This window comes from Hyperolius riggenbachi, chromosome 7 (assembly GCF_040937935.1).
Source record: "Hyperolius riggenbachi isolate aHypRig1 chromosome 7, aHypRig1.pri, whole genome shotgun sequence".
In the NCBI taxonomy this organism is placed as follows: Eukaryota; Metazoa; Chordata; class Amphibia; order Anura; family Hyperoliidae; genus Hyperolius; species Hyperolius riggenbachi.
Genome location: NC_090652.1, coordinates 324,286,572 through 324,358,660, shown reverse-complemented (window position 1 = coordinate 324,358,660; position 72,089 = coordinate 324,286,572). Strand labels below are relative to the sequence as shown.

The window sequence follows — 72,089 nt, the reverse complement described above, 5'->3', positions numbered from 1 at the left end:
CAAACCACTCCCACAGCCGCACTCTGCCTGCGCCAGGACACACCGATCCTACAGCCGCACTGTGCCCGTGCCAGGCAAACCACTCCCACAGCCGCACTCTGCCTGCGCCGGGACACACCGATCCCACAGCCGCACTGTGCCCGTGCCAGGCAAACCACTCCCACAGCCGCACTCTGCCTGCGCCGGGACACACCAATCCTACAGCCGCACTGTGCCCGTGCCAGGCAAACCAATCCCACAGCCGCACTCTGCCTGCACCGGGACACACTGATTCCACAGCCGCACTGTGCCCGCGCCAGGCAAACCACTCCCACAGCCGCACTCTGCCTGCGCCGGGACACACCGATCCTACAGCCGCACTGTGCCCGTGCCAGGCAAACCAATCCCACAGCCGCACTCTGCCTGCGCCGGGACACACCGATCCCACAGCCGCACTGTGCCCGTGCTAGGCAAACCAATCCCACAGCCGCACTCTGCCTGCGCCGGGACACACCGATCCCACAGCCACACTGTGCCCGTGCCAGGCAAACCAATCCCACAGCCGCACTCTGCCTGCGCCGGGACACACCGATCCCACAGCTGCACTGTGCCCGCGCCAGGCAAACCACTCCCACAGCCGCACTCTGCCTGCGCCGGGACACACCAATCCTACAGCCGCACTGTGCCCGTGCCAGGCAAACCAATCCCACAGCCGCACTCTGCCTGCGCCGGGACACACCGATCCCACAGCCACACTGTGCCGGTGCCAGGCAAACCAATCCCACAGCCGCACTCTGCCTGCACCGGGACACACCGATCCCACAGCCGCACTGTGCCCGCGCCAGGCAAACCACTCCCACAGCCGCACTCTGCCTGCGCCTGGACACACCGATCCTACAGCCGCACTGTGCCCATGCCAGGCAAACCAATCCCACAGCCGCACTCTGCCTGCGCCGGGACACACCGATCCCACAGCCGCACTGTGCCCGTGCTAGGCAAACCAATCCCACAGCTGCACTCTGCCTGCGCCGGGACACACCGATCCCACAGCCACACTGTGCCCGTGCCAGGCAAACCAATCCCACAGCCGCACTCTGCCTGCGCCGGGACACACCGATCCCACAGCCACACTGTGCCCGTGCCAGGCAAACCAATCCCACAGCCGCACTCTGCCTGCGCCGGGACACACCGATCCCACAGCCGCGCTGTGCCCGTGCCAGGCAAATCACTCCCACAGCCGCACTCTGCCTGCGCCGGGACACACCGATCCCACAGCCACACTGTGCCCGTGCCAGGCAAACCAATCCCACAGCCGCACTCTGCCTGCGCCGGGACACACCGATCCTACAGCCGCACTGTGCCCGTGCCAGGCAAACCAATCCCACAACCGCACTCTGCCTGCGCCGGGACACACCGATCCCACAGCTGCACTGTGCCCGTGCCAGGCAAACCAATCCCACAGCCGCACTCTGCCTGCGCCGGGACACACCGATCCCACAGCCGCACTCTGCCCGTGCCAGGCAAACCAATCCTACAGCCGCACTCTGCCTGCGGCGGGACACACCGATCCCACAGCCACACTGTGCCCGTGCCAGGCAAACCAATCCAACAGCCGCACTCTGCCTGCGCCGGGACACACCGATCCCACAGCCGCACTGTGCCCGTGCAAGGCAAACCAATCCCACAGCCGCACTCTGCCTGCGCCAGGTCACACCGATCCCACAGCCGCACTGTGCCCGTGCCAGGCAATCCAATCCCACAGCCGCACTCTGCCTGCGGCGGGACACACCGATCCCACAGCCACACTGTGCCCGTGCCAGGCAAACCAATCCCACAGCCGCACTCTGCCTGCGCCGGGACACACCAATCCCACAGCCGCACTGTGCCCGTGCCAGGCAAACCAATCCCACAGCCGCACTCTGCCTGCGCCGGGACACACTGATCCCACAGCCACACTGTGCCCGTGCCAGGCAATCCAATCCCACAGCCGCACTCTGCCTGCGCCGGGACACACCAATCCTACAGCCGCACTGTGCCTGCGCCGGGACACACCGATCCTCCGCCCCCCTTGCAGCTGCCCTGTGCCCGTGCCAGGCAAACCAATCCCCCCCCCCCGCAGCTGCCCTGTACCCTCCCCGGGACACACCGATCCTCCGGCCCCCTGCATCTGCACTGTGCCCGCGCCAGACAAACCGACCCCCCCCCCTGCAGCTGCCCTGTGCCCGCGCCAGGCAAACCAAACTAATCCCCCCCCCTGCCCCCCAATCCCCCCCCCATCTCCACCCCCTTTAGACTAGCACCACCAGTTATATATATCATACAGATTGCCCGGCAGAGCTCCATCTCTCTCAATAAGCACAATATTCTCCATTTCTCCATATTTGCTGCCTCTGCGAATCCCCGGATCGCCCCCCCCCCCCCCCCCACAGACTGACACCACCATTCATATACATTATACAGATTACCCGGCAGAGCTGCTGTCCTTCCCCCATAGACTGGCACCACCATTCATATACATTATACAGATTGCCCGGCAGAGCTGCTGTCCCTCCCCCATAGACTTGCACCACCATTCATATACATTATACAGATTGCCCGGCAGAGCTGCTGTCCCTCCCCCATAGACTGGCACCACCATTCATATACATTATACAGATTACCCGGCAGAGCTGCTGTCCCTCCCCCATAGACTGGCACCACCATTCATATACATTATACAGATTACCCGGCAGAGCTGCTGTCCCTCCCCCATAGACTGGCACCACCATTCATATACATTATACAGATTGCCCGGCAGAGCTGCTGTCCCTCCCCCATAGACTGGCACCACCATTCATATACATTATACAGATTACCCGGCAGAGCTGCTGTCCCTCCCCCATAGACTGGCACCACCATTCATATACATTATACAGATTACCCGGCAGAGCTCTCTCTTTCTGGCAATAAACAGAATTTCTTCCATTTCTCCATATTTGCTGCCTCTGCTAATCCCCGGATCTCGCCCCCCCCCCCATAGACTGACACAACCATTCATATACATTATACAGATTACCCGGCAAGGGTATCTCTCTCTCTCAATAAACACAATGTTCTCCATATTTGCTGCCTCTGCTAATCCCCGGATCTCGCCGTTCCCAGATAAACAAACAGAGACGCAATCGGCAAATCTCTCTTATTCCAGTGAGTTCCTCTGTAATTTGTCTCTCGGTTTCCTGACACAATTAGTGACAAGTCTGCCGTGTCTGATAATTGGGCCCTTCTCCACATTCATATACAGCGCTGCCCACAATTATTCATACCCTGGGCAAATTTTGACTTAAAGTTACTTTTATTCAACCAGCAAGTCATTATTTGATGGGAAATGACACCGGTGTCTCCCGGGAGATAAGACAAGAGGCATTGTTGTGGAAGAAAAACATTTCTCAGCTTTTATTTCCATTTCAGCAAAAAGTGTCCAGTCCAACATGATTCCTACCCTTCACAAGCTGTCACCGTCTCTGAGAAAATGCAAAGTTCTATACCATTCCAAATAGTGAATGTTTTAGGGCTCGTTTCCACTATAGCGAATCTGCATGCGGTTTCCGCATGCGGATTCGCATAAGCAATGCAAGTGGATGGGGCTGTTTCCACTTGTGCGACTGCGGGAGCGTTTTTTTGTGCGGCAGAAATCTGCACAGCAGAGCCATCAGATTTCGCGTACGAAAGGAGTGCACGCGAATCGCCACTAATGCTTTTAATAGGGAAACCGCATGCGGGTTGAGCATACGTTTTTTGCCGCAAAGTCGCATGCGATTTCAAAAACCAGGAAAAAATTATTGACCCCCATATAAGCCGGGGGTAGGAAATGCTGGCCACGTGATCCCCCCCAGTGTGTCCCAGTATAGCTAGTATAGTGCCCAGTATAGCTAGTATAGTGCCCAGTATAGCTAGTATAGTGCCCTAGTGTAGCTAGTATAGTGCCCAGTATAGGTAGTATAGTGCCACAGTATAGCTAGTATAGTGCCCTAGTGTAGCTAGTATAGTGCCCTAGTGTAGCTAGTATAGTGCCCCAGTATAGCTAGTATAGTGCCCCAGTATAGCTAGTATAGTGCCCAGTATAGCCAGTATAGTGCCCAGTATAGCTAGTATAGTGCCCCAGTATAGCTAGTATAGTGCCCAGTATAGCTAGTATAGTGCCCCAGTATAGCTAGTATAGTGCCCCAGTATAGCTAGTATAGTGCCCCAGTATAGCTAGTATAGTGCCCCAGTATAGCTAGTATAGTGCCCAGTATAGCCAGTATAGTGCCCAGTATAGCTAGTATAGTGCCCAGTATAGCTAGTATAGTGCCAAGTATAGCTAGTATAGTGCCCTAGTGTAGCTAGTATAGTGCCCAGTATAGCTAGTATAGTGCCCCAGTATAGCTAGTATAGTGCCCCAGTATAGCTAGTATAGTGCCCCAGTATAGCTAGTATAGTGCCCCACTATAGCTAGTATAGTGCCCCACTATAGCTAGTATAGTGCCCCACTATAGCTAGTATAGTGCCGCAGTATAGCTAGTATAGTGCCCCAGTATAGCCAGTATAGTTACCCCAGTATAGCTAGTATAGTGCCCAGTATAGCCAGTATAGTGCCCAGTATAGCCAGTATAGTGCCCAGTATAGCTAGTATAGTGCCCAGTATAGCTAGTATAGTGCCCAGTATAGCTAGTATAGTGACCAGGATAGCTAGTATAGTGACCAGGATAGCTAGTATAGCGCCCTAGTATAGCTAGTATAGTGCCCCAGTGTAGCTAGTATAGTGCCCAGTATAGCTAGTATAGTGCCCAGTATAGCCAGTATAGTGCCCAGTATAGCCAGTATAGTGCCCAGTATAGCTAGTATAGTGCCCAGTATAGCTAGTATAGTGCCCAGTATAGCTAGTATAGTGCCCAGTATAGCTAGTATAGTGCCCAGTATAGCCAGTATAGTGCCCCAGTATAGCCAGTATAGTGCCCCAGTATAGCCAGTATAGTGCCCCAGTATAGCGCCCCAGTATAGCCAGTATAGTGCCCCAGTATAGCCAGTATAGTGCCCAGTATAGCCAGTATAGTACCCAGTATAGCCAGTATAGTGCCCAGTATAGCCAGTATAGTGCCCCAGTATAGCTAGTATAGTGCCCAGTATAGCTAGTATAGTACCCAGTATAGCTAGTATAGTACCCAATATAGCTAGTATAGTACCCAGTATAGCCAGTATAGTGCCCAGTATAGCCAGTATAGTGCCCCAGTATAGCTAGTATAGTGCCCAGTATAGCTAGTATAGTGCCCAGTATAGCTAGTATAGTGCCCAGTATAGCCAGTATAGTGCCCCAGCATAGCTAGTATAGTGCCCAGTTTAGCCAGTATAGTGCACAGTATAGCTAGTATAGTACCCAGTATAGCTAGTATAGTGCCCAGTATAGCCAGTATAGTGCCCCAGTATAGCTAGTATAGTGCCCAGTATAGCTAGTATAGTGCCCCAGTATAGCTAGTATAGTGCCCAGTAGTATAGCTAGTATAGTGCCCAGTATAGCTAGTATAGTGCCCAGTATAGCCAGTATAGTGCCCCAGTATAGCTTGTATAGTGCCCAGTATAGCTAGTATAGTGCCCCAGTATAGCTAGTATAGTGCCCCAGTATAGCTAGTATAGTGCCCAGTATAGCTAGTATAGTGCCCAGTATAGCTAGTATAGTTACCCCAGTATAGCTAGTATAGTGCCCAGTATAGCTAGTATAGTGCCCAGTATAGCTAGTATAGTGCCCAGTATAGCTAGTATAGTGCCCCAGTATAGCTAGTATAGTGCCCAGTATAGGTAGGTAGTGCCCAGTATAGCTAGTAGAGTGCCAAGTATAGCTAGTGTAGTGCCCAGTATAGCTAGTATAGTGTCCAGTATAGCTAGTATCGCGCTCAGTATAGCTAGTATGGTGCCCAGTATAGCTAGTATGGTGCCCAGTATAGCTAGTATAGTGCCCAGTATAGATAGTATAGTGCCCAGTATAGCCAGTATAGTGCCCCAGTATAGCTAGTATAGTGCCCCAGTATAGCTAGTATAGTGCCCCAGTATAGCTAGTATAGTGCCCAGTATAGCTAGTATAGTGCCCAGTATAGCTAGTATAAGTATAGTGCCCAGTATAGCTAGTATAGTGCCCAGTATAGCTAGTATAGTGCCCAGTATAGCTAGTATAGTGGCCCAGTATAGCTAGTATAGTGCCCAGTATAGGTAGGTAGTGCCCCAGTATAGCTAGTATAGTGCCCAGTATAGGTAGGTAGTGCCCCAGTATAGCTAGTATAGTGCCCAGTATAGCTAGTATAGTGCCCAGTATAGCTAGTATAGGGCCCAGTATAGCTAGTATAGTGCCCCAGTATAGCTAGTATAGTGCCCAGTATAGGTAGGTAGTGCCCAGTATAGCTAGTATAGTGCCCAGTATAGCTAGTATAGTGCCCAGTATGGGTAGGTAGTTCCCCAGTATAGCTAGTATAGTGCCCAGTATGGGTAGGTAGTGCCCCAGTATAGCTAGTATAGTGCCCCAGTATAGCTAGTATAGTGCCCAGTATAGGTAGGTAGTGCCCCAGTATAGCTAGTATAGTGCCGCAGTATAGCTAGTATAGTGCCCAGTATGGGTAGGTAGTGCCCCAGTATAGCTAGTATAGTGCCCCAGTATAGCTAGTATAGTGCCCAGTATAGGTAGGTAGTGCCCCAGTATAGCTAGTATAGTGCCCCAGTATAGCTAGTATAGTGCCCCAGTATAGCTAGTATAGTGCCCAGTATAGCTAGTATAGCCCTAGTATAGCTAGTATAGTGCCCCAGTATAGCTAGTATAGTGCCCCAGTATATCTAGTATAGTGCCCAGTATAGCTAGTATAGTGCCCCAGTATAGCTAGTATAGTGCCCCAGTATAGCTAGTATAGTGCCCAGTATAGCTAGTATAGCCCCAGTATAGCTAGTATAGTGCCCAGTATAGCTAGTATAGTGCCCAGTATGGGTAGGTAGTGTCCAGTATATAGCTAGTATAGTGCCCAGTATAGCTAGCATAGTGCTCAGTATAGATAGTATAGTGCCCAGTATAGCTTATATACTGCCCAGTATAGCTAGTAAAGTGCCCAGTATGGGTAGGTAGTCCGCTCAGTATAGCTAGTAAAGTGCCCAGTATAGCTAGTATAGTGCCCAGTATGGGTAGGTAGTGCCCCAGTATCGCTAGTATAGTGCTCAGTATAGCTAGTATAGTGGCCAGTATAGCTAGTATAGTGCCCAGTATAGCTAGTAAAGTGCCCAGTATAGCTAGTAAAGTGCCCAGTATGGGTAGGTAGTCCCCCAGTATAGCTAGTAAAGTGCCTAGTATAGCTAGTATAGTGTCCCAGTATGGGTAGGTAGCGACCCAGTATAGCTAGTATAGTGCCCAGTATAGCTAGTATAGTGCCCAGTATAGATAGTAAAGTGCCCAGTATGGCCGCCGCTCACAGGCAATCCGCCGCTACCCGCCGTGCTGCGCAGCCCCCCCCCAGACCCCTTGCGCAGTCTGGCCAATCAGTGCCAGGCAGCACTGAGGGGTGGATTGGGACTCCCTCTGACGTCGGTGACGTCATCGTGAGCGTTGCCACGGCAACGGTGGAAGCCTAGCAGGAGATCCCGTTCTGAGCAGAATCTCCTGCTTGCGCTGATCGCCGGAGGGGATGCCGCTGCACAGCGGCTATCATGTAGCTAGCGCTAGGCTAGCTACATGATTTTAAAAAAAAATTAAAGTGCTGCGCCCCCTCCTGGCCGATGTACTTGTATCACCCAGAGGGTTAAAGTTAGGGTCAGCTGGATAGCGTACTGTTGAGGCTGCTGGCTTTGATGTAGGATTTGAGCTTTTGACCAGGGTTTGAATCCTAGCTTACGTACATAAAGCAAGGAGTCTTTGGGCAAAGCTCCATAATGATCCTGTTGGTCCGTGGAGCGCGCCCTAGTAGCTGCAGCCCTCAAGTGATTTGTGTCTGCCAGCTGGATTTGGGGTTCTGTAGTTTGGGGTGTAGTGCCTGGATTTGGGGTTCTGTAGTTTGGGGTGCAGTGTCTGGATTTGGGGTTCTGTAGTTTGGGGTGCAGTGGCTGGATTTGGGGTTCTGTAGTTTGGGGTGCAGTGGCTGGATTTGGGGTTCTGTAGTTTGGGGTGTAGTACTTGGATTTGGGGTTCTGTAGTTTGGGGTGTAGTACCTGGATTTGGGGTTCTGTAGTTTGGGGTGCAGTGTCTGGATTTGGGGTTCTGTAGTTTGGGGTGTAGTACCTGGATTTGGGGTTCTGTAGTTTGGGGTGCAGTGTCTGGATTTGGGGTTCTGTTTTTGGGGTGTAGTACCTGGATTTGGGGTTCTGTAGTTTGGGGTGTAGTTTCTGGATTTGGGGTTCTGTAGTTTGGGGTGCAGTGGCTGGATTTGGGGTTCTGTAGTTTAGGGTGTAGTGCCTGGATTTGGGGTTCTGTAGTTTGGGGTGCAGTGGCTGGATTTAGGGTTCTGTAGTTTGGGGTGTAGTACTCGGATTTGGGGTTCTGTAGTTTGGGGTGCAGTGTCTGGATTTGGGGTTCTGTAGTTTGGGGTGTAGTGTCTGGATTTGGGGTTCTGTAGTTTGGGGTGTAGTGCCTGGATTTGGGGTTCTGTAGTTTGGGGTGCAGTGTCTGGATTTGGGGTTCTGAAGTTTGGGGTGTAGTACTTGGATTTGGGGTTCTGTAGTTTGGGGTGTAGTGCCTGGATTTGGGGTTCTGTAGTTTGGGGTGCAGTGTCTGGATTTGGGGTTCTGTAGTTTGGGGTGTAGTGTCTGGATTTGGGGTTCTGTAGTTTGGGGTGTAGTGTCTGGATTTAGGGTTCTGTAGTTTGGGGTGCAGTGTCTGGATTTGGGGTTCTGTAGTTTGGGGTGTAGTACTTGGATTTGGGGTTCTGGAGTTTGGGGTGTAGTACTTGGATTTGGGGTTCTGGAGTTTGGGGTGTAGTACTTCGATTTGGGGTTCTGGAGTTTGGGGTGTAGTACTTGGATTTGGGGTTCTGGAGTTTGGGGTGTAGTACTTGGATTTGGGGTTCTGTAGTTTGGGGTGTAGTGTGGATTTAGGGTTCTGTAGTTTGGGGTGTAGTGTCTGGATTTAGGGTTCTGTAGTTTGGGGTGTAGTACTCAGATTTGGGGTTCTGTAGTTTGGGGTGCAGTGTCTGGATTTGGGGTTCTGGAGTTTGGGGTGTAGTACTTGGATTTGGGGTTCTGTAGTTTGGGGTGTAGTACTTGGATTTGGGGTTCTGGAGTTTGGGGTGTAGTACTTGGATTTGGGGTTCTGTAGTTTGGGGTGTAGTACTTGGATTTGGGGTTCTGGAGTTTGGGGTGTAGTACTTGGATTTGGGGTTCTGTAGTTTGCGGTGTAGTACTCGGATTTGGGGTTCTGTAGTTTGGAGCCGGGACAGGTTTCTGTCTCTCTCCATCACATCAGATCTCAGAAGATTCAGCGAATTCTTCATTTGTAATCTGGAGGTGGAGAGTGTGACCCGGCAAACATAAATCGATTCACATTACAGCCCTAAATCCCGTCTGGATATGGCTGGCGTGCCATGGCGGGCTGTGCTAATCGCGTATATTGCATTCTGCCGGCGCTCTGCAGATCGGAAGCCCCGGGACAGGGCGGCGGAGGGGAATGCAGACATCGGTTTAGTGAGACAGAGAATGGTGTAACTCTGAATATCTCATTATACGTACTGATCCCCCCAGCAACACACTGAGCATCCTGGAACTTGTAGTCCATCACAGCCTCACCAAATACTGAAAAGACACAGAACACTTACATTGCGCTTTTCTCCTGGCAGACTCAAAGCACCAGAGCTGATGCCACAAGGGGGCACTCTATAGGCAGTAGCAGAGCTAGGCCAGAGGTGCAGCCACTAGGGGGCACTCTATAGGCAGTAGCAGTGTTAGGCCAGAGCTGCAGCCACTAGGGGGCGCTCTATAGGCAGTAGTAGTGTTAGGCCAGAGCTGTAGCCACTAGGGGTGCTCTATAGGCAGTAGCAGTGTTAGGCCAGAGCTGCAGCCACTAGGGGTGCTCTATAGGCAGTAGCAGTGTTAAGCCAGAGCTGAAGCCACTAGGGGGTGCTCTATAGGCAGTAGCAGTGTTAGGCCAGAGCTGCAGCCACTAGGGGGCACTCTATAGGCAGTAGCAGTGTAAGGCCAGAGCTGCAGCCACTAGGGGGAGCTCTATAGGCAGTAGCAGTGTTAGGCTAGAGCTGCAGCCACTAGGGGGCGCTCTATAGGCAGTAGCAGTGTTAGGCCAGAGCTGCAGCCACTAGGGGGCGCTCTATAGGCAGTAGCAGTGTTAGGCCAGAGCTGCAGCCACCATGGGGCAATCTATAGGCAGTAGCAGTGTAAGGCCAGAACTGCAGCCACTAGGGTGCGCTCTATAGGCAGTAGCAGTGTTAGGCCAGAGCTGCAGCCACTAGGGGGAGCTCTATAGGCAGTAGCAGTGTTAGGCTAGAGCTGCAGCCACTAGGGGGCGCTCTATAGGCAGTAGCAGTGTTAGGCCAGAGCTGTAGCCACTAGGGGGTGCTCTATAGGCAGTAGCAGTGTTAGGCCAGAGCTGCAGCCACAAGGGAGCGCTCTATAGGCAGTAGCAGTGTTAGGCCAGAGCTGCTGCCACTAGGGGGCGCTCTATAGGCAGTAGCAGTGTTAGGCCAGAGCTGCAGCCACTAGGGGGTGCTCTATAGGCAGTAGCAGTGTTAGGCCAGAGCTGCAGCCACTAGGGTGTGCTCTATAGGCAGTAGCAGTGTTAGGCCAGAGCTGCAGCCACTAGAGGGCGCTCTATAGGCAGTAGCAGTGTTAGGCCAGAGATGAAGCAACTAGGGGGTGCTCTATAGGCAGTAGCAGTGTTAGGCCAGAGCTGCAGCCACTAGGGGGCGCTCTATAGGCAGTAGCAGAGTTAGGCCACAGCTGCAAACACTAGGGTGCGCTCTATAGGTAGTAGCAGTGTTAGGCCAGAGCTGTAGCCACTAGGGGTGCTCTATAGGCAGTAGCAGTGTTAGGCCAGAGCTGCAGCCACTAGGGGGCGCTCTATAGGCAGAAGCAGTGTTAGGCCAGAGCTGCAGCCACTAGGGGGCGCTCTATAGGCAGAAGCAGTGTTAGGCCAGAGCTGCAGCCACTAGGGGGCACTCTATAGGCAGTAGCAGTGTAAGGCCAGAGCTGCAGCCACTAGGGGGAGCTCTATAGGCAGTAGCAGTGTTAGGCTAGAGCTGCAGCCACTAGGGGGCGCTCTATAGGCAGTAGCAGTGTTAGGCCAGAGCTGCAGCCACTAGGGGGCGCTCTATAGGCAGTAGCAGTGTTAGGCCAGAGCTGCAGCCACCATGGGGCAATCTATAGGCAGTAGCAGTGTAAGGCCAGAACTGCAGCCACTAGGGTGCGCTCTATAGGCAGTAGCAGTGTTAGGCCAGAGCTGCAGCCACTAGGGGGAGCTCTATAGGCAGTAGCAGTGTTAGGCTAGAGCTGCAGCCACTAGGGGGCGCTCTATAGGCAGTAGCAGTGTTAGGCCAGAGCTGTAGCCACTAGGGGGTGCTCTATAGGCAGTAGCAGTGTTAGGCCAGAGCTGCAGCCACAAGGGAGCGCTCTATAGGCAGTAGCAGTGTTAGGCCAGAGCTGCTGCCACTAGGGGGCGCTCTATAGGCAGTAGCAGTGTTAGGCCAGAGCTGCAGCCACTAGGGGGTGCTCTATAGGCAGTAGCAGTGTTAGGCCAGAGCTGCAGCCACTAGGGTGTGCTCTATAGGCAGTAGCAGTGTTAGGCCAGAGCTGCAGCCACTAGAGGGTGCTCTATAGGCAGTAGCAGTGTTAGGCCAGAGCTGCAGCCACTAGGGTGTGCTCTATAGGCAGTAGCAGTGTTAGGCCAGAGCTGCAGCCACTAGGGGGTGCTCTATAGGTAGTAGCAGTGTTAGGCCAGAGCTGCAGCCACTAGAGGGCGCTCTATAGGCAGTAGCAGTGTTAGGCCAGAGATGAAGCAACTAGGGGGTGCTCTATAGGCAGTAGCAGTGTTAGGCCAGAGCTGCAGCCACTAGGGGGCGCTCTATAGGCAGTAGCAGTGTTAGGCCAGAGATGAACCAACTAGGGGGTGCTCTATAGGCAGTAGCAGTGTTAGGCCAGAGCTGCAGCCACTAGGGGGCGCTCTATAGGCTGTAGCAGTGTTAGGCCAGAGCTGCAGGCCCTGGGGGTGCTCTATAAGCAGTAGCAGTGTTAGGCCAGAGCTGCAGCCACTAGGGGGCGCTCTATAGGCAGTAGCAGTGTTAGGCCAGAGCTGCAGCCACTAGGGGGCGCTCTATAGGCAGTAGCAGTGTTAGGCCAGAGCTGCAGCCACTAGGGGACGCTCTATAGGCAGAAGCAGTGTTAGGCCAGAGCTGCAGCCACTAGGGGGCGCTCTATAGGCAGTAGCAGAGTTAGGCCACATCTGCAGACACTAGGGGGTGCTCTATAGGCAGTAGCAGTGTTAGGCCAGAGCTGCAGCCACTAGGGGGTGCTCTATAGGCAGTAGCAGTGTTAGGCCAGAGCTGCAGCCACTAGGGGACGCTCTATAGGCAGAAGCAGTGTTAGGCCAGAGCTGCAGCAACTAGGGGGCGCTCTATAGGCAGTAGTAGTGTTAGGCCAGAGCTGCAGCCACTAGGGGGCGCTCTATAGGCAGTAGCAGTGTTAGGCCAGAGCTGCAGCCACTAGGGGGCGCTCTATAGGCAGTAGCAGTGTTAGGCCAGAGCTGCAGCCACTAGGGGGCGCTCTATAGGCAGTAGCATTTAGGCCAGAGCTGCAGCCACTAGGGCACTGACATGACAATAGACCAGGAGCAGCCTTTCCCCTCTGCCAGCACTGACATGACAATAGACCAGGAGCAGCCTTTCCCCTCTGCCAGCACTGATATGACAATAGACCAGGAGCAGCCTTTCCCCTCTGCCAGCACTGACATGACAATAGACCAGGAGCAGCCTTTCCCCTCTGCCAGCACTGACATGACAATAGACCAGGAGCAGCCTTTCCCCTCTGCCAGGAGGGGTGTCTGCTGGGGAGATGCTCAGATAATAAGCAGCTGACAGTTAGAAGTCACAGGCTGTCATCTGGCTGTTATCTCTCTGAACCTGCTGTCTGGGCGTGTACCAATAACGCTGATCTGCAAAGCGCGCCATAGAGAGCCTGTGCACGCTGTGGCCCCAGATTCAGCCTGAGTGATTCTCTAACAGCCAGAGACGGATTAACAGACCCTCCAGAGCTGTAAATTGAAGGATTTGCATCTTTCCCAGGTTTCCCTCAAAGCTGCATAAATTGACCCCTCCCCCAACGCCATTCGCATTTCTTCAGTTTTTTTTAGACAGCTTCCTCGGATATGTGGTGGTCTTCCCAGGCCGCAGAGTCTGAAGTGGCATTCAGCTGCTGTTATCACTCTACAGAACTTTCAGCACACATGTCCACCATACACATATTACAAAACACAGAACTGGTACCAGTTACAATGTACAGCCGTTCAACAGAGACCACCGCACAACACTACTCACAGCATAGGTGGTCTATGAGATACACTATATGGAGGGACACCATAAAGAAGGCTATAGGGGTGTACAGAGGGACACTACACCATATAGGAGTCTATAGGGGTGTACGGAGGGACACTACACCATAGAGGAGTCTATAGGGGTGTACGGAGGGACACTACACCATAGAGGAGTCTATAGGGGTGTACGGAGGGACACTACACCATAGTGGAGTCTATAGGGGTGTACAGAGGGACACTACACCATAGAGGAGTCTATAGGGGTGTACGGAGGGACACTACACCATAGAGGAGTCTATAGGGGTGTACGGACAGACACTACACCATAGAGGAGTCTATAGGGGTGTACGGACAGACACTACACCATAGAGGAGTCTATAGGGGTGTACGGAGGGACTCTACACCATAGAGGAGTCTATAGGGGTGTACGGAGGAACACTACACCATAGAGGAGTCTATAGGGGTGTACGGAGGGACACTACACCATAGAGGAGTCTATAGGGGTGTACGGACAGACACTACACCATAGAGGAGTCTATAGGGGTATACGGAGGGACACTACACCATATAGGAGTCTATAGGGGTGTACGGACAGACACTACACCATAGAGGAGTCTATAGGGGTATACGGAGGGACACTACACCATAGAGGAGTCTATAGGGGTGTACGGAGGGACACTACACCATAGTGGAGTCTATAGGGGTGTACAGAGGGACACTACACCATAGAGGAGTCTATAGGGGTGTACGGACAGACACTACACCATAGAGGAGTCTATAGGGGTGTACGGACAGACACTACACCATAGAGGAGTCTATAGGGGTATACGGAGGGACACTACACCATAGAGGAGTCTATAGGGGTGTACGGAGGGACACTACACGATAGTGGAGTCTATAGGGGTGTACAGAGGGACACTACACCATAGAGGAGTCTATAGGGATGTACGGAGGGACACTACACCATAGAGGAGTCTATAGGGGTGTACGGAGGGACACTACACCATAGAGGAGTCTATAGGGGTGTACAGAGGGACACTACACCATAGAGGAGTCTATAGGGGTGTACGGACGGACACTACACCATAGAGGAGTCTATAGGGGTGTACGGAGGGACACTACACCATAGAGGAGTCTATAGGGGTGTACGGAGGGACACTACACCATAGAGGAGTCTATAGGGGTGTACGGAGGGACACTACACCATAGAGGAGTCTATAGGGGTGTACGGAGGGACACTACACCATAGAGAAGATTACAGGGGTGTACGGAGGGACACTACACCATAGAGGAGTCTATAGGGGTGTACGGAGGGACACTACACCATAGAGGAGTCTATAGGGGTGTACAGAGGGACACTACACCATAGAGGAGTCTATAGGGGTGTACAGAGGGACACTACACCATAGAGGAGTCTATAGGGGTGTACAGAGGGACACTACACCATAGAGGAGTCTATAGGGGTGTACGGACGGACACTACACCATAGAGTAGTCTATAGGGGTGTACGGAGGGACACTACACCATAGAGGAGTCTATAGGGGTGTACAGAGGGACACTACACCATAGAGGAGTCTATAGGGGTGTACGGACGGACACTACACCATAGAGGAGTCTATAGGGGTGTACAGAGGGACACTACACCATAGAGGAGTCTATAGGGATGTAAGGAGGGACACTACACCATAGAGGAGTCTATAGGGGTGTACGGAGGGACACTACACCATAGAGGAGTCTATAGGGGTGTACGGAGGGACACTACACCATAGAGGAGTCTATAGGGGTGTACGGAGGGACACTACACCATAGAGGAGTCTATAGGGGTGTACGGAGGGACACTACACCATAGAGGAGTCTATAGGGGTGTACGGAGGGACACTACACCATAGAGGAGTCTATAGGGGTGTACGGAGGGACACTACACCATAGAGGAGTCTATAGGGGTGTACGGAGGGACACTACACCATAGAGGAGTCTATAGTGGTGTACGGACGGACACTACACCATAGTGGAGTCTATAGGGGTGTACGGAGGGACACTACACCATAGAAGAGTCTATAGGGGTGTACGGAGGGACACTACACCATAGAAGAGTCTATAGGGGTGTACGGAGGGACACTACACCATAGAGGAGTCTATAGGGGTGTACGGAGGGACACTACACCATAGAGGAGTCTATAGGGGTGTACGGAGGGACACTACACCATAGAGGAGTCTATAGGGGTGTACGGAGGGACACTACACCATAGAAGAGTCTATAGGGGTGTACGGAGGAACACTACACCATAGAGAAGATTACAGGGGTGTACGGAGGGACACTACACCATAGAGAAGATTACAGGGGTGTACGGAGGGACACTACACCATAGAGAAGATTACAGGGGTGTACGGAGGGACACTACACCATAGAGGAGTCTATAGGGGTGTACGGAGGGACACTACACCATAGAGGAGTCTATAGGGGTGTACGGAGGGACACTACACCATAGAAGAGTCTATAGGGGTGTACGGAGGAACACTACACCATAGAGAAGATTACAGGGGTGTACGGAGGGACACTACACCATAGAGAAGATTACAGGGGTGTATGGGGACACGGGGACACTTCCATGCACAGAGAAGTATACGTACAAGTACATGCGTACAGAGAGATGATACACAGAGGAGTCAGTAACCTTGTCTATTTATTAGTGCAGGAAAAATAAACACAGGAACATATTAGAAGGCATTGCACCCGAAGTGTGATTAGGTTGGTTGTCTGTGCATCATCAGGACACACTGCAGCTCTATGGGGACAACAACCCTCCAGATTTCTCCTTTAATGGACTGCAGTCTTCATTTAGGTCATCTCAGATCACAACCATGAATATTGGAAGCTTAGTGACATGGCTCTGACTGCAGTCATGGACAAGCATGCGTATAACCGACAACCACCAGTTACCGCACCAGCCTTCCTTGCCAAGCGGACGGTTGCAGACTTCTCCAGGTGACTGGCGTTCCCTGAGGTTCTCCAAGCTTGGATTGAGTAAGTATGGCCCATAAGGGAATGTGTCAGTTCAGAGACAGCGTGACAAGGACGTGGTCACTGACTACTTCAGAAGATAACACACAGAGAATTATCACCAGAGTTTGTAACAGTCTTCAATAAAACAAAATTGTCTGCAACTTCAGTATGGGGGATCTCCGAAGCCTCCTCATAGGTGGTAGTGGAATTCTTTAGGGGAGATGGTGGAGTAGACAGGGTTGTCGTCACCAGGTGAGGGTGGGATTTCTCAGGGTAGATGTGGCAGTGGGCAGGACTGTGGTCACCAGGTGGTGGTGGTATTCTTCAGAGGAGATGGGGAGTAGATAGTATTGTGGTCACCAGGTGGTGGTGGGATTCCTAAGGGGAGATGGGGGAATGGGCAGGGTTGTGGTCACCAGGTGACGGTGGGACTGCTCAGGGGAGATGTGGCAGTGGGCAGGACTGTGGTCACCAGGTGGTGGTGGTATTCTTCAGGGGAGATGAGGAGTAGATAGTATGGTGGTCACCAGGTGGTGGTGGGATTTCTAAGGGTAGATGGGGGAATGGACAGGGTTATGGTCACCAGGTGATAGTGAGATTCCTCAGGGGAGATGAGGTAGTGGACAGGACTGTGGTCACGAGGTGACGGTGGGACTCCGCAGGGGAGATGTGGCAGTGGGCAGGACTGTGGTCACCAGGCAGTGGTGGTATTCTTCAGGGGAGATGGGGAGTAGATAGTATTGTGGTCACCAGGTGAAGGTGGGACTCCTCAGGGGAGATGGGGAGTAGATAGTATTGTGGTCACCAGGTGGTGGTGGGATTAATAAGGGGAGATGGGGGAATGGACAAGATTCTGGTCACCAGGTAAGGGTGGGATTCCTCGGGGGAGATGGTGGAGTGGACAGGATTGTGGTCACCAGGTGGTGGTGGGATTCTTCTTGTACTCTCTGTAGTCTGCTTCACAGAAGAATGCTAGCTCTGTTTCATGGGCTGTCAAAAGAACAGGGTAAAGGTTACACCACAAACAAAGATATCACAATAATTTACTAAAATTAATGTCAAGTGTGGCAAATTCCATCCACTCCTGAGCTCACCATCTCCAACAATCACACACAGCAGCAGAGCACGTCCTATTCAAGTCCTGGCAAAGATACTAGCCTACAACAGCCAGTCCTGGCAGAGACACCTGGCTACAACCAGTCCTGGCTGTGACACCAGCCGGTCTTGGGAGTGACACCAGCCTACAACCAGTCCTGGGAGTGATGCCAGCCTACAACCAGTCCTGGCAGTGACTCCAGCCTACAACCAGTCCTGGGAGTGACGCCAGCCTACAACCAGTCCTGGGAGTGACGCCAGCCTACAACCAGTCCTGGCAGTGACACCAGCCTACAACCAGTCCTGGCAGTGACACCAGCCTACAACCAGTCCTGGCAGTGACGCCAGCCTACAACCAGTCCTGGCAGTGACGCCAGCCTACAACCAGTTCTGGCAGTGACAGCCTACAAGTTCTGGGAGTGACAGCAGCCTACAACCAGTCGTGGCAGGGACGCCAGCCTACAACCAGTCCTGGCAGCGATGCCAGCCTACAACCAGTCCTGGCAGTGACGCCAGCCCACAACCAGTCCTGGGAGTGACGCCAGCCCACAACCAGTCCTGGCAGCGACGCCAGCCTACAACCAGTCCTGGCAGCGACGCCAGCCTACAACCAGTCCTGGCAGCGACGCCAGCCTACAACCAGTCCTGGCAGCGACGCCAGCCTACAACCAGTCCTGGCAGCGACGCCAGCCTACAACCAGTCCTGGCAGCGACGCCAGCCTACAACCAGTCCTGGCAGCGACGCCAGCCTACAACCAGTCCTGGGAGCGACGCCAGCCCACAACCAGTCCTGGGAGCGACACCAGCCCACAACCAGTCCTGGCAGCGACACCAGCCCACAACCAGTCCTGGCAGCGACACCAGCCCACAACCAGTCCTGGCAGCGACACCAGCCCACAACCAGTCCTGGCAGCGACACCAGCCCACAACCAGTCCTGGCAGCGACACCAGCCCACAACCAGTCCTGGCAGCGACACCAGCCCACAACCAGTCCTGGCAGCGACACCAGCCCACAACCAGTCCTGGCAGCGACACCAGCCCACAACCAGTCCTGGCAGCGACACCAGCCCACAACCAGTCCTGGCAGCGACACCAGCCCACAACCAGTCCTGGCAGGGACACCAGCCCACAACCAGTCCTGGCAGCGACACCAGCCCACAACCAGTCCTGGCAGGGACTCCAGCCCACAACCAGTCCTGGCAGGGACTCCAGCCTACAACCAGTCCTGGCAGGGACTCCAGCCTACAACCAGTCCTGGCAGGGACTCCAGCCTACAACCAGTCCTGGCAGGGACTCCAGCCTACAACCAGTCCTGGCAGGGACTCCAGCCTACAACCAGTTCTGGCAGGGACTCCAGCCTACAACCAGTTCTGGCAGGGACCCCAGCCTACAACCAGTCCTGGCAGTGACACCAGCAAACAACCAGTCCTGGCAGGGACTCCAGCCTACAACCAGTCCTGGGAGTGACACCAGCCTACACCCAGTCCTGTCAATGACACCAGCCCACAACCAGTCCTGGCTGCGACACCAGGCTACAACCAGTCCTGGCAATGACGCCAGCCCACAACTAGTGATGCCAGTCTATACCTGCCAGTATTGCCATTCTATAACAGTGAAGTCCTGGCAGGGAATTGAGGAGATTTTACACTTCAGGCTGGTACATTGTCTCTCATCTGATGTTTAATTCATCCATCTGGAGGAATATGCAGAGCGCGGCACAAATTGGCAGCTCCGCAATACCTTCAAACACCTCTAATTACCCACATGGGACCGGCAGCGAGTGCGGCACGCACAGCGGCGTCTGAGCAGTCACAGCGCTGTCACCTGGCCGGGTCAAGGAGCTGCTCCCTCAAACCGGGGTCAGAAATTACTCATTCTGGGCACAGCCGGGCACACAAGAAGCATTAACCCATGCAGCACATGTGTCTGGCAGGAAGACAACGCAGTGCTACCATCATGCCAGCCCCCAGGAACAAAGACCCGGCACAAACTGTTCTCTACTGCTTCCAGAGGAAGGGGGGACTGACTCCCCCGGCACAAACTGCCCTCCACTGCTTCCAGAGGAAGGGGGGGGACTGACTCCCCCCTCCCCCCCGGCACAAACTGCCCTCCACTGCTTCCACAGGAGGGGGGAGACTGACTCCCCCTCCCCCGGCGCTGACACGGTGCAGGACACTTCTAGCCTATAGCAGGGGCAGATCACGTGTGCCGGGCCAGAACGTGTCCCATCCACCCTGCAGAACATTGTACTCTGGCAGCTGCCCCCCACCTCCCTATATTCCTGCACACACAGCACCCCCTGCTGGCCATCAGTGTACACTGCATGCAGCTTATCTCCGGACCTGAACTCACATCTTCCACGCTGCTCTATTGCTAGATACACACCATCCAATTTTCTGTTCAATAGATTTTCCTATCACTTTTCTTATCAATTTCCATTCACTTCTATGATAAATAGACCAGAAAAACGATTGAAAATAAGATTGCACATGCCGGAAATCATCTATTGAACCATCTATCTAACAGAACATTGTATGGTGTGTAACTAGCATAAAGGATAAGCAACAGCATAATCTTTAAAGAAAAACTTTTCTCTGTTACAGCTGATACAAATCCAGCAATAAATCTGCAGTGTGTCTACTTCCTGCTTTCATGGAAGCAGACATATTGTTAAACATCCGTCACCGCAACTCCATCGCAACGGTCGCTAGTCCGCCACGCGTACCGCGTGTGTATGCGGACTAGCGACAGCAACCCATAGCCGGAGCTTCCAGCGGGTGGGGGGGGGGGCTGAGGAACCTTTAGTGACAGCTTCCGCCGCATCTCTGTCCCTCTGTGCGCCGTGTGTACGGCTGCTGCACAGAGGGACCTGGCGACAAGCTGTCACCGAGCTGTCACGTCCACGGTGTGCCAGCGACCAGCTACAACGGTCCCCCATGTGTCCTCAGCTTAAGAAGGGGGCAGCAACACAACAGGGGAGGGGTCCAGAAAGACCCCTACTCAGGAGAAACTCGCAGCTGTGTACACACGCCAGGATACACTCGGACGCGGCACAAGATAAAGAGCACCTCTACTGAGAATCTACTGTGTGTGCATACAGCGCCCCCTCCCGATACCTCTGCCAGCAATCAGCCCAGCCCACCAGTACAGCCAAGGGCATTGTTCTGCCCACAGCCCATCTACTTCCCCTACTGGCCATCACTGTGTACTGCATGCAGCTTATCTCCTGTCACTTCCCCTCCAGAGCTCCCCCTGCTGGCCATCACTCTGTACTACATGCAGCTTATCTCCTGTCACTCCCCCTCCAGAGATCTGACACACAGAGCTCCCCCTGCTGGCCATCACTGTGTACTGCATGCAGCTTATCTCCTGTCACTTCCCCTCCAGAGCTCCCCCTGCTGGCCATCACTCTGTACTACATGCAGCTTATCTCCTGTCACTCCCCCTCCAGAGATCTGACACACAGAGCTCCCCCTGCTGGCCATCACTGTGTACTACATGCAGCTTATCTCCTGTCACTCCCCCTCCAGAGATCTGACACACACAGAGCTCCCCCTGCTGGCCATCACTGTGTACTGCATGCAGCTTATCTTCTGTCACTCCCCCCCAGAGATATGACACACAGAGCTCCCCCTGCTGGCCATCACTGTGTACTACATGCAGCTTATCTCCTGTCACTCCCCCTCCAGAGATCTGACACACAGAGCTCCCCCTGCTGGCCATCACTGTGTACTACATGCAGCTTATCTCCTGTCACTCCCCCTCCAGAGATCTGACACACACAGAGCTCCCCCTGCTGGCCATCACTGTGTACTACATGCAGCTTATCTCCTGTCACTCCCCCTCCAGAGATCTGACACACAGAGCTCCCCCTGCTGGCCATCACTGTGTACTACATGCAGCTTATCTCCTGTCACTCCCCCTCCAGAGATCTCACACACAGAGCTCCCCCTGCTGGCCATCACTGTGTACTACATGCAGCTTATCTCCTGTCACTCCCCCTCCAGAGATCTGACACACAGAGCTCCCCCTGCTGGCCATCACTGTGCACTGCATGCAGCTTATCTCCTGTCACTCACCCTCCAGAGATCTGACACACAGAGCTCCCCCTGCTGGCCATCACTGTGTACTACATGCAGCTTATCTCCTGTCACTCCCCCTCCAGAGATCTGACACACAGAGCTCCCCCTGCTGGCCATCACTGTGTACTGCATGCAGCTTATCTTCTGTCACTCCCCCCCCCAGAGATCTGACACACAGAGCTCCCCCTGCTGGCCATCACTGTGTACTACATGCAGCTTATCTCCTGTCACTCCTCCTCCAGAGATCTGACACACAGAGCTCCCCCTGCTGGCCATCACTGTACACTACATGCAGCTTATCTCCTGTCACTCCCCCTCCAGAGATCTGACACACAGAGCTCCCCCTGCTGGCCATCACTGTGTACTACATGCAGCTTATCTCCTGTCACTCCCCCTCCAGAGATCTCACACACAGAGCTCCCCCTGCTGGCCATCACTGTGTACTACATGCAGCTTATCTCCTGTCACTCCCCCTCCAGAGATCTGACACACAGAGCTCCCCCTGCTGGCCATCACTGTGTACTACATGCAGCTTATCTCCTGTCACTCCCCCTCCAGAGATCTGACACACAGAGCTCCTCCTGCTGGCCATCACTATGTACTACATGCAGCTTATCTGCTGTCACTCCCCCTCCAGAGATCTGACACACAGAGCTCCCCCTGCTGGCCATCACTGTGCACTGCATGCAGCTTATCTCCTGTCACTCACCCTCCAGAGATCTGACACACACAGAGCTCCCCCTGCTGGCCATCACTGTGTACTGCATGCAGCTTATCTTCTGTCACTCCCCCCCAGAGATATGACACACAGAGCTCCCCCTGCTGGCCATCACTGTGTACTACATGCAGCTTATCTCCTGTCACTCCTCCTCCAGAGATTTGACACACAGAGCTCCCCCTGCAGGCCATCACTGTGTACTGCATGCAGCTTATCTCCTGTCACTCCCCCTCCAGAGATCTGACACACAGAGCTCCCCCTGCTGGCCATCACTGTACACTACATGCAGCTTATCTCCTGTCACTCCCCCTCCAGAGATCTGACACACAGAGCTCCCCCTGCTGGCCATCACTGTACACTACATGCAGCTTATCTCCTGTCACTCCCCCTCCAGAGATCTCACACACAGAGCTCCCCCTGCTGGCCATCACTGTGTACTACATGCAGCTTATCTTCTGTCACTCCCCCCCAGAGATATGACACACAGAGCTCCTCCTGCTGGCCATCACTGTGTACTACATGCAGCTTATCTTCTGTCACTCCCCCCCCCCCCCCCCCCCCAGAGATATGACACACACAGAGCTCCCCCTGCTGGCCATCACTGTGTACTGCATGCAGCTTATTTTCTGTCACTCCCCCTCCAGAGATCTGACACACAGAGCTCCCCCTGCTGGCCATCACACTGTACTGCATGCAGCTTATCTTCTGTCACTCCCCCCCCAGAGATCTGACACACAGAGCTCCCCCTGCTGGCCATCACTGTGTACTACATGCAGCTTATCTCCTGTCACTCCCCCTCCAGAGATCTGACACACAGAGCTCCCCCTGCTGGCCATCACTGTGTACTACATGCAGCTTATCTCCTGTCACTCCTCCTCCAGAGATCTGACACACAGAGCTCCCCCTGCTGGCCATCACTGTGTACTGCATGCAGCTTATCTCCTGTCACTCTCCCTCCAGAGATCTGACACACAGAGCTCCCCTGCTGGCCATCACTGTGTACAACATGCAGCTTATCTCCTGTCACTCCCCCTCCAGAGATCTGACACACAGAGCTCCCCCTGCTGGCCATCACTGTGTACTACATGCAGCTTATCTCCTGTCACTCCTCCTCCAGAGACCTGACACACAGAGCTCCTCCTGCTGGACATCACTGTGTACTACATGCAGCTTATCTGATGTCACTTCCCCTCCAGAGATCTGACACACAGAGCTCCCCCTGCTGGCCATCACACTGTACTGCATGCAGCTTATCTCCTGTCACTCCCCCTCCAGAGATCTCACACACAGAGCTCCTCCTGCTGGCCATCACTGTGTACTACATGCAGCTTATCTCCTGTCACTCCCCCTCCAGAGATCTGACACACAGAGCTCCCCCTGCTGGTCATCACTCTGTACTACATGCAGCTCATCTCCTGTCACTCCCCCTCCAGAGACCTGACACACACAGAGCTCCCCCTGCTGGCCATCACTGTGTACTACATGCAGCTTATCTCCAGTCACTCCCCCTCCAGAGATCTGACACACACACAGAGCTCCCCCTGCTGGCCATCATTGTGTACTACATGCAGCTTATCTCCTGTCACTCCCCCTCCAGAGATCTGACACACACAGAGCTCCCCCTGCTGGCCATCACTGTGTACTACATGCAGCTTATCTCCTGTCACTCCCCCTCCAGAGATCTGACACACAGAGCTCCCCCTGCTGGCCATCACTGTGTACTACATGCAGCTTATCTCCTGTCACTCCCCCTCCAGAGATCTGACACACAGAGCTCCTCCTGCTGGCCATCACTGTGTACTACATGCAGCTTATCTCCTGTCACTCCCCCTCCAGAGATCTGACACACAGAGCTCCCCCTGCTGGCCATCACTGTGTACTACATGCAGCTTATCTCCTGTCACTCCCCCTCCAGAGATCTGACACACAGAGCTCCCCCTGCTGGCCATCACACTGTACTGCATGCAGCTTATCTCCTGTCACTCCCCCTCCAGAGATCTGACACACAGAGCTCCCCCTGCTGGCCATCACTGTGTACTACATGCAGCTTATCTCCTGTCACTCCCCTCCAGAGATCTGACACACAGAGCTCCCCCTGCTGGCCATCACACTGTACTCCATGCAGCTTATCTCCTGTCACTCCCTCTCCTGAGATATGACACACAGAGCTCCCCCTGCTGGCCATCACTGTGTACTACATGCAGCTTATCTCCTGTCGCTCCCCCTCCAGAGACCTGACACACAGAGCTCCCACTGCTGGCCATCACTGTGTACTACATGCAGCTTATCTCCTGTCACTCCCCCTCCAGAGATCTGACACACAGAGCTCCTCCTGCTGGCCATCACTGTGTACTACATGCAGCTTATCTCCTGTCACTCCCCCTCCAGAGATCTGACACACAGAGCTCCCCCTGCTGGCCATCACTGTGTACTACATGCAGCTTATCTCCTGTCACTCCTCCTCCAGAGACCTGACACACAGAGCTCCCCGTGCTGGCCATCACTGTGTACTACATGCAGCTTATCTCCTGTCACTCACCCTCCAGAGATCTGACACACAGAGCTCCCCCTGCTGGCCATCACTGTGTACTACATGCAGCTTATCTCCTGTCACTCCTCCTCCAGAGATCTCACACACAGAGCTCCCCCTGCTGGCCATCACTGTGTACTGCATGCAGCTCATCTCCTGTCACTCCTCCTCCAGAGATCTGACACACAGAGCTCCCCCTGCTGGCCATCACTGTACACTACATGCAGCTTATCTCCTGTCACTCCCCCTCCAGAGATCTGACACACAGAGCTCCCCCTGCTGGCCATCTCTGTGTACTACATGCAGCTTATCTCCTGTCACTCCCCCTCCAGAGATCTCACACACAGAGCTCCTCCTGCTGGCCATCACTGTGTACTACATGCAGCTTATCTCCTGCCACTCCCCCTCCAGAGATCTGACACACAGAGCTCCCCCTGCTGGCCATCACTCTGTACTACATGCAGCTCATCTCCTTTCACTCCCCCTCCAGAGATCTGACACACAGAGCTCCCCCTGCTGGCCATCACTGTGTACTACATGCAGCTTATCTCCTGTCACTCCCCCTCCAGAGATCTGACACACAGAGCTCCCCGTGCTGGCCATCACTGTGTACTACATGCAGCTTATCTCCTGTCACTCCTCCGCCAGAGATCTGACACACAGAGCTCCCCCTGCTGGCCATCACTGTGTACTGCATGCAGCTTATCTCCTGTCACTCTCCCTCCAGAGATCTGACACACAGAGCTCCCCTGCTGGCCATCACTGTGTACAACATGCAGCTTATCTCCTGTCACTCCCCCTCCAGAGATCTGACACACAGAGCTCCCCCTGCTGGCCATCACTGTGTACTACATGCAGCTTATCTCCTGTCACTCCTCCTCCAGAGACCTGACACACAGAGCTCCTCCTGCTGGCCATCACTGTGTACTACATGCAGCTTATCTGATGTCACTTCCCCTCCAGAGATCTGACACACAGAGCTCCCCCTGCTGGTCATCACTCTGTACTACATGCAGCTCATCTCCTGTCACTCCCCCTCCAGAGACCTGACACACACAGAGCTCCCCCTGCTGGCCATCACTGTGTACTACATGCAGCTTATCTCCTGTCACTCCCCCTCCAGAGATCTGACACACACACAGAGCTCCCCCTGCTGGCCATCATTGTGTACTACATGCAGCTTATCTCCTGTCACTCCCCCTCCAGAGATCTGACACACACAGAGCTCCCCCTGCTGGCCATCACTGTGTACTACATGCAGCTTATCTCCTGTCACTCCCCCTCCAGAGATCTGACACACAGAGCTCCCCCTGCTGGCCATCACTGTGTACTACATGCAGCTTATCTCCTGTCACTCCCCCTCCAGAGATCTGACACACAGAGCTCCTCCTGCTGGCCATCACTGTGTACTACATGCAGCTTATCTCCTGTCACCCCCCCTCCAGAGATCCGACACACAGAGCTCCCCCTGCTGGCCATCACTGTGTACTACATGCAGCTTATCTCCTGTCACTCCCCCTCCAGAGATCTGACACACAGAGCTCCCCCTGCTGGCCATCACACTGTACTGCATGCAGCTTATCTCCTGTCACTCCCCCTCCTGAGATATGACACACAGAGCTCCCCCTGCTGGCCATCACTGTGTACTACATGCAGCTTATCTCCTGTCACTCCCCCTCCAGAGACCTGACACACAGAGCTCCCACTGCTGGCCATCACTGTGTACTACATGCAGCTTATCTCCTGTCACTCCCCCTCCAGAGATCTGACACACAGAGCTCCTCCTGCTGGCCATCACTGTGTACTACATGCAGCTTATCTCCTGTCACTCCTCCACAGGAGACCTGACACACAGAGCTCCCCGTGCTGGCCATCACTGTGTACTACATGCAGCTTATCTCCTGTCACTCCCCCTCCAGAGATCTGACACACAGAGCTCCCCCTGCTGGCCATCACTGTGTACTACATGCAGCTTATCTCCTGTCACTCCCCCTCCAGAGATCTGACACACAGAGCTCCCCCTGCTGGCCATCACTGTGTACTACATGCAGCTTATCTCCTGTCACTCCCCCTCCAGAGATCTGACACACAGAGCTCCCCCTGCTGGCCATCACACTGTACTGCATGCAGCTTATCTCCTGTCACTCCCCCTCCAGAGATCTGACACACAGAGCTCCCCCTGCTGGCCATTACTGTGTACTACATGCAGCTTATCTCCTGTCACTCCCCTCCAGAGATCTGACACACAGAGCTCCCCCTGCTGGCCATCACACTGTACTGCATGCAGCTTATCTCCTGTCACTCCCTCTCCTGAGATATGACACACAGAGCTCCCCCTGCTGGCCATCACTGTGTACTACATGCAGCTTATCTCCTGTCACTCCCCCTCCAGAGACCTGACACACAGAGCTCCCACTGCTGGCCATCACTGTGTACTACATGCAGCTTATCTCCTGTCACTCCCCCTCCAGAGATCTGACACACAGAGCTCCTCCTGCTGGCCATCACTGTGTACTACATGCAGCTTATCTCCTGTCACTCCCCCTCCAGAGATCTGACACACAGAGCTCCCCCTGCTGGCCATCACTGTGTACTACATGCAGCTTATCTCCTGTCACTCCTCCTCCAGAGACCTGACACACAGAGCTCCCCGTGCTGGCCATCACTGTGTACTACATGCAGCTTATCTCCTGTCACTCCTCCTCCAGAGATCTGACACACAGAGCTCCCCCTGCTGGCCATCACTGTGTACTGCATGCAGCTTATCTCCTGTCACTCTCCCTCCAGAGATCTGACACACAGAGCTCCCCTGCTGGCCATCACTGTGTACAACATGCAGCTTATCTCCTGTCACTCCCCCTCCAGAGATCTGACACACAGAGCTCCCCCTGCTGGCCATCACTGTGTACTACATGCAGCTTATCTCCTGTCACTCCTCCTCCAGAGACCTGACACACAGAGCTCCTCCTGCTGGCCATCACTGTGTACTACATGCAGCTTATCTGATGTCACTTCCCCTCCAGAGATCTGACACACAGAGCTCCCCCTGCTGGTCATCACTCTGTACTACATGCAGCTCATCTCCTGTCACTCCCCCTCCAGAGACCTGACACACACAGAGCTCCCCCTGCTGGCCATCACTGTGTACTACATGCAGCTTATCTCCTGTCACTCCCCCTCCAGAGATCTGACACACACACAGAGCTCCCCCTGCTGGCCATCATTGTGTACTACATGCAGCTTATCTCCTGTCACTCCCCCACCAGAGATCTGACACACACAGAGCTCCCCCTGCTGGCCATCACTGTGTACTACATGCAGCTTATCTCCTGTCACTCCCCCTCCAGAGATCTGACACACAGAGCTCCCCCTGCTGGCCATCACTGTGTACTACATGCAGCTTATCTCCTGTCACTCCCCCTCCAGAGATCTGACACACAGAGCTCCTCCTGCTGGCCATCACTGTGTACTACATGCAGCTTATCTCCTGTCACTCCCCCTCCAGAGATCCGACACACAGAGCTCCCCCTGCTGGCCATCACTGTGTACTACATGCAGCTTATCTCCTGTCACTCCCCCTCCAGAGATCTGACACACAGAGCTCCCCCTGCTGGCCATCACACTGTACTGCATGCAGCTTATCTCCTGTCACTCCCCCTCCTGAGATATGACACACAGAGCTCCCCCTGCTGGCCATCACTGTGTACTACATGCAGCTTATCTCCTGTCACTCCCCCTCCAGAGACCTGACACACAGAGCTCCCACTGCTGGCCATCACTGTGTACTACATGCAGCTTATCTCCTGTCACTCCCCCTCCAGAGATCTGACACACAGAGCTCCTCCTGCTGGCCATCACTGTGTACTACATGCAGCTTATCTCCTGTCACTCCCCCTCCAGAGATCTGACACACAGAGCTCCCCCTGCTGGCCATCACTGTGTACTACATGCAGCTTATCTCCTGTCACTCCTCCACAGGAGACCTGACACACAGAGCTCCCCGTGCTGGCCATCACTGTGTACTACATGCAGCTTATCTCCTGTCACTCCCCCTCCAGAGATCTGACACACAGAGCTCCCCCTGCTGGCCATCACTGTGTACTACATGCAGCTTATCTCCTGTCACTCCCCCTCCAGAGATCTGACACACAGAGCTCCCCCTGCTGGCCATCACTGTGTACTACATGCAGCTTATCTCCTGTCACTCCCCCTCCAGAGATCTGACACACAGAGCTCCCCCTGCTGGCCATCACACTGTACTGCATGCAGCTTATCTCCTGTCACTCCCCCTCCAGAGATCTGACACACAGAGCTCCTCCTGCTGGCCATCACTGTGTACTACATGCAGCTTATCTCCTGTCACTCCCCTCCAGAGATCTGACACACAGAGCTCCCCCTGCTGGCCATCACACTGTACTGCATGCAGCTTATCTCCTGTCACTCCCTCTCCTGAGATATGACACACAGAGCTCCCCCTGCTGGCCATCACTGTGTACTACATGCAGCTTATCTCCTGTCACTCCCCCTCCAGAGATCTGACACAAAGAGCTCCTCCTGCTGGCCATCACTGTGTACTACATGCAGCTTATCTCCTGTCACTCCCCCTCCAGAGATCTGACACACAGAGCTCCCCCTGCTGGCCATCACTGTGTACTACATGCAGCTTATCTCCTGTCACTCCTCCTCCAGAGACCTGACACACAGAGCTCCCCGTGCTGGCCATCACTGTGTACTACATGCAGCTTATCTCCTGTCACTCCCCCTCCAGAGATCTGACACACAGAGCTCCCCCTGCTGGCCATCACTGTGTACTACATGCAGCTTATCTCCTGTCACTCCTCCTCCAGAGATCTCACACACAGAGCTCCTCCTGCTGGCCATCACTGTGTACTACATGCAGCTTATCTCCTGTCACTCCTCCTCCAGAGACCTGACACACAGAGCTCCCCGTGCTGGCCATCACTGTGTACTACATGCAGCTTATCTCCTGTCACTCCCCCTCCAGAGATCTGACACACAGAGCTCCCCCTGCTGGCCATCACTGTGTACTACATGCAGCTTATCTCCTGTCACTCCTCCTCCAGAGATCTCACACACAGAGCTCCTCCTGCTGGCCATCACTGTGTACTACATGCAGCTTATCTCCTGTCACTCTCCTCCAGAGACACACAGAGCTCCCCCTGCTGGCCATCACTGTGTACTGCATGCAGCTCATCTCCTGTCACTCCTCCTCCAGAGATCTGACACACAGAGCTCCCCCTGCTGGCCATCACTGTACACTACATGCAGCTTATCTCCTGTCACTCCCCCTCCAGAGATCTGACACACAGAGCTCCCCCTGCTGGCCATCTCTGTGTACTACATGCAGCTTATCTCCTGTCACTCCCCCTCCAGAGATCTCACACACAGAGCTCCTCCTGCTGGCCATCACTGTGTACTACATGCAGCTTATCTCCTGCCACTCCCCCTCCAGAGATCTGACACACAGAGCTCCCCCTGCTGGCCATCACTCTGTACTACATGCAGCTCATCTCCTTTCACTCCCCCTCCAGAGATCTGACACACAGAGCTCCCCCTGCTGGCCATCACTGTGTACTACATGCAGCTTATCTCCTGTCACTCCCCCTCCAGAGATCTGACACACAGAGCTCCCCCTGCTGGCCATCACTCTGTACTACATGCAGCTCATCTCCTTTCACTCCCCCTCCAGAGATCTGACACACAGAGCTCCCCCTGCTGGCCATCACTGTGTACTACATGCAGCTTATCTGATGTCACTTCCCCTCCAGAGATCTGACACACAGAGCTCCCCCTGCTGGCCATCACACTGTACTGCATGCAGCTTATCTCCTGTCACTCCCCCTCCAGAGATCTCACACACAGAGCTCCTCCTGCTGGCCATCACTGTGTACTACATGCAGCTTATCTCCTGTCACTCCCCCTCCAGAGATCTGACACACAGAGCTCCCCCTGCTGGTCATCACTCTGTACTACATGCAGCTCATCTCCTGTCACTCCCCCTCCAGAGACCTGACACACACAGAGCTCCCCCTGCTGGCCATCACTGTGTACTACATGCAGCTTATCTCCTGTCACTCCCCCTCCAGAGATCTGACACACACACAGAGCTCCCCCTGCTGGCCATCATTGTGTACTACATGCAGCTTATCTCCTGTCACTCCCCCTCCAGAGATCTGACACACACAGAGCTCCCCCTGCTGGCCATCACTGTGTACTACATGCAGCTTATCTCCTGTCACTCCCCCTCCAGAGATCTGACACACAGAGCTCCCCCTGCTGGCCATCACTGTGTACTACATGCAGCTTATCTCCTGTCACTCCCCCTCCAGAGATCTGACACACAGAGCTCCTCCTGCTGGCCATCACTGTGTACTACATGCAGCTTATCTCCTGTCACTCCCCCTCCAGAGATCCGACACACAGAGCTCCCCCTGCTGGCCATCACTGTGTACTACATGCAGCTTATCTCCTGTCACTCCCCCTCCAGAGATCTGACACACAGAGCTCCCCCTGCTGGCCATCACACTGTACTGCATGCAGCTTATCTCCTGTCACTCCCCCTCCTGAGATATGACACACAGAGCTCCCCCTGCTGGCCATCACTGTGTACTACATGCAGCTTATCTCCTGTCACTCCCCCTCCAGAGACCTGACACACAGAGCTCCCACTGCTGGCCATCACTGTGTACTACATGCAGCTTATCTCCTGTCACTCCCCCTCCAGAGATCTGACACACAGAGCTCCTCCTGCTGGCCATCACTGTGTACTACATGCAGCTTATCTCCTGTCACTCCCCCTCCAGAGATCTGACACACAGAGCTCCCCCTGCTGGCCATCACTGTGTACTACATGCAGCTTATCTCCTGTCACTCCTCCACAGGAGACCTGACACACAGAGCTCCCCGTGCTGGCCATCACTGTGTACTACATGCAGCTTATCTCCTGTCACTCTCCTCCAGAGACACACAGAGCTCCCCCTGCTGGCCATCACTGTGTACTGCATGCAGCTCATCTCCTGTCACTCCTCCTCCAGAGATCTGACACACAGAGCTCCCCCTGCTGGCCATCACTGTACACTACATGCAGCTTATCTCCTGTCACTCCCCCTCCAGAGATCTGACACACAGAGCTCCCCCTGCTGGCCATCACTGTGTACTACATGCAGCTTATCTCCTGTCACTTCCCCTCCAGAGATCTCACACACAGAGCTCCTCCTGCTGGCCATCACTGTGTACTACATGCAGCTTATCTCCTGCCACTCCCCCTCCAGAGATCTGACACACAGAGCTCCCCCTGCTGGCCATCACTCTGTACTACATGCAGCTCATCTCCTGTCACTCCCCCTCCAGAGACCTGACACACACAGAGCTCCCCCTGCTGGCCATCACTGTGTACTACATGCAGCTTATCTCCTGTCACTCCCCCTCCAGAGATCTGACACACACACAGAGCTCCCCCTGCTGGCCATCATTGTGTACTACATGCAGCTTATCTCCTGTCACTCCCCCTCCAGAGATCTGACACACACAGAGCTCCCCCTGCTGGCCATCACTGTGTACTACATGCAGCTTATCTCCTGTCACTCCCCCTCCAGAGATCTGACACACAGAGCTCCCCCTGCTGGCCATCACTGTGTACTACATGCAGCTTATCTCCTGTCACTCCCCCTCCAGAGATCTGACACACAGAGCTCCCCCTGCTGGCCATCACACTGTACTGCATGCAGCTTATCTCCTGTCACTCCCCCTCCAGAGATCTGACACACAGAGCTCCCCCTGCTGGCCATCACTGTGTACTACATGCAGCTTATCTCCTGTCACTCCCCTCCAGAGATCTGACACACAGAGCTCCCCCTGCTGGCCATCACACTGTACTGCATGCAGCTTATCTCCTGTCACTCCCTCTCCTGAGATATGACACACAGAGCTCCCCCTGCTGGCCATCACTGTGTACTACATGCAGCTTATCTCCTGTCACTCCCCCTCCAGAGATCTGACACACAGAGCTCCTCCTGCTGGCCATCACTGTGTACTACATGCAGCTTATCTCCTGTCACTCCCCCTCCAGAGATCTGACACACAGAGCTCCCCCTGCTGGCCATCACTGTGTACTACATGCAGCTTATCTCCTGTCACTCCTCCTCCAGAGACCTGACACACAGAGCTCCCCGTGCTGGCCATCACTGTGTACTACATGCAGCTTATCTCCTGTCACTCCCCCTCCAGAGATCTGACACACAGAGCTCCCCCTGCTGGCCATCACTGTGTACTACATGCAGCTTATCTCCTGTCACTCCTCCTCCAGAGATCTCACACACAGAGCTCCTCCTGCTGGCCATCACTGTGTACTACATGCAGCTTATCTCCTGTCACTCCTCCTCCAGAGACCTGACACACAGAGCTCCCCGTGCTGGCCATCACTGTGTACTACATGCAGCTTATCTCCTGTCACTCCCCCTCCAGAGATCTGACACACAGAGCTCCCCCTGCTGGCCATCACTGTGTACTACATGCAGCTTATCTCCTGTCACTCCTCCTCCAGAGATCTCACACACAGAGCTCCTCCTGCTGGCCATCACTGTGTACTACATGCAGCTTATCTCCTGTCACTCTCCTCCAGAGACACACAGAGCTCCCCCTGCTGGCCATCACTGTGTACTGCATGCAGCTCATCTCCTGTCACTCCTCCTCCAGAGATCTGACACACAGAGCTCCCCCTGCTGGCCATCACTGTACACTACATGCAGCTTATCTCCTGTCACTCCCCCTCCAGAGATCTGACACACAGAGCTCCCCCTGCTGGCCATCTCTGTGTACTACATGCAGCTTATCTCCTGTCACTCCCCCTCCAGAGATCTCACACACAGAGCTCCTCCTGCTGGCCATCACTGTGTACTACATGCAGCTTATCTCCTGCCACTCCCCCTCCAGAGATCTGACACACAGAGCTCCCCCTGCTGGCCATCACTCTGTACTACATGCAGCTCATCTCCTTTCACTCCCCCTCCAGAGATCTGACACACAGAGCTCCCCCTGCTGGCCATCACTGTGTACTACATGCAGCTTATCTCCTGTCACTCCCCCTCCAGAGATCTGACACACAGAGCTCCCCGTGCTGGCCATCACTGTGTACTACATGCAGCTTATCTCCTGTCACTCCTCCTCCAGAGATCTGACACACAGAGCTCCCCCTGCTGGCCATCACTGTGTACTGCATGCAGCTTATCTCCTGTCACTCTCCCTCCAGAGATCTGACACACAGAGCTCCCCTGCTGGCCATCACTGTGTACAACATGCAGCTTATTTCCTGTCACTCCCCCTCCAGAGATCTGACACACAGAGCTCCTCCTGCTGGCCATCACTGTGTACTACATGCAGCTTATCTGATGTCACTTCCCCTCCAGAGATCTGACACACAGAGCTCCCCCTGCTGGCCATCACACTGTACTGCATGCAGCTTATCTCCTGTCACTCCCCCTCCAGAGATCTCACACACAGAGCTCCTCCTGCTGGCCATCACTGTGTACTACATGCAGCTTATCTCCTGTCACTCCCCCTCCAGAGATCTGACACACAGAGCTCCCCCTGCTGGTCATCACTCTGTACTACATGCAGCTCATCTCCTGTCACTCCCCCTCCAGAGACCTGACACACACAGAGCTCCCCCTGCTGGCCATCACTGTGTACTACATGCAGCTTATCTCCTGTCACTCCCCCTCCAGAGATCTGACACACACACAGAGCTCCGCCTGCTGGCCATCATTGTGTACTACATGCAGCTTATCTCCTGTCACTCCCATTCCAGAGATCTGACACACACAGAGCTCCCCCTGCTGGCCATCACTGTGTACTACATGCAGCTTATCTCCTGTCACTCCCCCTCCAGAGATCTGACACACAGAGCTCCCCCTGCTGGCCATCACTGTGTACTACATGCAGCTTATCTCCTGTCACTCCCCCTCCAGAGATCTGACACACAGAGCTCCTCCTGCTGGCCATCACTGTGTACTACATGCAGCTTATCTCCTGTCACTCCCCCTCCAGAGATCCGACACACAGAGCTCCCCCTGCTGGCCATCACTGTGTACTACATGCAGCTTATCTCCTGTCACTCCCCCTCCAGAGATCTGACACACAGAGCTCCCCCTGCTGGCCATCACACTGTACTGCATGCAGCTTATCTCCTGTCACTCCCCCTCCTGAGATATGACACACAGAGCTCCCCCTGCTGGCCATCACTGTGTACTACATGCAGCTTATCTCCTGTCACTCCCCCTCCAGAGACCTGACACACAGAGCTCCCACTGCTGGCCATCACTGTGTACTACATGCAGCTTATCTCCTGTCACTCCCCCTCCAGAGATCTGACACACAGAGCTCCTCCTGCTGGCCATCACTGTGTACTACATGCAGCTTATCTCCTGTCACTCCCCCTCCAGAGATCTGACACACAGAGCTCCCCCTGCTGGCCATCACTGTGTACTACATGCAGCTTATCTCCTGTCACTCCTCCACAGGAGACCTGACACACAGAGCTCCCCGTGCTGGCCATCACTGTGTACTACATGCAGCTTATCTCCTGCCACTCTCCTCCAGAGACACACAGAGCTCCCCCTGCTGGCCATCACTGTGTACTGCATGCAGCTCATCTCCTGTCACTCCTCCTCCAGAGATCTGACACACAGAGCTCCCCCTGCTGGCCATCACTGTACACTACATGCAGCTTATCTCCTGTCACTCCCCATCCAGAGATCTGACACACAGAGCTCCCCCTGCTGGCCATCACTGTGTACTACATGCAGCTTATCTCCTGTCACTTCCCCTCCAGAGATCTCACACACAGAGCTCCTCCTGCTGGCCATCACTGTGTACTACATGCAGCTTATCTCCTGCCACTCCCCCTCCAGAGATCTGACACACAGAGCTCCCCCTGCTGGCCATCACTCTGTACTACATGCAGCTCATCTCCTGTCACTCCCCCTCCAGAGACCTGACACACACAGAGCTCCCCCTGCTGGCCATCACTGTGTACTACATGCAGCTTATCTCCTGTCACTCCCCCTCCAGAGATCTGACACACACACAGAGCTCCCCCTGCTGGCCATCATTGTGTACTACATGCAGCTTATCTCCTGTCACTCCCCCTCCAGAGATCTGACACACACAGAGCTCCCCCTGCTGGCCATCACTGTGTACTACATGCAGCTTATCTCCTGTCACTCCCCCTCCAGAGATCTGACACACAGAGCTCCCCCTGCTGGCCATCACTGTGTACTACATGCAGCTCATCTCCTGTCACTCCCCCTCCAGAGATCTCACACACAGAGCTCCTCCTGCTGGCCATCACTGTGTACTACATGCAGCTTATCTCCTGTCACTCCTCCTCCAGAGATCTGACACACAGAGCTCCCCCTGCTGGCCATCACTGTGTACTACATGCAGCTTATCTCCTGTCACTCCCCCTCCAGAGATCTGACACACAGAGCTCCTCCTGCTGGCCATCACTGTGTACTACATGCAGCTTATCTCCTGTCACTCCCCCTCCAGAGATCTGACACACAGAGCTCGCCCTGCTGGCCATCACTGTGTACTACATGCAGCTTATCTCCTGTCACTCCCCCTCCAGAGATCTGACACACAGAGCTCCCCCTGCTGGCCATCACACTGTACTGCATGCAGCTTATCTCCTGTCACTCCCCCTCCAGAGATCTGACACACAGAGCTCCCCCTGCTGGCCATCACTGTGTACTACATGCAGCTTATCTCCTGACACTCCCTTCCAGAGATCTGACACACAGAGCTCCCCCTGCTGGCCATCACACTGTACTGCATGCAGCTTATCTCCTGTCACTCCCCCTCCTGAGATATGACACACAGAGCTCCCCCTGCTGGCCATCACTGTGTACTACATGCAGCTTATCTCCTGTCACTCCCCCTCCAAAGACCTGACACACAGAGCTCCCACTGCTGGCCATCACCGTGTACTACATGCAGCTTATCTCCTGTCACTCCCCCTCCAGAGATCTGACACACAGAGCTCCCCCTGCTGGCCATCACTGTGTACTACATGCAGCTTATCTCCTGTCACTCCCCTCCAGGGATCTGACACACAGAGCTCCCCGTGCTGGCCATCACTGTGTAATACATGCAGCTTATCTCCTGTCACTCCTCCTCCAGAGACCTGACACACAGAGCTCCCCGTGCTGGCCATCACTGTGTACTACATGCAGCTTATCTCCTGTCACTCCCCCTCCAGAGATCTGACACACAGAGCTCCCCCTGCTGGCCATCACTGTGTACTACATGCAGCTTATCTCCTGTCACTCCTCCTCCAGAGATCTCACACACAGAGCTCCTCCTGCTGGCCATCACTGTGTACTACATGCAGCTTATCTCCTGTCACTCCCCTCCAGAGATCTGACACACAGAGCTCCCCCTGCTGGCCATCACTGTGTACTACATGCAGCTTATCTCCTGTCACTTTCCTCCAGAGACACACCGAGCTCCCCCTGCTGGCCATCACTGTGTACTGCATGCAGCTCATCTCCTGTCACTCCTCCTCCAGAGATCTGACACACAGAGCTCCCCCTGCTGGCCATCACTGTACACTACATGCAGCTTATCTCCTGTCACTCCCCCTCCAGAGATCTGACACACAGAGCTCCCCCTGCTGGCCATCACTGTGTACTACATGCAACTTATCTCCTGTCACTCCTCCTCCAGAGATCTGACACACAGAGCTCCCCCTGCTGGCCATCACTGTGTACTGCATGCAGCTCATCTCCTGTCACTCCTCCTCCAGAGATCTGACACACAGAGCTCCCCCTGCTGGCCATCACTGTACACTACATGCAGCTTATCTCCTGTCACTCCCCCTCCAGAGATCTGACACACAGAGCTCCCCCTGCTGGCCACCACTGTGTACTACATGCAGCTTATCTCCTGTCACTCCTCCTCCAGAGATCTGACACACAGAGCTCCCCCTGCTGGCCATCACTGTGTACTACATGCAGCTTATCTCCTGTCACTCCCCCTCCAGAGATCTGACACACAGAGCTCCCCCTGCTGGCCATCACTGTACTACATGCAGCTTATCTCCTGTCACTCCCCTCCAGAGATCTGACACACAGAGCTCCCCCTGCTGGCCATCACTGTGTACTACATGCAGCTCATCATCTGTCACTGTTCCTCCAGAGATCTGACACACAGAGCTCCCCCTGCTGGCCATCACTGTGTACTACATGCAGCCCATCTCCTGTCAATCTTCCTCCAGAGATCTGACACACAGAGCTCCCCGTGCTGGCCATCACTGTGTACTGCATGCAGCTTATCTCCTGTCACTCCCCCTCCAGAGATCTCACACACAGAGCTCCTCCTGCTGGCCATCACTGTGTACTACATGCAGCTTATCTCCTGTCACTCCCCCTCCAGAGATCTGACACACAGAGCTCCCCCTGCTGGCCATCACTGTGTACTACATGCAGCTTATCTCCTGTCACTCCCCCTCCAGAGATCTGACACACAGAGCTCCCCCTGCTGGCCATCACTGTGTACTGCATGCAGCTTATCTCCTGTCACTCCCCTCCAGAGATCTGACACACAGAGCTCCTCATGCTGGCCATCACTGTGTAGTACATGCAGCTCATCTCCTGTCACTCCCCCTCCAGAGATCTGACACACAGAGCTCCCCCTGCTGGCCATCACTGTGTACTACATGCAGCTTATCTCCTGTCACTCCCCCTCCAGAGATCTGACACACAGAGCTCCCCCTGCTGGCCATCACACTGTACTGCATGTAGCTTATCTCCTGTCACTCCCCCTCCAGAGATCTGACACACAGAGCTCCTCCTGCTGGCCATCACTGTGTACTACATGCAGCTTATCTCCTGTCACTCCCCGCCAGAGATCTGACACACAGAGCTCCCCTGCTGGCCATCACCGTGTACTACATGCAGCTGATCATCTGTCACTCTTCCTCCAGAGATCTGACACACAGAGCTCCCCGTGCTGGCCATCACTGTGTACTACATGCAGCTCATCTCCTGTCAATCTTCCTCCAGAGACCTGACACACAGAGCTCCCCCTGCTGGCCATCACTGTGTACTACATGCAGCTCATCTCCTGTCACTCCCCCTCCAAAGATCTGACACACAGAGCTCCTCCTGCTGGCCATCACTGTGTACTACATGCAGCTTATCTCCTGTCACTCCCCCTCCAGAGATCTCACACACAGAGCTCCTCCTGCTGGCCATCACTGTGTACTACATGCAGCTTATCTCCTGTCACTCCCCCTCCAGAGATCTGACACACAGAGCTCCCCCTGCTGGCCATCACTGTGTACTACATGCAGCTTATCTCCTGTCACTCCCCCTTCAGAGATCTGACACACAGAGCTCCCCTGCTGGCCATCACTGTGTACTGCATGCAGCTTATCTCCTGTCACTCCTCCTCCAGAGATCTGACACACAGAGCTCCCCCTGCTGGCCATCACTGTGTACTGCATGCAGCTTATCTCCTGTCAATCCCCTTCCAGAGATCTGACACACAGAGCTCCCCCTGCTGGCCATCACTGTGTACTGCATGCAGCTTATCTCCTGTCACTCCCCCTCCAGAGATCTGACACACAGAGCTCCTCCTGCTGGCCATCACTGTGTACTACATGCAGCTTATTTCCTGTCCCTCCCCCTCCAGAGATCTGACACACAGAGCTCCCCCTGCTGGCCATCACTGTGTACTACATGCAGCTTATCTCCTGTCACTCTTCCTCCAGAGATATGACACACAGAGCTCCCCCTGCTGGCCATCACTGTGTACTACATGCAGCTTATCTCCTGTCACTCCCCCTCCAGAGATCTGACACACAGAGCTCCCCCTGCTGGCCATCACTGTGTACTGCATGCAGCTTATCTCCTGTCACTCCCCTCCAGAGACACACAGAGCTCCCCCTGCTGGCCATCACTGTGTACTACATGCAGCTTATCTCCTGTCACTCTTCCTCCAGAGACCTGACACACAGAGCTCCCCCTGCTGGCCATCACTGTGTACTACATGCAGCTTATCTCCTGTCACTCCCCTCCAGAGATCTCACACACAGAGCTCCCCCTGCTGGCCATCACTGTGTACTACATGCAGCTCATCTCCTGTCACTCTTCCTCCAGAGACCTGACACACAGAGCTCCCCCTGCTGGCCATCACTGTGCACTGCATGCAGCTTATCTCCTGTCACTCCCCCTCCAGAGATCTGACACACACAGAGCTCCCCCTGCTGGCCATCACTGTGTACTACATGCAGCTTATCTCCTGTTACTCTTCCTCCAGAGATATGACACACAGAGCTCCCCCTGCTGGCCATCACTGTGTACTACATGCAGCTTATCTCCTGTCACTCCTCCTCCAGAGATCTGACACACAGAGCTCCCCCTGCTGGCCATCACTGTGTACTGCATGCAGCTTATCTCCTGTCACTCCCCTCCAGAGACCTGACACACAGAGCTCCCCCTGCTGGCCATCGCTGTGTACTACATGCAGCTTATCTCCTGTCACTCCCCTTCCAGAGATCTGACACACAGAGCTCCTCCTGCTGGCCATCACTGTCTACTACATGCAGCTCATCTCCCGTCACTCCCCCTCCAGAGATCTGACACACAGAGCTCCCCCTGCTGGCCATCACTGTGTACTACATGCAGCTTATCTCCTGTCACTCTCCCTCCAGAGATCTGACACACAGAGCTCCTCCTGCTGGCCATCACTGTGTACTGCATGCAGCTTATCTCCTGTCACTCCTCCTCCAGAGATCTGACACAGAGCTCCCCCTGCTGGCCATCACTGTGTACTACATGCAGCTTATCTCCTGTCACTCCCCCTCCAGAGATCTGACACACAGAGCTCCCCTGCTGGCCATCACACTGTACTACATGCAGCTTATCTCCTGTCACTCCCCCTCCAGAGATCTGACACACAGAGCTCCCCCTGCTGGCCATCACACTGTACTGCATGCAGCTTATCTCCTGTCACTCCTCCTCCAGAGATCTGACACACAGAGCTCCCCCTGCTGGCCATCACTGTGTACTACATGCAGCTTATCTCCTGTCACTCCCCCTCCAGAGATTTGACACACAGAGCTCCCCCTGCAGGCCATCACTGTGTACTGCATGCAGCTTATCTCCTGTCACTCCCCCTCCAGAGATCTGAAACACAGAGCTCTCCTGCTGGCCATCACACTGTACTGCATGCAGCTTATCTCCTGTCACTCCTCCTCCAGAGATCTGACACACAGAGCTCCCCCTGCTGGCCATCACTGTGTACTACATGCAGCTTATCTCCTGTCACTCCCCCTCCAGAGATCTGACACACAGAGCTCCCCCTGCTGGCCATCACTGTGTACTGCATGCAGCTTATCTCCTGTCACTCCCCTCCAGAGATCTGACACACAGAGCTCCCCCTGCTGGTCATCACTGTGTACTACATGCAGCTTATCTCCTGTCACTCTTCCTCCAGAGACCTGACACACAGAGCTCCCCCTGCTGGCCATCACTGTGTACTACATGCAGCTTATCTCTTGTCACTCTCCCTCCAGAGATCTGACACACAGAGCTCCCCCTGCTGGCCATCACTGTGTACTACATGCAGCTTATCTCCTGTCACTCCCCCTCCAGAGATCTGACACACAGAGCTCCTCCTGCTGGCCATCACTGTCTACTACATGCAGCTCATCTCCTGTCACTCCCCCTCCAGAGATCTGACACACAGAGCTCCCCCTGCTGGCCATCACTGTGTACTACATGCAGCTTATCTCCTGTCACTCTCCCTCCAGAGATCTGACACACAGAGCTCCTCCTGCTGGCCATCACTGTGTACTGCATGCAGCTTATCTCCTGTCACTCCTCCTCCAGAGATCTGACACACAGAGCTCCCCCTGCTGGCCATCACTGTGTACTACATGCAGCTTATCTCCTGTCACTCCCCCTCCAGAGATCTGACACACAGAGCTCCCCCTGCTGGCCATCACACTGTACTACATGCAGCTTATCTCCTGTCACTCCCCCTCCAGAGATCTGACACACAGAGCTCCCCCTGCTGGCCATCACACTGTACTACATGCAGCTTATCTCCTGTCACTCCTCCTCCAGAGATCTGACACACAGAGCTCCCCCTGCTGGCCATCACTGTGTACTACATGCAGCTTATCTCCTGTCACTCCCCCTCCAGAGATTTGACACACAGAGCTCCCCCTGCAGGCCATCACTGTGTACTGCATGCAGCTTATCTCCTGTCACTCCCCCTCCAGAGATCTGACACACAGAGCTCCCCTGCTGGCCATCACACTGTACTACATGCAGCTTATCTCCTGCCACTCCCCCTCCAGAGATCTCATACACAGAGCTCCCCCTGCTGGCCATCACTGTGTACTACATGCAGCTTATCTCCTGTCACTCCCCCTCCAGAGATCTGACACACAGAGCTCCCCCTGCTGGCCATCACTGTGTACTACATGCAGCTTATCTCCTGTCACTCCCCTTCCAGAGATCTGACACACAGAGCTCCCCCTGCTGGCCATCACACTGTACTGCATGCAGCTTATCTCCTGTCACTCCTCCTCCAGAGATCTGACACACAGAGCTCCCCCTGCTGGCCATCACTGTGTACTACATGCAGCTTATCTCCTGTCACTCCCCCTCCAGAGATCTGACACACAGAGCTCCCCGTGCTGGCCATCACTGTGTACTACATGCAGCTTATCTCCTGCCACTCCCCCTCCAGAGATCTGACACACAGAGCTCCCCTGCTGGCCATCACTGTGCACTGCATGCAGCTTATCTCCTGCCACTCCCCCTCCAGAGATCTGACACACAGAGCCCCCCCTGCTGGCCATCACTGTGCACTGCATGCAGCTTATCTCCTGCCACTCCCCCTCCAGAGATCTGACACACAGAGCTCCCCTGCTGGCCATCACACTGTACTACATGCAGCTTATCTCCTGCCACTCCCCCTCCAGAGATCTCATACACAGAGCTCCTCCTGCTGGCCATCACCGTGTACTGCATGCAGCTTATCTCCTGTCACTCCCCCTCCAGAGATCTGACACACAGAGCTCCCCGTGCTGGCCATCACTGTGTACTACATGCAGCTTATCTCCTGCCACTCCCCCTCCAGAGATCTGACACACAGAGCTCCCCTGCTGGCCATCACTGTGCACTGCATGCAGCTTATCTCCTGCCACTCCCCCTCCAGAGATCTGACACACAGAGCCCCCCCTGCTGGCCATCACTGTGCACTGCATGCAGCTTATCTCCTGCCACTCCCCCTCCAGAGATCTGACACACAGAGCTCCCCTGCTGGCCATCACTGTACACTACATGCAGCTTATCTCCTGTCACTCCCCCTCCAGAGATCTGACACACAGAGCTCCCCCTGCTGGCCATCACTGTGTACTACATGCAGCTTATCTCCTGTCACTCCCCCTCCAGAGATCTGACACACAGAGCTCCCCCTGCTGGCCATCACTGTGTACTACATGCAGCTTATCTCCTGTCACTCCCCCTCCAGAGATCTGACACACAGAGCTCCCCCTGCTGGCCATCACTGTGTACTACATGCAGCTTATCTCCTGTCACTCCCCCTCCAGAGATCTGACACACAGAGCTCCCGCTGCTGGCCATCACTGTGTACTACATGCAGCTTACCTCCTGTCACTCCCCCTCCAGAGATCTGACACACAGAGCTCCTCCTGCTGGCCATCACTGTCTACTACATGCAGCTCATCTCCTGTCACTCCCCCTCCAGAGATCTGACACACAGAGCTCCACCTGCTGGCCATCACTGTGTACTACATGCAGCTTATCTCCTGTCACTCCCCCTCCAGAGATCTGACACACAGAGCTCCCCTGCTGGCCATCACACTGTACTACATGCAGCTTATCTCCTGTCACTCCCCCTCCAGAGATCTGACACACAGAGCTCCCCCTGCTGGCCATCACACTGTACTGCATGCAGCTTATCTCCTGTAACACCTCCTCCAGAGATCTGACACACAGAGCTCCCCCTGCTGGCCATCACTGTGTACTACATGCAGCTTATCTCCTGTCACTCCCCCTCCAGAGATCTGACACACAGAGCTCCCCCTGCTGGCCATCACTGTGTACTACATGCAGCTTACCTCCTGTCACTCCCCCTCCAGAGATCTGACACACAGAGCTCCCCCTGCTGGCCATTGCTGTGTACTACATGCAGCTCATCTCCTGTCACTCCTCCTCCAGAGATCTGACACACAGAGCTCCCCCTGCTGGCCATCACTGTGTACTACATGCAGCTTATCTCCTGTCACTCCCCCTCCAGAGATCTCGCACACAGAGCTCCCCCTGCTGGCCATCACTGTGTACTACATGCAGCTTATCTCCTGTCACTCCCCTCCAGAGATCGGACACACACAGAGCTCCCCGTGCTGGCCATCACTGTGTACTACATGCAGCTTATCTCCTGCCACTCCCCCTCCAGAGATCTGACACACAGAGCTCCCCCTGCTGGCCATCACTGTGCACTGCATGCAGCTTACCTCCTGTCACTCCCCCTCCAGAGATCTGACACACAGAGCTCCCCCTGCTGGCCATTGCTGTGTACTACATGCAGCTTATCTCCTGTCACTCACACTCCAGAGATCTGACACACAGAGCTCCCCCTGCTGGCCATCACTGTGTACTACATGCAGCTTATCTCCTGCCACTCCCCCTCCAGAGATCTGACACACACACAGAGCTCCTCCTGCTGGCCATTGCTGTGTACTACATGCAGCTTATCTCCTGCCACTCCCCCTCCAGAGATCTGACACACAGAGCTCCCCCTGCTGGCCATCACTGTGTACTACATGCAGCTTATCTCCTGTTACTCCCCCTCCAGAGATCTGACACACAGAGCTCCCCCTGCTGGCCATCACTGTGTACTACATGCAGCTTATCTCCTGTCACTCTCCCTCCAGAGATCTGACACACAGAGCTCCCCCTGCTGGCCATTGCTGTGTACTACATGCTGGATAGGGTGATTGTGGAGTGTATTGGAGTGCTATAGGCCATGTGTGTGGTTAGCTGCAGCTCTCAGCATAGATCTGTCCCCTCACACACGTTCTGTGGAGCTCCAGCAGTGAAAGGCTTTGCTTTATTAGCCAGCAGGACAGAAGATCTTGCAGAGGGCCTTTTCCCCGGATTGTGCGGCAGCTGCTGAGCTGCAGTGATTGGCTGATGGAGTCACACCCTGTGTGTATGAGTGCCAGGCTGTGTGTGTGGAGGTCGGGGGGGGGGGGGGGGGGGGACACGGAGAATGTGTACGCAGGATTATTCCCCCCCCCCTCCCCCCTCCTGAGAATCCCTGCAGGAATGCCTGGCCTCCGGCCACACGCCTCCCCTCCGCTCTGCCAGGAGGGTAAGCTCTGCAGCCAAGTCATCTATGCACAGCATCGTGTCTTACAGAGAGGCAGTCATGTGACAGAACGTGCTACACACTATACAGCACTGCCAGCAGGGAGCCACGCCCCCCAAGCCCCGCCCAAGACATTACAACGGACCTGAACTCTTGCACTGGACAGAAGGAAAACAGAGAAATGCACCCTGTGTGTATTTAGACAGTTTAGTCCGTCTAATCCCCCCTCATCTGTGACTAATCAACAATGTAATTTGATCTCTAGGCTGTGTCACCTGACTGTCACAGCATAGAGCTCATCTGTAAACACAGGATGTTAACAATATGTCTGTTTCCATGAAAGCAGGAAGTATACAAATCCTGCAATAAATCTGCAAAGAAATGTTTTTCTTTAAAGGTTATTATGCTGTTGCTTATTGTTTAGAGTGTAGATTAAGTTCTCAGTTCAGGTCCTCTTTAGCATGGAAAATAATTCCCCCAGGACAATTGAACAGACTACAGCAACTGCCACCGGACCGCACAGTAACCGTTACTGCAGTGTGTCTGTCACCCCTAACCTGCTTCACATCTGCACTACTCCTCCCTTATACCCCCCACTGGGAGCAGGACTGTGTACTCTGTAATGTGCTGCAGTGTGTCTGTCACCCCTAACCTGCTTCACATCTGCACTACTCCTCCCTTATACCCCCCACTGGGAGCAGGACTGTGTACTCTGTAATGTGCTGCAGTGTGTGTCACCCCTAACCTGCTTCACATCTGCACTACTCCTCCCTTATACCCCCCACTGGGAGCAGGACTGTGTACTCTGTAATGTGCTGCAGTGTGTCTGTCACCCCTAACCTGCTTCACATCGTGTGTGATAGAGGAAGACTCCCCTCTCTGCACTACTCCTCCCTTATACCCCCCACTGGGAGCAGGACTATGTACTCTAATGTGCTGCAGTGTGTCTGTCACCCCTAACCTGCTTCACATCGTGTGTGATAGAGGAAGGATCCCCTCATTCTGCACTACTCCTCCCTTATACCCCCACTGGGAGCAGGACTATGTACTCTGTACAGTGCTGCAGTGTGTCTGTCACCCCTAACCTGCTTCACATCGTGTGTGATAGAGGAAGACTCCCCTCTCTGCACTACTCCTCCCTTATACCCCCCACTGGGAGCAGGACTATGTACTCTGTAATGTGCTGCAGTGTGTCTGTCACCCCTAACCTGCTTCACATTGTGTGTGATAGAGGAAGGATCCCCTCATTCTGCACTACTCCTCCCTTATACCCCCCACTGGGAGCAGGACTATGTACTCGGTAATGTGCTGCAGTGTGTCTGTCACCCCTAACCTGCTTCACATTGTGTGTGATAGAGGAAGACTCCCCTCTCTGCACTACTCCCTTATACCCCCACTGGGAGCAGGACTATGTACTCTAATGTGCTGCAGTGTGTCTGTCACCCCTAACCTTCTTCACATCGTGTGTGATAGAGGAAGGATCCCCTCATTCTGCACTACTCCTCCCTTATACCCCCCACTGGGAGCAGGACTATGTACTCTGTAATGTGCTGCAGTGTGTCTGTCACCCCTAACCTGCTTCACATCTGCACTACTCCTCCCTTATACCCCCCACTGGGAGCAGGACTATGTACTCTAATGTGCTGCAGTGTGTCTGTCACCCCTAACCTGCTTCACATCTGCACTACTCCTCCCTTTTCCCCCCCACTGGGAGCAGGACTATGTACTCGGTAATGTGCTGCAGTGTGTCTGTCACCCCTAACCTGCTTCACATCTGCACTACTCCTCCCTTATACCCCCCACTGGGAGCAGGACTATGTACTCTAATGTGCTGCAGTGTGTCTGTCACCTCTAGCCTGCTTCACATCGTGTGTGATAGAGGAAGACTCCCCTCTCTGCACTACTCCTCCCTTATACCCCCCACTGGGAGCACGACTATGTACTCTAATGTGCTGCAGTGAGTCTGTCACCCCTAACCTGCTTCACATCGTGTGTGATAGAGGAAGACTCCCCTCTCTGCACTACTCCTCCCTTATACCCCCCACTGGGAGCAGGACTATGTACTCTGTAATGTGCTGCAGTGTGTCTGTCACCCCTAACCTGCTTCACATCGTGTGTGATAGAGGAAGACTCCCCTCTCTGCACTACTCCTCCCTTATACCCCCCACTGGGAGCACGACTATGTACTCTAATGTGCTGCAGTGAGTCTGTCACCCCTAACCTGCTTCACATCGTGTGTGATAGAGGAAGACTCCCCTCTCTGCACTACTCCTCCCTTATACCCCCCACTGGGAGCAGGACTATGTACTCTGTAATGTGCTGCAGTGTGTCTGTCACCCCTAACCTGCTTCACATTGTGTGTGATAGAGGAAGGATCCCCTCATTCTGCACTACTCCTCCCTTATACCCCCCACTGGGAGCAGGACTATGTACTCGGTAATGTGCTGCAGTGTGTCTGTCACCCCTAACCTGCTTCACATTGTGTGTGATAGAGGAAGACTCCCCTCTCTGCACTACTCCCTTATACCCCCACTGGGAGCAGGACTATGTACTCTAATGTGCTGCAGTGTGTCTGTCACCCCTAACCTGCTTCACATCTGCACTACTCCTCCCTTATACCCCCCACTGGGAGCAGGACTATGTACTCTAATGTGCTGCAGTGTGTCTGTCACCCCTAACCTGCTTCACATCTGCACTACTCCTCCCTTTTCCCCCCCACTGGGAGCAGGACTATGTACTCGGTAATGTGCTGCAGTGTGTCTGTCACCCCTAACCTGCTTCACATCTGCACTACTCCTCCCTTATACCCCCCACTGGGAGCAGGGCTATGTACTCTAATGTGCTGCAGTGTGTCTGTCACCTCTAGCCTGCTTCACATCGTGTGTGATAGAGGAAGACTCCCCTCTCTGCACTACTCCTCCCTTATACCCCCCACTGGGAGCACGACTATGTACTCTAATGTGCTGCAGTGAGTCTGTCACCCCTAACCTGCTTCACATCGTGTGTGATAGAGGAAGACTCCCCTCTCTGCACTACTCCTCCCTTATACCCCCCACTGGGAGCAGGACTATGTACTCTGTAATGTGCTGCAGTGTGTCTGTCACCCCTAACCTGCTTCACATTGTGTGTGATAGAGGAAGGATCCCCTCATTCTGCACTACTCCTCCCTTATACCCCCCACTGGGAGCAGGACTATGTACTCGGTAATGTGCTGCAGTGTGTCTGTCACCCCTAACCTGCTTCACATTGTGTGTGATAGAGGAAGACTCCCCTCTCTGCACTACTCCCTTATACCCCCACTGGGAGCAGGACTATGTACTCTAATGTGCTGCAGTGTGTCTGTCACCCCTAACCTGCTTCACATCTGCACTACTCCTCCCTTATACCCCCCACTGGGAGCAGGACTATGTACTCTGTACAGTGCTGCAGTGTGTCTGTCACCCCTAACCTGCTTCACATCGTGTGTGATAGAGGAAGACTCCCCTCTCTGCACTACTCTTCCCTTATACCCCCCACTGGGAGCAGGACTATGTACTCTGTGCTGCAGTGTGTCTGTCACCCCTAACCTGCTTCACATCGTGTGTGATAGAGGAAGACTCCCCTCTCTGCACTACTCTTCCCTTATACCCCCCACTGGGAGCAGGACTATGTACTCTAATGTGCTGCAGTGTGTCTGTCACCCCTAACCTGCTTCACATCGTGTGTGATAGAGGAAGGATCCCTTCATTCTGCACTACTCCTCCCTTATACCCCCCACTGGGAGCAGGACTATGTACTCTGTACGGTGCTGCAGTGTGTCTGTCACCCCTAACCTGCTTCACATCGTGTGTGATAGAGGAAGACTCCCCTCTCTGCACTACTCCCTTATACCCCCACTGGGAGCAGGACTGTGTGCTCTGTAATGTGCTGCAGTGTGTCTGTCACCCCTAACCTGCTTCACATCGTGTGTGATAGAGGAAGGATCCCCTCTCTGCACTACTCCCTTATACCCCCCACTGGGAGCAGGACTATGTACTCTGTACAGTGCTGCAGTGTGTCTGTCACCCCTAACCTGCTTCACATCGTGTGTGATAGAGGAAGACTCCCCTCTCTGCACTACTCCCTTATACCCCCACTGGGAGCAGGACTATGTACTCTAATGTGCTGCAGTGTGTCTGTCACCCCTAACCTGCTTCACATCGTGTGTGATAGAGGAAGACTCCCCTCTCTGCACTACTCCCTTATACCCCCACTGGGAGCAGGACTATGTACTCTAATGTGCTGCAGTGTGTCTGTCACCCCTAACCTGCTTCACATCTGCACTACTCCTCCCTTATACCCCCCACTGGGAGCAGGACTATGTACTCTAATGTGCTGCAGTGTGTCTGTCACCCCTAACCTGCTTCACATCTGCACTACTCCTCCCTTATACCCCCCACTGGGAGCAGGACTATGTACTCTAATGTGCTGCAGTGTGTCTGTCACCCCTAACCTGCTTCACATCGTGTGTGATAGAGGAAGGATCCCCTCATTCTGCACTACTCCTCCCTTATACCCCCACTGGGAGCAGGACTATGTACTCTGTAATGTGCTGCAGTGTGTCTGTCCCCCCTAACCTGCTTCACATCTGCACTACTCCTCCCTTATACCCCCCACTGGGAGAAGGACTATGTACTCTGTAATGTGCTGCAGTGTGTCTGTCACCCCTAACCTGCTTCACATCGTGTGTGATAGAGGAAGGATCCCCTCATTCTGCACTACTCCTCCCTTATACCCCCCACTGGGAGCAGGACTATGTACTCTAATGTGCTGCAGTGTGTCTGTCACCCCTAACCTGCTTCACATCGTGTGTGATAGAGGAAGACTCCCCTCATTCTGCACTACTCCCTTATACCCCCCACTGGGAGCAGGACTATGTACTCTGTAATGTGCTGCAGTGTGTCTGTCACCCCTTACCTGCTTCACATCGTGTGTGATAGAGGAAGACTCCCCTCTCTGCACTACTCTTCCCTTATACCCCCCACTGGGAGCAGGACTATGTACTCTGTAATGTGCTGCAGTGTGTCTGTCACCCCTAACCTGCTTCACATCGTGTGTGATAGAGGAAGGATCCCCTCATTCTGCACTACTCCCTTATACCCCCCACTGGGAGCAGGACTATGTACTCTAATGTGCTGCAGTGTGTCTGTCACCCCTAACCTGCTTCACATCGTGTGTGATAGAGGAAGGATCCCCTCATTCTGCACTACTCTTCCCTTATACCCCCCACTGGGAGCAGGACTATGTACTCTGTAATGTGCTGCAGTGTGTCTGTCACCCCTAACCTGCTTCACATCGTGTGTGATAGAGGAAGACTCCCCTCTCTGCACTACTCCCTTATACCCCCACTGGGAGCAGGACTATGTACTCTGTAATGTACTGCAGTGTGTCTGTCACCCCTAACCTGCTTCACATCTGCACTACTCTTCCCTTATACCCCCCACTGGGAGCAGGACTATGTACTCTGTAATGTGCTGCAGTGTGTCTGTCACCCCTAACCTGCTTCACATCTGCACTACTCCTCCCTTATACCCCCCACTGGGAGCAGGACTATGTACTCTGTAATGTGCTGCAGTGTGTCTGTCACCCCTAACCGGCTTCACATCTGCACTACTCCTCCCTTATACCCCCCACTGGGAACAGGACTATGTAATGTGCTGCAGTGTGTCTGTCACCCCTAACCTGCTTCACATCGTGTGTGATAGAGGAAGGATCCCCTCATTCTGCACTACTCCTCCCTTATACCCCCCACTGGGAGCAGGACTATGTACTCTGTAATGTGCTGCAGTGTGTCTGTCACCCCTAACCTGCTTCACATCTGCACTACTCCTCTCTTATACCCCCCACTGGGAGCAGGACTATGTACTCGGTAATGTGCTGCAGTGTGTCGGTCACCTCTAGGCTGCTTCACATCGTGTGTGATAGAGGAAGCTTCACATCGTGTGTGATAGAGGAAGGATCCCCTCATTCTGCACTACTCCTCCCTTATACCCCCCACTGGGAGCAGGACTATGTACTCTGTAATGTGCTGCAGTGTGTCTGTCCCCCCTAACCTGCTTCACATCTGCACTACTCCTCCCTTATACCCCCCACTGGGAGCAGGACTGTGTACTCTGTAATGTGCTGCAGTATGTCTGTCACCCCTAACCTGCTTCACATCTGCACTACTCCTCCCTTATACCCCCCACTGGGAGCAGGACTATGTACTCTAATGTGCTGCAGTGTGTCTGTCACCCGTAACCTGCTTCACATCGTGTGTGATAGAGGAAGGATCCCCTCATTCTGCACTACTCCTCCCTTATACCCCCCACTGGGAGCAGGACTATGTACTCTAATGTGCTGCAGTGTGTCTGTCCCCCCTAACCTGCTTCACATCGTGTGTGATAGAGGAAGACTCCCCTCTCTGCACTACTCCCTTATACCCCCCACTGGGAGCAGGACTATGTACTCTAATGTGCTGCAGTGTGTCTGTCACCCCTAACCTGCTTCACATCGTGTGTGATAGAGGAAGGATCCCCTCTCTGCACTACTCCTCCCTTATACCCCCCACTGGGAGCAGGACTATGTACTCTGCACAGTGCTGCACTGTGTCTGTCACCCCTAACCTGCTTCACATCGTGTGTGATAGAGGAAGGATCCCCTCATTCTGCACTACTCCTCCCTTATACCCCCCACTGGGAGCAGGACTATGTACTCTGTAATGTGCTGCAGTGTGTCTGTCACCCCTAACCTGCTTCACATCGTGTGTGATAGAGGAAGGATCCCCTCATTCTGCACTACTCCTCCCTTATACCCCCCACTGGGAGCAGGACTATGTACTCTGTACAGTGCTGCACTGTGTCTGTCACCCCTAACCTGCTTCACATCGTGTGTGATAGAGGAAGGATCCCCTCATTCTGCACTACTCCTCCCTTATACCCCCCACTGGGAGCAGGACTATGTACTCTGTACAGTGCTGCACTGTGTCTGTCACCCCTAACCTGCTTCACATCGTGTGTGATAGAGGAAGGATCCCCTCATTCTGCACTACTCCTCCCTTATACCCCCCACTGGGAGCAGGACTATGTACTCTAATGTGCTGCCGTGTGTCTGTCACCCCTAACCTGCTTCACATCGTGTGTGATAGAGGAAGGATCCCCTCTCTGCACTACTCCTCCCTTATACCCCCCACTGGGAGCACGACTATGTACTCTAATGTGCTGCAGTGTGTCTGTCACCCCTAACCTGCTTCACATCTGCACTACTCCTCCCTTATACCCCCCACTGGGAGCAGGACTATGTACTCTAATGTGCTGCAGTGTGTCTGTCACCCCTAACCTGCTTCACATCTGCACTACTCCTCCCTTATACCCCCCACTGGGAGCAGGACTATGTACTCTAATGTGCTGCAGTGTGTCTGTCACCCCTAACCTGCTTCACATCTGCACTACTCCTCCCTTATACCCCCCACTGGGAGCAGGACGATGTACTCTAATGTGCTGCAGTGTGTCTGTCACCCCTAACCTGCTTCACATTGTGTGTGATAGAAGAAGGATCCCCTCATTCTGCACTACTCCTCCCTTATACCCCCCACTGGGAGCAGGACTATGTACTCTATACAGTGCTGCACTGTGTCTGTCACCCCTAACCTGCTTCACATCGTGTGTGATAGAGGAAGGATCCCCTCATTCTGCACTACTCCTCCCTTATACCCCCCACTGGGAGCAGGACTATGTACTCTGTACAGTGCTGCACTGTGTCTGTCACCCCTAACCTGCTTCACATCGTGTGTGATAGAGGAAGGATCCCCTCATTCTGCACTACTCCTCCCTTATACCCCCACTGGGAGCAGGACTATGTACTCTGTACAGTGCTGCAGTGTGTCTGTCACCCCTAACCTGCTTCACATCGTGTGTGATAGAGGAAAGATCCCCTCATTCTGCACTACTCCTCCCTTATACCCCCCACTGGGAGCAGGACTATGTACTCTGTACAGTGCTGCAGTGTGTCTGTCACCCCTAACCTGCTTCACATCGTGTGTGATAGAGGAAGGATCCCCTCATTCTGCACTACTCCCTTATACCCCCCACTGGGAGCAGGACTATGTACTCTGTAATGTGCTGCAGTGTGTCTGTCACCCCTAACCTGCTTCACATCGTGTGTGATAGAGGAAGACTCCCCTCTCTGCACTACTCCCTTATACCCCCACTGGGAGCAGGACTATGTACTCTAATGTGCTGCAGTGTGTCTGTCCCCCCTAACCTGCTTCACATCGTGTGTGATAGAGGAAGGATCCCCTCATTCTGCACTACTCCTCCCTTATACCCCCACTGGGAGCAGGACTATGTACTCTGTAATGTGCTGCAGTGTGTCTGTCACCCCTAACCTGCTTCACATCTGCACTACTCCTCCCTTATACCCCCACTGGGAGCAGGACTATGTACTCTGTAATGTGCTGCAGTGTGTCTGTCACCCCTAACCTGCTTCACATCGTGTGTGATAGAGGAAGGATCCCCTCTCTGCACTACTCCCTTATACCCCCACTGGGAGCAGGACTATGTACTCTGTAATGTACTGCAGTGTGTCGGTCACCCCTAACCTGCTTCACATCTGCACTACTCCTCCCTTATACCCCCCACTGGGAGCAGGACTATGTACTCTAATGTGCTGCAGTGTGTCTGTCACCCCTAACCTGCTTCACATCGTGTGTGATAGAGGAAGGATCCCCTCTCTGCACTACTCCTCCCTTATACCCCCCACTGGGAGCAGGACTATGTACTCTAATGTGCTGCAGTGTGTCTGTCACCCCTAACCTGCTTCACATCGTGTGTGATAGAGGAAGACTCCCCTCTCTGCACTACTCCCTTATACCCCCACTGGGAGCAGGACTATGTACTCTAATGTGCTGCAGTGTGTCTGTCACCCCTAACCTGCTTCACATCTGCACTACTCCTCCCTTATACCCCCCACTGGGAGCAGGACTATGTACTCTAATGTGCTGCAGTGTGTCTGTCACCCCTAACCTGCTTCACATCTGCACTACTCCTCCCTTATACCCCCCACTGGGAGCAGGACTATGTACTCTAATGTGCTGCAGTGTGTCTGTCACCCCTAAACCTGCTTCACATCGTGTGTGATAGAGGAAGGATCCCCTCATTCTGCACTACTCCTCCCTTATACCCCCCACTGGGAGCAGGACTAAGTACTCTAATGTGCTGCAGTGTGTCTGTCACCCCTAACCTGCTTCACATCTGCACTACTCCTCCCTTATACCCCCCACTGGGAGCAGGACTATGTACTCTGTACAGTGCTGCACTGTGTCTGTCACCCCTAACCTGCTTCACATCGTGTGTGATAGAGGAAGGATCCCCTCATTCTGCACTACTCCTCCCTTATACCCCCCACTGGGAGCAGGACTATGTACTCTAATGTGCTGCAGTGTGTCTGTCACCCCTAAACCTGCTTCACATCGTGTGTGATAGAGGAAGGATCCCCTCTCTGCACTACTCCTCCCTTATACCCCCCACTGGGAGCAGGACTATGTACTCTGTAATGTGCTGCAGGAGATGTCAGTGCTATATAAATACATACTAATAATATGGTAGGACATTAGACAATGACTATGGTAGGATTAGATTGTGAGCTCCTCTGAGGACAGTCAGTGACATGACTATGTACTCTGTAATGTGCTGCAGGAGATGTCAGTGCTATATAAATACATAATAATATGGTAGGACATTAGACTATGACTATGGTAGGATTAGAGTGTGAGCTCCTCTGAGGACAGTCAGTGACATGACTATGTACTCTGTAATGTGCTGCAGGAGATGTCAGTGCTATATAAATACATAATAATAATATGGTAGGACATTAGACTATGACTATGGTAGGGTTAGAGTGTGAGCTCCTCTGAGGACAGTCAGTGGCATGACTATGTACTCTGTAATGTGCTGCAGGAGATGTCAGTGCTATATAAATACATAATAATAATATGGTAGAACATTAGACTATGACTATGGTAGGATTAGATTGTGAGCTCCTCTGAGGACAGTCAGTGACATCACTATGTACTCTGTAATGTGCTGTAGGAGATGTCAGTGCTACATAAATACAGAATAATAATATGGTAGGACATTAGACTATGACTATGGTAGGATTAGAGTGTGAGCTCCTCTGAGGACAGTCAGTGACATGACTATGTACTCTGTAATGTGCTGCAGGAGATGTCAGTGCTACATAAATACATACTAATAATATGGTAGGACATTAGACTATGACTATGGTAGAATTAGAGTGTGAGCTCCTCTGAGGACAGTCAGTGACATGGCTATGTACTCTGTATTGTGCTGCAGGAGATGTCAGTGCTATAAAAATACAGAATAATAATATGGTAGGACATTACACTATGACTATGGTAGGATTAGAGTGTGAGCTCCTCTGAGGACAGTCAGTGACATGACTATGTACCCTGTAATGTGCTGCAGAAGATGTCAGTGCTACATAAATACATAATAATAATATGGTAGGACATTAGACTAGGACTATGGTAGGATTAGAGTGTGAGCCCCTCTGAGGACAGGCAGTGACATGACTATGTACTCTGTAATGTGCTGCAGGAGATGTCAGTGCTACATAAATACATAATAATAATATGGTAGGACATTACACTATGACTATGGTAGGATTAGAGTGTGAGCCCCTCTGAGGACAGGCAGTGACATGACTATGTACTCTGTAATGTGCTGCAGAAGATGTCAGTGCTATATAAATACATAATAATAATATGGTAGGACATTAGACTATGACTATGGTAGGATTAGAGTGTGAGCTCCTCTGAGGACAGTCAGTGACATGACAATGTACTCTGTAATGTGCTGCAGGAGATGTCAGTGCTATATAAATACATAATAATAATATGGTAGGACATTAGACTATGACTATGGTAGGGTTAGAGTGTGAGCTCCTCTGAGGACAGTCAGTGGCATGACTATGTACTCTGTAATGTGCTGCAGGAGATGTCAGTGCTATATAAATACATAATAATAATATGGTAGAACATTAGACTATGACTATGGTAGGAATAGAGTGTGAGCTCCTCTGAGGACAGTCAGTGACATGACTATGTACTCGGTAATGTGCTGCAGAAGATGTCAGTGCTATATAAATACATAATAATAATATGGTAGGACATTAGACTATGGCTATGGTAGGATTAGAGTGTGAGCTCCTCTGAGGACAGTCAGTGACATGACTATGTACCCTGTAATGTGCTGCAGGAGATGTCAGTGCTATATAAATACATAATAATAATATGGTAGGACATTAGACTATGGTAGGATTAGAGTGTGAGCTCCTCTGAGGACAGTCAGTGACATGACTATGTACTCTGTAATGTGCTGCAGGAGATGTCAGTGCTATATAAATACATAATAATAATATGGTAGGACATTACACTATGACTATGGTAGGATTAGAGTGTGAGCCCCTCTGAGGACAGTCAGTGACATGACTATGTACTCTGTAATGTGCTGCAGAAGATGTCAGTGCTATATAAATACATAATAATAATATGGTAGGACATTACACTATGACTATGGTAGGCTTAGAGTGTGAGCTCCTCTGAGGACAGCCAGTGACATGACTATGTAATCTGTAATGTGCTGCAGGAGATGTCAGTGCTATATAAATACATAATAATAATATGGTAGGACATTACACTATGACTATGGTAGGATTAGAGTGTGAGCTCCTCTGAGGACAGTCAGTGACATGACTATGTACTCTGTAATGTGCTGCAGGAGATGTCACTGCTATATAAATACATAATAATAATATGGTAGGACATTAGACTATGACTATGGTAGGATTAGAGTGTGAGCTCCTCTGAGGACAGTCAGTGACATGACTATGTACTCTGTAATGTGCTGCAGAAGATGTCAGTGCTATATAAATACATAATAATAATATGGTAGGACATTAGACTATGTCTATGGTAGGATGAGAGTGTGAGCTCCTCTGAGGACAGTCAGTAACATGACTATGTACTCTAATGTGCTGCAGAAGGTGTCAGTGCTATATAAATACATAATAATAATATGGTAGGACATTAGACAATGACTATGGTAGGATTAGATTGTGAGCTCCTCTGAGGACAGTCAGTAACATGACTATGTATTCTGTAATGTGCTGCAGAAGATGTCAGTGCTATATAAATACATAATAATAATAATAATATGGTAGGACATTAGACTATGACTATGGTAGGATTAGATTGTGAGCTCCTCTGAGGACAGCCAGTGACATGACTATGTACTCTGTAATGTGCTGCAGGAGATGTCAGTGCTATATAAATACATAATAATAATAATAATAATAATAATAATAATATGGTAGGACATAAGATTATGGTACAGTGCAGAGTTTGGGGCGGGATCTCACCTACACCCGCCTCCCGCAATGTCTGTGCGCTGCGCAGGATCAGCAGGTCGTCATCCTCCAGGCCCACCACCAGCTCGTTGGTCTGAAACAAGGACAAGAGGTGTGAGATGCGGGCAAAGAGTAAGTGTTCCCATACACAGTGTGCTACGTATGTCCAAATACCCCCAATACACACTGAGCTCCCTCCCCATGCATATCACCAGCCCCCCTAATATATGTCACCACCCCTCCATACAACCCCCATACACATTCAGCCCCCCCACCCCCTCACGTGTCACCATACAACCCCCATATAGCAAAGAAATGAACAGCGCTACTTAAAAACAGATGAATGCTTACCTGCAAAAAAGTGCAGACCCCACTCATGGGATACAAATACACAATGAGCACACATACAACCTGTCTACCACTTGGAGGATGTTAGTTTCCACTAACAGCTTGCATGCAATTTGTTAGGTCCTCGTCCCTCCCACTGTCGAAGAAGTCTTTCCTCCATGGGAGGGGACCTAACACTAACTAAAACCTACCTATGCATAGCCTGGGCGCGCTACCAGTAAAATTAAGAATTGCGCAGAAAAAGTGGGATCAGCGCATCACCAGGCCGCCTCCGAATGGCCTCAGCTCAGAGATGCGCTGAGCCCCCCCGGGGGGGGGGGGGGGGGTCTGCACATGAGTGGGGTCTGCACTCTTTTGCAGGTAAGCATTCATCTGTTTTTAAGTAGCGCTGTTCATTTCTTTGCTATGTTTGATTTAATTCTGGTCAGCTGCTCCCACTTGTTAGTTTTTCTTTGGTGTATATGCAGAGCCTCTGTTTGGGTTCAAGGTGCGTTTGTAGTTCCTGGGGGGGGCTCAGCGCATCTCTGAGCTGAGGCCATTCAGAGGCGGCCTGGTGATGCGCTGATCCCACTTTTTCTGCGCAATACAACCCCCATACATTTCACCACCATCCCAAACACCCCCCCAATAGACACTTAGACCCTCATACACACATATATACATGTCACCAGCCCCCCATACAGCCTGTGCAACACCCCCCCCCCCCCATATAAGTTCCCAGCTATAGCAAACACCTGCCAATCCCGTGGTACTAGGCCACAGTTGCCATACAGGTCTCATCCAATACAGGCTACTGGTGGTGAGTCCACTGTGAGCACAGCAATCGTTTAAGATTTGTCGGTGTGTCCATATATGGTACAATCTCGAATCCATGTACAATCGGTCAAATACAGTTAGACATTCTGTGTTGGAAATCAAGGTAATATGCTGCCCCCACTTTCTAGATTGACGAGGTAGAGACCTCGAAAGCTAATTATTCCTAAAAGGGAGAAAACGGTTGCAACCTAGCTAGCCAAATCAACAATATATAACAAGAAGACAATGCGGTAGTGTGTGTCTCCTGAGGACAGAGAGTTCCAGCAGAGATCAGAATAATCATGTAACATGGGGAAAGGCCCCCAAGGCAGGTGCCTAGGGCGCCAGAATCCACCAGAATAAGAGGGTGGGTGGTGACAGGTTAAGTTCACCTGTCACCAGCCCTGAAATCCGCTCTCTAAGTCCACAGCCTCCTCTTCACCCCTGCTACAGAGCTGTCTGAGGGGCCTGTATATGGCCCTGCCCCCTCTGAGGTGTGAGGGAGGGGCCTGTACATAGCCCCGCCCCCTCTGAGGTGTATAGTGCAGTGTCCTGTCTGAGAGGCCTGTATATGGCCCCGCCTCTTCTGAGGTATACAGGGCAGTGTGCTGCTGTCTGAGGGAGGGGCCTGTATATGGCCTTGCCCCTAAGAGGTGTACAAGGCAGTGTCCTGCTGTCTGAGGGGTCTGTATATAGCCACGCCTCCTCTGAGGTGTACAGGGCAGTGTTGCTGTCTGAGGGGCCTGTATATGGCCCCGCCCCCTCTGAGGTGTACAGGGCAGTGTGCCGCTGTCTAAAGGGCCTGTATATGGCCCCGCCCCCTCTGAGGTGTAAAGGGCAGTGTGCTGCTGTCTGAGGGGCCTATATATTGCCCCGCCCCTGAGGTGTACAGGGCAGTGTGCTGCTGTCTGAAGGGCCTGTATATGGCCCCGCCCCATCTGAGGTGTACAGGGAAGTGTCCTGCTGTCTGAAGGGCCTGTATATGGCCCCGCCCCATCTGAGGTGTACAGGGAAGTGTCCTGCTGTCTGAGGGTCCTGTATATGGCTCCACCCCCGAGGTGTACAGGGCAGTGTGCTGCTGTCTGAGGGGTCTGAATGTAGCCCCGCCCCTCTAAGGTGTACAGGGCAGTGTCCTGTGTGAGGGGCCTGTATATGGCCCCACCCCCGAGGTGTACAGGGCAGTGTCCTGCTGTCTGAGAGGCCTGTATATGGCCCCGCCCCCTCTGAGGTGTACAGGGCAGATTCCTGTGTGAGGGGCCTGTATATGCCCCACCCCCGAGGTGTACAGGGCAGTGTCCTGCTGTCTGAGAGGCCTGTATATGGCCCCGCCCCCTCTGAGGTGTAGAGGGCAGTGTCCTGTGTGAGGGGCCTGTATATGGCCCCGCCCCCAAGGTGTACAGGGCAGTGTGCTGCTGCCTGATGGGCCTGTATATAGCCCCACCCAGTGGCATAGGGACAGGGCTCCTAAAGAGGCGGGGGAGGGGCCCGGGGGGCCCATGTTCGTGTGGAGGGCCGTGCGGCCCATGCGCGCTATTGGGAGCAGGGAGCCACAGCCGCGGGGAGGGCAGCCCGACCTCTCCCTCCCTTCCTCTCCCCGGGGCCCCCCCTCAGATGCAGAGTGAGCGGCGCACGGAAGCGCTGTAGGCAGAACTCACCTCCCTGCGTTCCACTCGCCGCTGGATCCTTCCGCTCTGCATAGATGCTGATACACACGCTGCTTCCGGCTAAACAGGAAGCAGCATGTGTAACAGCATCTATGCAGAGCGGGAGGAGACCAGCGGCGATTGGAACCAGGGACGGAGGGGAGTTCTGCCTACAGCGCTTCCGTGAGCCTCTCACTCTGCATCTGAGGGGGGGGGGCCCGGGGAGAGAAAGGGAGGGAGAGGTCGGGCTGCCCTCCCCGCGGCTGCGGCTCCCCCCTCCATTATGTGGGGGCAAAGTGGGGGAAGCTACCTAATCTATCCTGGGGGGCAGCTACCTACCTAATCTATCCTGGAGGGCAGCTACCTACCTAATCTATCCTGGAGGGCAGCTACCTACCTAATCTATCCTGGGGGGCAGCTACCTACCTAATCTATCCGGGGGGGGGGGGGGGCAGCTACCTACCTAATCTATCCGGGGGGGGGGGGGGGCAGCTACCTACCTAATCTATCCTGGGGGGCAGCTACCTAATCTATCCGGGGGGGGGGCAGCTACCTACCTAATCTATCCTGGGGGGGGGGGCAGCTACCTACCTAATCTATCCTGGGGGGGGGGGGGGGGGGCAGCTGCCTACCTAATCTATCCTGGGGGGGGGGCAGCTACCTACCTAATCTATCCTGGGGGGCAGCTACCTACCTAATCCATCCTGGGGGGGGCAGCTACCTACCTAATCCATCCTGGGGGGGGCAGCTACCTACCTAATCTATCCTGGGGGGCAGCTACCTACCTAATCTATCCTGGGGGGCAGCTACCTACCTAATCTATCCTGGGGGGGCAGCTACCTACCTAATCTATCCTGGGGGGCAGCTACCTACCTAATCCATCCGGGGGGGGGGGGGCAGCTACCTACCTAATCTATCCTGGGGGGCAGCTACCTACCTAATCTATCCTGGGGGGCAGCTACCTATCTAATCTATCCTGGGGGGGGCAGCTACCTACCTAATCTATCCTGGGGGGCAGCTACCTAATCTATCCTGGGGGGCATCTACCTAATCTTACACTTACTTATCTAACCTGTATTGGGGGCACCTAGCTAGCCTATACAGGTGGCAACTATACTGGCTACCTATATTGGAGGCACCTACCTAACTAACCTATACTGGGGGCACCTACCTATCTAACCTATGCTGGGGGCAACTATTCTGGCTACCTATATTAGAGGCACCCACCTAGTTAACCTGTACTGGGGGCACCTGTCTAACTTATCTAACTTATACCGGCGACGCCTGCCTATCTAACCTATACTGGGGACAACTATACTGGCTACATATGCTGGAGGCATCTACCTGGCTAACCTATACCGGGGGCAACTATACTGGCTTACCTATGCCTGGCCACCTATACTGGGGGGACCTATAGCTGGCTATAGGGATTCTGATATGTGTGTGCGTCGGGTGTTGCCGGGGGAGGGGGGGGGCCACATCCAGATTCCGCATCGGCCCAGAGGTTTGTAGCTACGCCACTGGCCCCTCCCCTCTGAGGTGTACAGGGCAGTGTGCTGCTGTCTGAGAGGCCTGTATATGGCCCCGCTACCTCTGAGGTGTAGAGGGAAGTGTGCTGCTGTCTGAGAGGCCTGTATATGGCCATGCCCCATCTGAGGTGTACAGGGCAGTGTGCTGCTGTCTGAAGGGCCTGTATATGGCCATGCCCCATCTGAGGTGTACAGGGCAGTGTGCTGCTGTCTGAAGGGCCTGTATATGGCCCTGCCCCATCTGAGGTGTACAGGGCAGTGTGCTGCTGTCTGAAGGGCCTGTATATGGCCCCGCCCCATCTGAGGTGTACAGGGAAGTGTCCTGCTGTCTGAGGGTCCTGTATATGGCTCCGCCCCCAAGGTGTACAGGGCAGTGTCCTGTCTGAGAGGCCTGTATATGTCCCCGCCCTCGAGGTGTAGAGGGCAGTGTGCTGCTGTCTGAGAGGCCTGTATATGGCCCCGCCCCCTCTGAGGTGTAGAGGGCAGTGTGCTGCTGTCTGAGAGGCCTGTATATGGCCATGCCCCATCTGAGGTGTACAGGGCAGTGTGCTGCTGTCTGAAGGGCCTGTATATGGCCCTGCCCCATCTGAGGTGTACAGGGCAGTGTGCTGCTGTCTGAAGGGCCTGTATATGGCCCCGCCCCATCTGAGGTGTACAGGGAAGTGTCCTGCTGTCTGAGGGTCCTGTATATGGCTCCGCCCCCAAGGTGTACAGGGCAGTGTCCTGTCTGAGAGGCCTGTATATGTCCCCGCCCTCGAGGTGTAGAGGGCAGTGTGCTGCTGTCTGAGAGGCCTGTATATGGCCCCGCCCCCTCTGAGGTGTAGAGGGCAGTGTGCTGCTGTCTGAGAGGCCTGTATATGGCCCCGCCCCATCTGAGGTGTACAGGGCAGTGTGCTGCTGTCTGAGAGGCCTGTATATGGCCCCGCCCCCTCTGAGGTGTAGAGGGCAGTGTGCTGCTGTCTGAGAGGCCTGTATATGGCCCCACCCCATCTGAGGTGTACAGGGCAGTGTGCTGCTGTCTGAAGGGCCTGTATATGGCCCCGCCCCATCTGAGGTGTACAGGGAAGTGTCCTGCTGTCTGAGGGTCCTGTACATGGCTCCGCCCCCAAGGTGTACAGGGCAGTGTCCTGTCTGAGAGGCCTGTATATGTCCCCGCCCTCGAGGTGTAGAGGGCAGTGTGCTGCTGTCTGAGAGGCCTGTATATGGCCCCGCCCCCTCTGAGGTGTAGAGGGCAGTGTGCTGCTGTCTGAGAGGCCTGTATATGGCCCCGCCCCATCTGAGGTGTACAGGGCAGTGTGCTGCTGTCTGAAGGGCCTGTATATGGCCCTGCCACATCTGAGGTGTACAGGGCAGTGTGCTGCTGTCTGAAGGGCCTGTATATGGCCCCGCCCCATCTGAGGTGTACAGGGAAGTGTCCTGCTGTCTGAGGGTCCTGTATATGGCTCCGCCCCCGAGGTGTACAGGGCAGTGTCCTGTCTGAGAGGCCTGTATATGTCCCCGCCCTCGAGGTGTAGAGGGCAGTGTGCTGCTGTCTGAGGTGTCTGAATGTAGCCCCGCCCCTCTAAGGTGTACAGGGCAGTGTCCTGTGTGAGGGGCCTGTATATGGCCCCACCCCCGAGGTGTACAGGGCAGTGTCCTGCTGTCTGAGAGGCCTGTATATGGCCCCGCCCTCTCTGAGGTGTACAGGGCAGTGTCCTGTGGGAGGGGCCTGTATATGCCCCCACCCCCGTGGTGTACAGGGCAGTGTCCTGCTGTCTGAGAGGCCTGTATATGGCCCCGCCCCCGAGGTGTACAGGGCAGTGTCCTGTGTGAGAGGCCTGTATATGGCCCCGCCCCCGAGGTGTACAGGGCGGCGTCCTGTCTGCCTCTGTGGCACGTCATACACTGTACGGGACACAGATTACACGTATGGCAATGAATGCAGGGTCACTATAAGCTCACCTTGGCTCCATGTGGCTGGTGAATGATCTTCATTGTATCTGCAGGAACAGAAAGACAGCATGAGAAATCCTGACCAATATTTGATCCAGAGACCAGTACACTTCTGAGGCCAGGCAGGTGTTCAGCAGGAGTGGGGGGGGGGGGGTGCGTGAGGGCAGGCGGGTGTCTGGCAGGGGGTGAGGGCAGGCAGGTGTCTGGCAGGGGGTAAGGGCAGGCAGGCGTCTGGCAGGAGGTTAGGGCAGGCGGGTGTCTGGCAGAGGGTCAGGGCAGGCAGGCGTCTGGCAGGAGGTTAGGGCAGGCAGGTGTCTGGCAGTCTGGCAGAGGGTCAGGGCAGGCGGGTGTCTGGCAGGGGGTAAGGGCAGGCAGGCATCTGGCAGGAGGTTAGGGCAGGCAGGTGTCTGGCAGTCTGGCAGAGGGTCAGGGCAGGCAGGCGTCTGGCAGGAGGTTAGGGCAGGCAGGTGTCTGGCAGTCTGGCAGAGGGTCAGGGCAGGCGGGTGTCTGGCAGGGGGTAAGGGCAGGCAGGCATCTGGCAGGAGGTTAGGGCAGGCAGGTGTCTGGCAGTCTGGCAGAGGGTCAGGGCAGGCGGGTGTCTGGCAGGGGGTAAGGGCAGGCAGGCGTCTGGCAGGAGGTGGGGGCAGGCAGGTGTCTGGCAGTCTGGCAGAGGGTCAGGGCAGGCGGGTGTCTGGCAGGGGGTAAGGGCAGGCAGGCGTCTGGCAGGAGGTGGGGGCAGGCAGGTGTCTGGCAGTCTGGCAGAGGGTCAGGGCAGGTGGGTGTCTGGCAGGCAGGTAGGTGTCAGGCGGATATCTGGCAAGGGGTGACTAGGGTAGTCGCGTATGATGCTCACCATATACGTGCTTCCTAAATGGAGGGGGTAGTCCTTCTCTCGCAGCAATATCTGGAACACAGAGTGACAACATCCCATCACTACGGCAGCCTCCATTGCTGGTAGTCGGAGGAAGAGGACCTGTCACACCGACCCCAGAAGTATGGCGGCATCGCTGAGCTACAACGCTCCTAAACGTATACAAATCTATGTGTTACCTTTCTTTACATGTTCCATGAATTCCTGTACGGTCTGATCCAGGCTCACACCGCGATACACAACCGGGCGGAAATTGCGATGTTCGAAGGATCGAACCAAACGCACGGTGAGCGTCACGTCCTGCGACATCTGTCCGCTGCACTGGAAGAGACAGATAGCGTGCAGTAATCAGTCACACCCCTGTATAGTCAGCCTCTAAAGGACATAACCTCCAGCAACCAATCAGCATCCTCCATCCCCCCCCCCGCGCGAGGGTGTGCGCTGTCCCCGATCCTGTCCTCTCTGTACACACACAGCTGCACCTCATCTGCTGACTGTGACTGTGACATCACATTTGGGATGATGCCACCATCCTGGGCCTCACTGGTGAAAAAGGGGGAGCACAAATGTCGCCGGGAGATTGAGCGGATCTGCAGGTGGTGCAACAAATTCCCCAATAGCAATCACCAAAGGCAGCAAAAACTGTCGAACTAATCGCGGACTTCAGAAGGCATGCACCCACACTCAACCCAGTCTCCACCGATGGCACGAGGTCTCCAGGGTACACAACGCTCGGTTCCTGGGCACCCACACTCAACCCAGTCTCCACCGATGGCACGAGGTCTCCAGAGTACACAGCGCTCGGTTCCTGGGCACCACCATCAGCCAGCCTGGGCTCCACCGATGGCACGAGGTCTCCAGGGTACACAGCGCTCAGTTCCTGGGCACCCACACTCAACCCAGTCTCCACCGATGGCACGAGGTCTCCAGGGTACACAACGCTCGGTTCCTGGGCACCACCACTCAACCCAGTCTCCACCGATGGCACGAGGTCTCCAGGGTACACAACGCTCGGTTCCTGGGCACCACCATCACTCACCCTGGTCTCCACCGATGGCACGAGGTCTCCAGAGTACACAGTGCTCAGTTCCTGGGCACCACCATCACTCACCCTGGTCTCCACTATTGGCACGAGGTCTCCAGAGTACACAGCACTCGGTTCCTGGGCACCACCATCACTCACCCTGGTCTCCACCGATGGCACGAGGTCTCCAGGGTACACAGCACTCGGTTCCTGGGCACCACCATCACTCACCCAGGTCTCCACCGATGGCACGAGGTCTCCAGGGTACACAGCACTCGGTTCCTGGGCACCACCATCACTCACCCTGGTCTACACCGATGGCACGAGGTCTCCAGGGTAAACAACGCTCGGTTCCTGGGCACCACCATCACTCATCCTGGTCTCCACCAATGGCACGAGGTCTCCAGGGTACACAGCGCTCGGTTCCTGGGCACCACCATCACTCACCCTGGTCTCCACCGAGGGCATGAGGTCTCCAGGGTACACAGCGCTCGTTTCCTGGGCACCACCATCACTCAACCTGGTCTCCACCAATGGCACGAGGTCTCCAGGGTACACAGCGCTCGGTTCCTGGGCACCACCATCACTCACCCTGGTCTCCACTGAGGGCATGAGGTCTCCAGGGTACACAGCGCTCGTTTCCTGGGCACCACCATCACTCAACCTGGTCTCCACCAATGGCACGAGGTCTCCAGGGTACACAACGCTCGGCTCCAGGGCACCACCATCACTCACCCTGGTCTCCACCGATGGCACGAGGTCTCCAGGGTACACAACGCTCGGCTCCAGGGCACCACCATCACTCACCCTGGTCTCCACCAATGGCACGAGGTCTCCAGGGTAAACAGCGCTCGGTTCCTGGGCACCACCATCACTCACCCTGGTCTCCACCGATGGCACGAGGTCTCCAGGGTACACAGCACTCGGTTCCTGGGCACCACCATCACTCAACCTGGTCTCCACCGATGGCACGAGGTCTCCAGGGTAAACAGCGCTCTGTTCCTGGGCACCACCATCACCCAGCCCGGTCTCCACAGAGGGAACGAGGTCTCCAAGGTACACAACAATCGGTTCCTGGGCACCACCACTCACCCTGGTCTCCACCGATGGCACGAGGTCTCCAGGGTACACAGCGCTCGGTTCCTGGGCACCACATCACTCACCCTGGTCTCCACCGATGGCACGAGGTCTCCAGGGTACACAGTGCTCGGTTCCTGGGCACCACCATCACTCACCCTGGTCTACACCAATGGCATGAGGTCTCCAGGGTACACAGCGCTCGGTTCCTGGACACCACCATCACTCAACCTGGTCTACACCAATGGCACGAGGTCTCCAGGGTACACAGCGGTCGGTTCCTGGGCACCACCATCACTCACCCTGGTCTCCACCAATGGCACGAGGTCTCCAGGGTACACAGCGCTCGGTTCCTGGGCACCACCATCACTCACCCTGATCTCCACCGATGGCGCGAGGTCTCCTGCGTACACAGCACTCGGTAGTTTGGCAGGGGTTTGGGGTGCCAGGACATGTGTGCCTATAGGCTCCTGTGATGTAAGTTCGGGCCTGAGGGGAATGATAGCTGAGTGTGTTGTGTGCCCCCTCCTACACTGCGCCCTGAGGCTGGAGCCTCTCTCACCTCTGCCCCGCCCTGCACCCTGAGGCTGGAGCCTCTCTCGCCTCTGCCCCGCGCCCCCTCCTACACTGCACCATGAGGCTGGAGCCTCTCTCGCCTCTGCCCCCTACTACACTGCGGCCTGAGGCTAGAGCCTCTCTCACCTCTGCCCCGCCCTGCACCCCCACCTACACTGCACCCTGAGGCTGGAGCCTCTCTCGCCTCTGCCCCGCGCCCCCTCCTACACTGCACCATGAGGCTGGAGCCTCTCTCACCTCTGCCCCCTCCTACACTGCGCCCTGAGGCTAGAGCCTCTCTCACCTCTGCCCCGCCCTGCACCCCCACCTACACGGAACCCTGAAGCTGGAGCCTCTCTCACCTCTGCCCCGCCCTGCGCCCCCTCCTACACGGCGCCCTGAGGCTGAAGCCTCTCTTGCCTCTGCCCCGCCCTGCGCCTCCTCCTACACTGCGCCCTGAGGCTGGAGCCTCTCTTGCTTCTGCCCGGCCCTGCGCCCCACCTACACTGCGCCCTGAGGCTGGAGCCTCTCTTCCCTCTGCCTCGCCCTGCGCCTCCTCCTACACTGCGCCCTGAGGCTGAAGCCTCTCTTGCCTCTGCCCCGCCCTGCGCCCCTCCTACACTGCGCCCTGAGGCTAGAGCCTCTCTCACCTCTGCCCCGCCCTGCACCCCCACCTACACTGCACCCTGAGGCTGGAGCCTCTCTCGCCTCTGCCCTGCCCAGCGCCCCCTCCTACACTGCACCATGAGGCTGGAGCCTCTCACGCCTCTGCCCCCTCCTACACTGCGCCCTGAGGCTGGAGCCTCTCTCACTTCTGCCCCGCCCTGCACCCCCACCTACACTGCACCCTGAGGCTGGAGCCTCTCTCACCTCTGCCTCGCCCTGCACCCCCTCCTACACTGCGCCCTGAGGCTGGAGATTCTCTTTCCTCTGCCCCACCCTGCGCCCCCTCCTACACTGCGCCCTGAGGCTGGAGCCTCTCTCACCTCAGCCCCGCCCTGCACCCCCACCTACACTGCACCGAGGCTGGAGCCTCTCTCACCTCTGCCCCGCCCTGCGCCCTCTCCTACACGGTGCCCTGAGGCTGGAGCCTCTCTCACCTCTGCCCCGCCCTGCGCCCTCTCCTACACGGCGCCCTGAGGCTGGAGCCTCTCTCGCCTCTGCCTGGCCCTGCGTCCCCTCCTACACTGCGCCCTGAGGCTGGAGCCTCTCTCGCCTCTGCCCGGCCCTGCGCCCCCTCCTACACTGCACCCTGAGGCTGGAGCCTCTGTCACCTCTGCCCCGCCCTGCGCCCCCTCCTACACGGCGCCATGAGGCTGAAGCCTCTCTTGCCTCTGCCCCGCCCTGCGCCTCCTCCTACACTGCGCCCTGAGGCTGGAGCCTCTCTTGCTTCTGCCCGGCCCTGCGCCCCACCTACACTGCGCCCTGAGGCTGGAGCCTCTCTTGCCTCTGCCTCGCCCTGCGCCCCCTCCTACACTGCACCCTGAGGCTAGAGCCTCTCTCGCCTTGGCCTCAGCCCCGCCCTGCACCCCCTCCTACACTGCGCCGAGGTTGGAGCCTCTCTCACCTCTGTCTCGCCCTGCGCCCCCTCCTACACTGCACCTTGAGGCTGGAGCCTCTCTCACCTCTGCCCCGCCCTGCACCCCCACCTACACGGCACCCTGAGGCTGGAGCCTCTCTCACCTCTGCCCTGCGCCCCCTCCTACACTGCGCCCTGAGGCTGGAGCCTCTCTCGCCTCTGCCTCGGCCCTGTGCCCCCTCCTACACTGCGCCCTGAGGCTGGAGCCTCTCTCGCCTCTGCCTCGGCCCTGTGCCCCCTCCTACACTGTGCCCGAGACTGGAGCCTCTCTCACCTCTGCCTCCTCCTACACTGCACCCTGAGGCTGGAGCCTCTCTCACCTCTGCCCTGCGCCCCCTCCTACACTGCGCCCTGAGGCTGGAGCCTCTCTCGCCTCTGCCTCGGCCCTGTGCCCCCTCCTACACTGCGCCCTGAGGCTGGAGCCTCTCTCGCCTCTGCCTCGGCCCTGTGCCCCCTCCTACACTGCACCCTGAGGCTGGAGCCTTTCTCACCTCTGCCCCGCCCTACGCCCCCTCCTACACTGCGCTCTGAGGCTGGAGCCTTTCTCCCCTCTGCCCCGCCCCTCCTACACTGCGCCCTGAGGCTGGAGCCTCTCTCGCCTCTGCCCAGCCCTGCGCCCCCTCCTACACTGCGCCCTGAGGCTGGAGCCTCTCTCGCCTCTGCCTCACCCTGCACCCCCTCCTACACTGCGCCCTGAGGCTGGAGCCTCTCTCGCCTCTGCCTCACCCTGCACCCCCTCCTACACTGCGCCCTGAGGCTGGAGCCTCTCTCATCTCTGCCCCGCCCTGCGCCCCCTCCTACACTGCGCCCTGAGGCTGGAGCCTCTCTCGCCTCTGCCCAGCCCTGCGCCCCCTCCTACACTGCACCCTGAGGCTGGAGCCTCTCTCGCCTCTGCCTCCGCCCAGCCCTGCTCCCCCTCCTACACTGCGCCCTAAGGCTGGAGCCTCTCTCACCTCTGCCCTGCCCTGCGCCCTCTCCTACACGGCGCCCTGAGGCTGGAGCCTCTCTCGCCTCTGCCTCGCCCTACGCCCCTCCTACACTGTGCCCTGAGGCTGGAGCCTCTCTCGCCTCTGCCTCCGCCCAGCCCCCCCTCCTACACTGCGCCCTAAGGCTGGAGCCTCTCTCACCTCTGCCCCGCCCTGCGCCCTCTCCTACACGGCGCCCTGAGGCTGGAGCCTCTCTCGCCTCTGCCCTGCTGTCCTCCATCATCATTTGATGCACAGGAATAACCACAAGGGACAGGCAACAACTCCAGAAGGGATCATCAGGTCACCCCTGAGTCATATCTGGACTATAGAGGGCTCCCCCTCCATTGCTCATACTATGAACGGCATGTGGGTCATATCCGGACTATAGGGTGCTCTCCCCTCCATGGCTCAGACTAATGGCTGGTATGTGGTTCATATCTGGACTATAGGAGGCTCCCCCCTCCATGCCTCAGACAGTCAGACTATGACTGGTTATTTGCATTGTACATTACAGGGCAGTATAGTGTCACCTGACAGCATCACTAAGTGACAGCATATGTAGCAGAGCTCCTGCCCCTCCCTCACCCTGAGCATAATATACATGTGTCTGTAATATGTATACATTATATAGACACCAGTAGCCCCGCCCAGTCACACCACACCCAGGATCGCAGCCTGCAGCTCTGTCACTCTCCCTGCTGGCGGGGGAGGAGCCACGCGACGTCAGGAGCCACACGGCACAGAGATACTCACCTCATACAAGCACGTGCTCCGCCACACTCCTCGCTGCCGCAGCGGGGCGGGTCGCTATGGTGACACGCCGGAATCCAGCCTTTCATAGAGCGGCGCACGAGTAACGTCATGACGTCACTGAGTGGTGGTGTCCGCAGTACGCGCGCGGCCATCTTCCCGGAGACCAGAGATCATTGCTTGCTATAGAGATGCCTCCGGCGGTAGAGAGAGAACCCGCCTGTGTCTCCAGAAGCCTGCCGAGGTGTCTAACATATAGGATTAGAATATATAATGCACTTATTTTATATATATATATATATATATATGACCCAGACTGCACCTCCCTGCTGCCTGCCCTGACCTCATTCTGTGACCCCGACTGCACCTCCCTCCTGCCTTCCCTGACCTCAGCCTGTGACCCAGACTACACCTCGCTGCTGCCTGCCCTGCCCCTGACCTCAGCCTGTGACCCAGACTACACCTCCCTGCTGCCTTCCCTGACCTCAGCCTGTGACCCTGACTATACCTCCCTGCTGCCTTCCCTGACCTCAGCCTGTGACCCCGCCTACACCTCCCTGCTGCCTTCCCTGACCTCAGCCTGTGCTGTGACCCCGACTACACATCCCTGCTGCCTGTCTTGACCTCAGCCTGTGACCCTGACTACACCTCCCTGCTGCCTTCCCTGACCTCAGCCTGTGACCCAGACACAACCTCCCTGCTGCCTTCCCTGACCTCAGCCTGTGACCCAGACACAACCTCCCTGCTGCCTTCCCTGACCTCAGCCTGTGACCCCGACTACACCTCGCTGCTGCCTGCCCTGACCTCAGCCTGTGACCCCGACTACACCTCGCTGCTGCCTTCCCTGACCTCAGCCTGTGACCCAGACTACACCTTCCTGCTGCCTTCCCTGACCTCAGCCTGTGACCCTGACTACACCTCCCTGCTGCCTTCCCTGACCTCAGCCTGTGACCCCCAACTACACCTCCCTGCTGCCTTCCCTGACCTCAGCCTGTGACCCTGACTACACCTCCCTGCTGCCTGCCCTGACCTCAGCCCATGACCCAGACTACACCTCCCTGCTTCCTGCCCTGACCTCAGCCTGTGACCCCGCCTACACCTCCCTGCTGCCTTCCCTGACCTCAGCCTGTGCTGTGACCCCGACTACACCTCGCTGCTGCCTGCCTTGACCTCAGCCTGTGACCCAGAGTACACCTTCCTGCTGCCTTCCCTGACCTCAGCCTGTGACCCTGACTACACCTCCCTGCTGC

General features: G+C 54.8%; 1 protein-coding gene across 1 annotated transcript; it reads right to left on the bottom strand.

The window, feature by feature from the left end:
• Positions 1 to 16,153: 16,153 nt before the first annotated feature.
• Positions 16,154 to 70,949, bottom strand: C7H2orf76 (chromosome 7 C2orf76 homolog). The gene is made up of 6 exons (XM_068246330.1): positions 70,843 to 70,949; positions 65,066 to 65,207; positions 64,869 to 64,919; positions 64,025 to 64,062; positions 57,781 to 57,862; positions 16,154 to 17,480 (listed from the first exon to the last, which is right to left on the bottom strand). Exons 2-6 carry the CDS (start codon positions 65,193 to 65,195, stop codon positions 17,404 to 17,406), a joined length of 378 nt encoding a protein of 125 aa, XP_068102431.1. The 5' UTR covers positions 65,196 to 65,207; positions 70,843 to 70,949; the 3' UTR covers positions 16,154 to 17,403.
• Positions 70,950 to 72,089: the final 1,140 nt, after the last annotated feature.

Coding starts and splice junctions, on each gene's coding strand:
- C7H2orf76 (XM_068246330.1), bottom strand. CDS start 65,195: ATGTCGCAGGACGTGACGCTCACCGTGCGTTTGGTTCGATCCTTCGAA. Junction 57,863..64,024: donor ACCAGCCACATGGAGCCAAG/GTGAGCTTATAG, acceptor TCCTTGTTTCAG/ACCAACGAGCTGGTGGTGGG. Junction 17,481..57,780: donor ATTGCGGGAGGCGGGTGTAG/GTGAGATCCCGC, acceptor TTCTTTTGACAG/CCCATGAAACAGAGCTAGCA.